We start from the raw sequence: 71158 nt of genomic DNA, 5'->3' as shown, positions 1-71158 counted from the left end.
ACAGCCCCCTGCTGTGATCCAGGCTATGGATACCTGGCTGGGAGCAGCTCTGTGGGGAAGGCTCAGTGGAAGATCCAGATGGACCTGAAGCGAACATGTGCCCTGGCAACAGTGCCATGTGCCCTGGCACAGGTGTGTCCTGGCAACAAGGATGGCCAAGGGATCATCCCACTCTGTCTGCACTCATTAGACTACATATGCAATTCTACCTCCAGTTTTGGCACCCTCAGTCCAGGGAAGACGTGGATAAACAGGAGGGAGTTCATTGAATATTCACCAAAGTGTTCAGGAATTTTGAGCCCGGGGAAGAGAGGTGGAGGAAATGGGACTCATTCAGTGTGGAGAAAGGAAGATTCTGGTGCATCTCAGAGCAGCCTTTCAATACCAATAGGGACATTTTTGAGAAGACAAAGTAAGGCTCTTCACAGTGGTGTATGGTGGGAGGAGGAATGGCAATGGACATAAACTGAAACAAGAAAGCTCTCAAGAGGCAGTCCAGAGAGGCTGTGTGGTTTTCATCCTTCATAGACAGGACTTGATGAAACTCTTGAGCAATTTCTCCCTGTCTTTGAGCAGGAACACTTGGATCTCCTTCCTGCCTTTGACCCATCACTGCAACATTCCAGCATAAGCTTTGTTCAGTCCCACAATACCTATAAAATGTCCTCAACAAATTCTACACAGTCTCACATATCTGTTTCAATATCCCACAAGGAATTTGCTCTTTCCCAGGAAACCTCAGATAATTTTCTCTCCTTGTGACTGGTTGCACAGTAGTACTTGTCCCTCTGCAGAGAGGCAGTAGAAATAGTAATAAACTCAATGCCCATCAATCAGTGATCCAAGAGCTCTGGTCTCTGTTACCCAAATGCTGAAGGACTGGGTTGTTGTTATGCATTTTATTCAGGGTTACTACGCATTTTACTCATGCTAACCACGAGCCTTCTGGAATTCAGCCACGGAAAGGGCTCCAGAGTCCTTCACCTGGGGTGGAGGAAACCCAAAGGCCCCCTGCAAAAGGTAGATTTGGGGCCGATTGGTGAAAGAAGAGTTTTCTAAAAGATGACCTGGGGCTCTTGGGGAAGAAGCAGGAGTCAGCCATGTGCACCAGTGGCAAACGCCATCCACCAAGATGGGACTCGCATACTGCAGGCAGATAAAGGGGTTGAGATGTGTGAGGAAGCTGTTCCCTAAGCTGCCCTGGGAAGGAAGCCTGGGATGGGAAGTCTGATCCCCCTTGTCCTGATGTTGCCATTTAGTAATTTTCATGAATTAATTTTCACTCATGACTTGCAAGAAAACTATGTTGTTCTGGAACAAGAATCAAAAGAAGGATTTGTTTATGCATTTTCAATAAAAAATATGAAGTTGTCATTCTGTCTGAAAGACTTCTTTACTACTTGATCACTCCCTCCCAATAGTGCAGAAAAGAGCAGTCTCCTGGTGCCCTGTGAGACTGGATCGGGACCAGGGCTAAACCACAGAGCACTGTCCCTTCGACATCTCTGCAGTTGTTGGGGCAGGAGGAGACTCTCACTGTACGTGCTGCTCCCATGCTCTTGCCCTCCCAGGGGGAGTGTGGATGGAGAGGAGCAAAGCCCTTCCCTGAGCCATGTCTGCCCCTGCATGCAGCACTTGTGTATGCGTCACAGCTGTCCCTGATGCCAGCAGCAGGAGTGAGTGGGGTGAGGAAGTGCCCCTTCTCTGGGTGATGTCCCCACAGTTCTAATTGCCCCCAGGCTGTGTGGTAGAGGGGCCATGGAGAGCAGGAAGTGCTGATCCTGGTCAGGGAGGTGACCACAGCCCCTCCCTGGGCACCAGGCATTCCCCCCGCACCGTACTGCCCACCAGCAGCCAGCAGTGGACCGAGGGCAGCATCCCCTTCCTTGGGGCTGGGGCATGGCTCGGCTCAGGGATGTTCCCATTCCCGCAGCACAGGCGTCTCTCCTGATGCCATAGCTGTGCAGGAGAGCCCCAGGCAGGACTCTGTGCCACGGTGGGAGACTCAGTTTGCCTGTGAACTGAAAGGTTAGTGATTCAAGCCCAGTCATGGATGGTGAACCCTTGGTAGGATGCCTGGGAAAGGGACCTTCTGCCTGGCACCCTGGCTTTTGCTCATGCTCAGCAGGAAGTAGTGGAGAAAAAAAAACTATGGTAGGCCTATGGCCCTGAAACAGGCTGAAGGAAAGGACCTGTGAATTGCTCAGGGAAGGACCTGTCTCCTGAACCAGGGCTCCTGTGAATGGAACTATCATCCCGGGTGGGGCTGGTACCACTGATAGTCCCCTTCACACCTGGGTGTGCAGAGATAGGTCCTGCCAAGGGGTGTAAATTATGGCATAAACTCCAAGGCCTAATGTCAATGAGAGCAGTCCTGCTTTTGGGTACATCTTGGGGATGTGTGGGAGCACAGGCAAATGGAGGCAGTCCAGGAGGGATCCTGGCAGTGATTTAGCAAACATGCAGGGCTGTCTATGAGAGGAGTGGGACAAGGGAGCCCAAGAGGCTGAACCAGAGAGTGCAGATAGGTTGTCTGCAGGTTGAGGGGTTGAGGGGAAATACAAGGCAGCTTTGCACTAGGATGATGGGCAAAGCCGAGGGTTTGTAAGGATCTATGAGGAACTGAGGCAAACCCACAGATGTTCATTTCCAAGCAATTGACCTCCATATTTGCAATAGGAGCTTCTCAGGTGCACTCCCTCCATGACTGGAGAGGAAAAAGGGCAGCAGCAGAGACTGAAGGACTCCCTGGTTGCACGTTATACTAACTTGCAGAGTTTCTGGCATGAAAGAGCTATTGCAGCTCTTGCCCATCCTGCAGGGACCAGTGGGAGATCGGAGCCCCTCAGGGCTGCATTCAGAGGCTCAGCAGGGGGGAACAAGGGCACCTGCAGTGGCACCAGATGTCCATGACCCTCTGATGGCATTCCACTCCAATTCACTTTCCTTAAAACAGATCACACACAAAGTCTCCTCCAAAGACCAGTAATTCAAAAGATACACCACCACCAAGAAAAGAACTAAACATAATGAAGGAGGGCTATAAAATGGTAGATATTGAAAAGGGTTCACTAAACATCTTTTTCTTTGCAATTTTGATGTACAGCATTTTTTTTCATATTCAGATCCACACCATTAGAAAAGGTATTTTTAGGTCCTGCACAGAGTATAGAGGCCCAAACCAGCTGGGACAGTAATTGCTCCCTCTTTGCTCAGAGCCATTCCTGCTAGGAGATGCTGAGTTCTCTTGCCTGCTCTCTCTTGCCCTGCTCAGTTCCCCTCTACTCCAGACACCAGGATGCTGCAGTGATGAGGTCCAAAAGGCGTCTGCAGGATGGCCATGGAGGAACAGAGGTTCCTGCAGGTTTTGTGGCTGAGGAACTCTCAAGGGAAGGAGCTGTTGGTTGCCACAGCGAGAAGAGCGTTGTGGTGGCTACCAAGAAGCAGCTGGATGATTTGGTGGGCTCAGTGGTTAGCGCTCCCTCCCGCGGTGGCAGAAGCCACCTGCACTGTGTGGCTATGGGGTGAGTGTAGCGTGCTTCTCATTGCCCTCCCTGGCAGCCGTGGCCATGTGAGCGCAGTCGCAGTGCCCAGCGAGAACAAGACCCAAGGGGGTTAATCCCTGTGGCACAATCTGCATGGGGCAGCCCCTGAGTGCCCCATGCAGCCCTTGCCAACTGCAGGGCCAGCCCTGGCATGGCCCGTGGTGAGGAGGGTCAGACCCCTCTGTGACACGGGCTGTGCTCACAGGGGACATCCCGTGTCACAGGCACAGCAGTCAGAGCGCACGCTGCGACCTTTCCTCACACGTCGCGACGAGCCGGGGAGAGCCCACGCGCTGGGACTGCTCTCAGCTCTGCTCTGCTGCGAGGAGCCCACGACCCTGAGCGGGAACCAGCGAGGGGCGGCCAGAGTAGCACAGGGCTGAGGTGACGTGTACAGGAGGAGCAGGAGAGGAGCTGTTTCCTCATCACCTCCTGTTTGCTCTTTATCCAGAGCAAATGAGCAAAGAGACTAGGATGGAGCTCTGGGACCCTGGCCTTGGCAGGTCTCATGGGCAGCGATTGCTAGTGCTGCCAGCACAGGGTAAGGCCTCTGGGAGCTCTATCTCTGGAAATCTCACAGAGATTATGAACTGTGAACATAGCTGTGCATAGCCTGGGACTGGAGGAGCGTGGCTGGGGCTGGGACTGCTGCCAGAGCCCAGGCTCATGGTCCCCTCTGCCTCACTTGGCAGTGTGGCTGCCAGGACTCCTGGCTCCCAACCCTCATGCTATCCCCACTGTCCTGGGACACCCCACTCAGAAGCCCCTGCCACAGGTGCTTCCCAGTGGGGAAGGCCTACCTGAGCTGCCAGGGCTCCCCATTAATGCCATCTCGATCTCAGCTGCTGAGACCCTCTCACGGTTGGGCTCAGTTTGCTCATTGAGTACGACTGCAGGCGTCACCTCCTTTGTTAACCATGTGCTGCACGTTTGTGAGCGGGGCCACACAGAGCCTGATGTGTCTTCCACTTCTTTTCCAGAGACCCTTGCTATCTGGGAAGGAGTCTCCAACTACATTCTAGAGCAGCTGATGCTGAATAAGGTGGGTCTGCCATCCTGCATCTCCCCCAGAAGCCCTTCTTCTGCACTGGAGGTATTTGAGGGATGAGTTCTCCACGTTTCTTTGCATTTTTTGAGAGCATGAAGAAGAGGGGGAATGAAAACACCTCAAGTGCTCTTCTAAAGACATTCTCCAAGGGTTCTCCAAGGCTTTCCCCACTCCTCCATTCATCCCCTGTGCACAGTAGGATTGAGCAGGACACCAGGCTCCATCTTCATGCAGCTGACCAGTTAGAGGCCTCTTCACCTAGCACTCGAATAATGCTTTTCTTCCTTCCTCTTTGCAGGGAGTCAGAGTTGTTCGGCTTGGCACCTTTGGTGTGGTGACTGAGCAAGTTGCTGTTAGGAAATACGGCCTCGTGACTGTTCACAGACCCGTGTTCAATCTTTCAAAGAGTATTGCGGAGGTTCACGGCCTCACCTATGATAAGGCCTATGCTCCTGGTAAGAAGACATGCTAAAACTTTGGCCTCCACTTCTCTGGGACATCTTTGGGTTGGGCATTACCCCTGTCTAGCAGTAACTGTTAAAGCTCCAGACTTCTGTCACCACGTTGTAAAAACAATTTCAATTTGTAGATCTCAGGACCTCATCATGGCAATTACCATTGTACTCCCTCTCTCCCTGAATTGATTTCACAGCAGGCTACAGCTGCAATTCTGTAAAGGCAAATATTGGCATTCATGCTGGCTTTTCCCTACTCCTTGCACCTTGAAGTCGGTCACAGTCAGCTGTAAGAGCCCTGTAATGGAGACTGGGATCCTAGTGCATGTGAAAACCCATCAGAGGCAGGTTTTGCTGTGATTGCTAGTGATCCTTGTGAACACTACAGCTGTCTCGTGCACTTCAGAGGGTGCTGGATGGATTGCAGGATTAAGAGGAGTGTAGTGCATTCTTTTTTTTTTTTTCTTTCTTTCCCTTCTTTCTTTCATTTATGTAACATGGCTCTGTGAAATCTTTCCCAGTGTGGAATGGGCTGAGCTTGGCCCAAGTTCTTTGACCTGGCACCCATGAAAGAAACTCATCATTTCCTCCTCTCCTTGTCCTGCTGTCGAGGCTCACATTCGTAGAAGATGGTTGTGGCCTTTTCTTTCAGACACTGTAGGGAAGAAAGCATTGCTATCCACTTGGCACATCTGCTTGCAGTGCTTTGAACATCTTCCCACATGATTTGTCCCAGAAGGTCAAGAAAGGGAGTTCTGTAAGAGCTGCTTGCTTGAAGACCACAAAGCTGTTGATGCTGTGTTTTTGTGTGTTCTACTAGTGCCTTTTTCCTCTTGGTCTGCTTCCTAGGTCATAAGCTTTGTGAGCCCCTGAAATGTGCTCACATAGCCGAGGACATCTCTCTTCCCCGCAAAACAGTGGAGGCTGGCATAGAGAAGACCCTGCGTCTTTTCCGCCGCTGCCTCGAGAGCGGCAGAAATGTTGTCTTTGTGTTGAAGAACATTGGCATGCTTATAATTGAAGGGGCAGATGTGAAAATGAGATTTTACAAAGAATTCCTGAAAAGACTTAACGGGACTGACCAGATGCTCATGGCTCTTCTTGCGGTAAGTTCTCCAATTCTCTGCTGCTCCCTGTCATCTTTTTGAATTCCCAAGGGAATGCAATTCTACTAGCCTGCCATGACCTGTTGAAGGACATGGACAGTCCTGGCTGAGAGAAATGCCAGCTACCCAGACAGTTTGTCTTGGGCATTCAGAGGACTTGGCAATGAAGTTGAACCTGTGCAGAAGTGTACTGGGTCCACTCAAAGATTCATACAACCCAGGAGACAGTTTCCACATTCTCAGCAAAGAAGGCCAAGACAAGAGGAGGCCTTGTGTGTTTTTTTCCCCACTAGACTTCCCTCCTTGCAAAAAGCCATGCTTTCATGCCCCTTTTTGTGAGGATGGCCTCAGAAGCCATGTTTCCCCTAGAACATGTCTGGCATGGTAAGGCAGCAAGTTCAGCCCTTTCCCTTAAGGTTCTGAAAATTATGAGTCCCTTTGGAAGCTCAGCCTGATCTCCTTATGGATACAATTGCCTAGGCCAGTGGGAATGTCACACAACTCTGTCAACTGTCTATTGACCTCATTTCTCTCTCTTTGAAGCATTAGGTCCAGACAGCAGGGAAAACAGTGCGGTCCAGCTGGTGAAATGCCTTCTCATGTGCTTGCCTCCCTTGATTTCTGCATTAGAAGAGACCTGAGCTAACCGAGTCTCTGAATCCTGAGCCTTGTAAAAGGCATGACCATGTTCCTCCCCTTTCTCCTTTATTTCTCTCCAGTTGTTACAGTGCATAACTGGAGGGACTGCTGATGGGAATAGAATAATTGAATGTTTCAGAGGCAGCTCTTTCTCTAAGCAGTAGAAGAGTTTTTTCCCCTGTGAACACTTAGATAATTCTCTTGGCATCATGTCCCATGTGTTTCTCTCCTTTGCAGATGCCGGAGATGAGGAATTTGGTGCTCTCAGGCACCGAAACTGCTCTTTCCCAGACTCACTCTCGTCATGTCATTGTCTTTCCTGAGTGAGTATGTTTCCTTCTTGGAAAGGAACCTGGCCAAGCAAGTAGCTGCTCATGGCATGTTTTGCAACCTTGTGTTGCCAGTCCTTGTGAACGTTGCTCAGAAAGCCATTTATGAGCAACCCTTTGAAATGCACATCAAAATACAGGTCCCTCTTAGTTGCTGCTTTGGGACATTTTTATTTCTTTTGAGAGATCTGTAGGAATTAAATGCATCCTGATCATATTGTCTTGGGCCTTTTTTTTTTTTTTTAATGTGGAGACCTATGTAGGCCAAAGTGAACACTGTGGCTAGTGGGATTTTGGAGAGCTTTCTCCTGGCTCCCATGGTGCTCAGTGTTTGGTTCTATTATGTGTGTGGGAGATGCAGGTTCGTCAGAAAGGACGATGAAAGGATTCTGGAAACCTTAAGGGGACTAAAGTGTTCTGCCTGAACATGAGCAGGAACAGGAGATGGGTGATGATCCCAAAAGCACACAGGGGATTTGGGTTGAAATTGGTTTGGCATTTTCACAGGAAGCACAGGGAAGAGTCAGAGGAGAAAGGTCATACCCCTCCAGGCACTGGAGGTCTTCATGATGCCTCTCACCTTGCTGAGACACTTCTCCAGCATCTGTCCTCTTCTGCCTATTGAGCTTTGAAAAAAGAGGGACTCCCCAGCACCTCCCAAATGCCCCTGTGTCTCTATTATTGACAGAGGTTGCAAAAGTGCTCCCGCTTTAGACTGCCTCCTTTTCTGCTTTCCAGGTACAAGGTGGAGAGTAGAGATCAAAAACTACCTAGGCCACCTGTAAAGCCCAAGCAGGAGGAGGAGAGGAGAGGAGAGGCCAGCACTGCCCAGGAAGGTAATGGAGCTGCTGCTTCTTGGTGGAGGCTTGTGCCTTCTCCTTCTGTGCTCCTGGGTAGGCCATCAGAACCCAAGTGACAGTGTGATGGCTCAGGTAGCATGAGGCGCTAGATGTGACGCTGCTCCCCCAATAGGGCAAATCTCAAGTGAATCCTGAGGGAACAAGACCTCAGCGCAGTGCAACACTCCCACCTGTACTAATATCTCCAAGTTCAACTTTCCTCCATTTCCATGTCCTGGTCTCCTAAACACGCCTCATAAACACCCTGAAAACAACTCATTGGTTTTGATTGTGTCAAAAGAGGACCTCTAGGCATGTGAGATCAGTAGGCAGATCCAAGGATCTGCTCTCCTGCCTTAAATTACTGCCCTCAGAGAGACTCTGTTAGGCCACCCATACATCCCAGCGAGTCTCCTCTTTCCTTTTTACACTTCTCCTTTCTCTGAATAGGATAGAGAGTGAGAAAAGCACTACCTCAAGAAAGGATGTTGTAAATTACGAACAATAAGTGAGAGAAAAGGCAGTGTCCAGAATGGCCAAAGCCCACCCAGGAAATGAGGCTTCAAAGGAATCAGTCTGACACCCCTCAGTTTGACCTCAGGCTGACAAGAGCTGCATAACCTTCCCTTTCAAGAGCCCTCTGCAATGCTGTCCTGGATGGTTTTCTTGTCTTCTGCCTACAGGAAATCTTCCTGCTAATCGTCTCCTCTCCAGAAAAAGCATCCCAGAGCCCACACTTGCTGCTCAGAATATACAGAAAGAGCAGAGGAAGAAATCTGAAAGAAAAGAAACTCATGGCAGGTGAGACACTTGCCACCCTCTCCTTCTTGGACTCCGGCTCTCCAGGAACAGTCATTTTCCATTTCCTAACAAACAGTAGTTGGGACTATCAGGCATTATTCCATATATTTGCCACGTCTCTTGGAGGCTGCCTTTGTAAAGAACCGTGCTTTGCTCATGTTGCATCAAGAGAGAGCTGGTACTCGGGCGTAAGTATCATTCCTGTGGGCACTTCTTGCAGCTCTGGCCATTAGAGCTAGGAGTGAACTCGCTCTCTCTTCATGTGAAAACAGTCAGTTGAGCCCACATCATTCATGGCAACAGCCAAGAGAACTGCCTTGTGCTGCAGAACTTTCTAAGGGCAGGACAGGCACCAAAATTCCCCTGTGCTCACAGCACCTCTCCATAATATCTCTTTTCAGGAAACTTCCAGCCATCCACAAGAGATCCTCACGGAAGGTGAAGAAATCCAGGAGGAAGGGCAGTGTTCCCATGCCCCCAGTGGAGAAACTGGTGAGAAGAATAGTGAGGTGGCCAGGAGAGGTATGTGCAACTGCCTGAGAACCTCCTTATGCGGTATAGATTCATGGGAAAGCACAGGTCTGTGGGCAGGGAGTGAGAGAGATCTCCTCCTGAGATCATTGGCCATTGACTGTCATCATGGATTTGCTTGAAAAACTCATGCTCTGATTTTGCAATGCATTTGTCACTACTGCATTCTCAGGAAAGACATGAGAAGGCCCTCCTTGGTTCCAGTGGAATGGTACCTGCTAGGCCTCTCAGGAATAGGGGATGCACAATTCTGGTTTAGCTCAGCTCATCAATTAGATCAAAAAGACAATCTGCAGATGTGCTGACCTATTAGGATTAGCTTAGGGGCATAAGAGAGCCGGCAAGACGGCTCAAGTGAAGGGGCAGAGTAGAGGGTGGGAAATGATCTCCAGGCACTGGAGAAGAACAGATGTTAATCATAATCTTTGTTGTTTCTTTTCTATGGTCCCACAGGTGGAATATCACTTCAAAATAATGGGAGAAGGACCTCTTATCTTTCCTCCAATATAAACGCCTGGGATGATTTCCCTTTCCTTTTTATTTTGCTGAAGAGACAAGGAAGTCAACTGGGAGAGACCGAGAGAGAAGAACACTTTTGGGAAACCGATTGGAATAAACACCAGTATTTCCTGAGATGTTTTCCAGAAGCCCCTGTAAGAGCTTAGGAACCAGGAGGAATTGGGCTTGTGGCCCATGTGAAGTCCTGGTATTTTTAAAGGCCCGTGATTTGCCTGTCTGGTCCTGGGGAAGCTCAAATGAGGCCAAGAAGCCTGATGCTGAGAGGAAAACCTCAAGGGGAGTGTTTTGGGTCATTTGGTCTGATGTGCCAAACCCCCAAACCTCCCAGGAGGGTTTCATTGCACACAGGCTTGTCTTGATCCCGCCCTGTTTTCTTACCAAAACCTCTCACCCATCAGGCTGCTGTGGCCAACCCAGCTGCAGCAACTTGCAGGCCCCATTCCTGCACAGAGGGAGAAACCCTGCTCCTGCAGCCCCACAAGCCCCTTTGGTCCTCTGGGCAGCTCCTGCTGAACCCCTCTCTCCATCAGGGGCTCTGCTATGGCTGCAAGCCAGGAATTTCTGCTCTCAGGCTCCCTGCAGCCAACAAGAATAGCCCAAGGATCTTCAGTCCAAGGACAAAGCACAGACACGACAGAGAGGACTGTGCTCTGCTCCAGTGTTGTGGGCACATGAAGGAGTCACCCTGGCACAGGGGTCTCTGGCAGAACTGTCTGCACATGAGGCACATGTCTGAATTGATCCCATATCCCCACAGCCACTGCAGTGGAGACTCAGAGGCCCTCCTGCATTGCCCCATAGGTCTATACGTTCCCTTCTCTCCATTCAGTAATGAGAGGAACAGACACAACGACCGGGCACTGACACACACTATTGCAGCTTCTGTGCTTCCCAGTAGCAAAGGGAATGGAACAACTCAGCTCAGCTCAGTTCAGGTTCAACAGGAAACCTGCATCTTCCGTGCTGCTCTCCAGCTTTTCTGGCCATACCACATGCTCCAGAAAGGGTGTCCCATAGCAGCATATATGTCCCAGCCACCAGCAGATGTGCTGTCTCAGACACACCTCCCCAGGGATGGACCTCCAGAGAAGTCTGACTTTTGTTGTGACTGAGCTGAATGAGAGGAGTGGGCAGAGAAAGGGGCTGCTCACCTAAGGAAGGTGATTTTCTTGCCACCTTTGAGGTGGCAAGCTTGAAAAAGCTTGACTGTAGGAACAGGGACTGCAAGGCTAGAACTGCTCCAAAACAGCCCTTCCAGGTTGGTCTTGAGCTGGTAACAGGAGCATCTTTGATGAGGATGAGGTTTGGGCCCAGAAGCAGAAGTCATTAGCAGTGCATTGTTGTAGCCTCCTGCCCGCCTCGTTGCCAAGCTGCTGTTGTCAGGTGGAATTTTCAGATTTGCACTGAGGCAATCAAGCTATGGGAGGTGCTTCTGGCCTCCTCGTTATGCTTTCGAACATCAGGGCTGACCTGCAGGGAGATGTCTGACACTGGTGTGTCCTGTGTTCTTGTAGGCAGCACAAAATTAAGCTGCCCTGCATGCTTGCCTTCGGTGTGGGGACAAGAATTTTCCCCTTTCCCTCTCATTTCCCGTTTCAATTGCTGGGAGTTAAAAAGAGCCTTCCCTGTGATCAGGAGAGATGCAGGGATGTTCCCAGAACATCAAGGGTGTGCAGAAAATCTCGCTGTCAAGAACTGAATGTCCAAAAAGGAGACAGAGGAGTCCTAAAACTTTATTCGAATAAAGGGAGAGTCCACCCGGCATATCCCTGTGGGGTCTCTCCAATTGCTGGGGGATGCAGCCCCCCTTTCATCCTAATTTCCAGACCGAGGGACGCCCTCTCCTTTTCCCCATTGGCCAAGGTACTCAGAAGTTACAGCCTTCCCGGCCTGTCTACACCGAACTCCTGCCTCCTGCCATCTGTTCTCACCTGAGCTCGCCAACTCCTTTGTCCCCCTTGCTGAAGAATGTGGGGGAATTGCCCTATTTCCCTCCTTTGTAAAGGCCCCCATCTCCTTTCAGATGGCTCTTTTTGTCCCACTCACTCATGGCTCTGCTCAGTCTCCCCTCCCTTTGTCCTGCTCTTCAGCCAAACTGTGGGGAAATCTCCTTGTTGATGAATACATAAACCTGAGCATTCCACTCAATCCTTCCTCTTTTTTTTTTTTTTTTTCTCCCCTCCTTTGGACAATACTTGTTTTTACAAAGTAGGTTATTTGCTAACAACCTGCATTCAGTATATCTAGTATCCATGGGTACTCTTCATATCCTCCTGGACTCCCACAGACCCAGCAACCCAGCATTTATTTTCCAGACCCACTCCCAGCCAGCAATACAGATCTACGGAGAGTTAGCCGGGGCTTTCCATCCTCTTCCTTCAACTGACAAGCCCAGATTTCTGGAGTCTTGGAAATCTTAACTCTGGTATGATGAGTCCATCCATGCTCAGCTGTCTTGATTGATGTTTACCAAGACCCAATCCCCTGGCTGGATATCATGGACTGCAAAATCCAAGGGGAGGGTCTGTGCGAGCTGGGCTTCCTGTCGGAGAGACTCCACTAAAGAATGTATTGCTTTAAATATATATCACCTATCTCCACCTCCTTGCCAGGTTGGGTGTTAGTAGGATAGGGAATCCCAAACATTATTTCAAAGGGGGGACAGCTGAATGTCTCCCCTTTGTTTTGCTCTTATTCTTGCTAAAGCTAATGGTAGAAGTCGTGTCCACGGCATCTTAGTTTCTAAAACCAATTTCAAAAGATGCTTCTTAATGTTCCCATCCATCCTTTCCACTCTACCAGAAATCTGAGGATGCCAAGGGGTATGCAAGCCCCATTGAATCCCTAGGGCAGTCATGACACCTTGAAGGACCTTTCCTGTAAAATGAGTGCCTCTGTCTGAATCTATTGCCTCTAGCAACCCATATCTCGGAATTATTTGTTCTAAGAACACCTTGTTTACAGATCCAGTTGTTGCTGAGGCAGTTGGAAATGCCTCGGGCCATCCCATCAACTGACATACTACTACCATTGAATCATAGAATGCTTAAGTTTGGAAGGGACCTCTAGAGGTCATCTAGTCCAAATCCTCTGCACACACAGGGTCACCTAGAGCATGTGGCACAGGACTGCATCCAAGCAGGTTTTGAAGATCTCCAGAGAAGGAGACTCCACAACCTCTCTGGGCAGTCTGTTCCAGCGCTCTGTCACCCTCACTGTTAAAAAGTTTTTCCTTAAGTTCATGTGGAACTTTTGGTGCTTCAGTTTGTGGCCATTACCTCTAGTTCTGTCAGTGGCCACCAGGGAAAAGAGGCCAGCACCATCCTCCTCACTGCCTCCCTTGAGGTACTTATAGACACTGATTAGATCCCTTCTCAGCCTTGTCTTCTCCAGGCTGAACAGGCCCAGCTCCCTCAGCCTCTCCTCATAGGGCAGATGTTCCAGGCCCCTGATCATCCTTGTGACCCTGTGCTGGACTCTCTCCAGCAGCTCCACATCCCTCTTGTACTGTGGGGCCCAGAACTGGACACAATACTCCAGATGCGGCCTCACCAGGGCTGAGTAGAGGGGCAGGATCACCTCCCTCGACCTGCTGGAGATGTTCTTCTTAATGCACCCAAAGATCCCATTGGCCTTCTTGGCCACGAGGGCACACTGCTGCCTCATGGTCAACTTGCCGTCCACCATGACACCCAGGTCGTTCTCCGCAGAGCTGCTCTGCAGAAGGTCAGTCCCCAACCTTTACTGGTGTCTGGGGTTATTCCTCCCCAGATGGAGGACCTTGCACTTGGCCTTATTGAATTTCATGAGATTTTTCACCGCCCAGTTGTCCAGTCCTTCCAGGTCCCTGTGGATGGCAGCACAGCCCTCTGGGCTATCAGCTACTCCTCCCAGTTTTGTGTCATCAGCAAACTTGCTGAGGGAGCACTCTGTGCCTTCATCCAGGTCATTGATGAATAAATTGAACAGGACTGGACCAAGGACTGACCCCTGGGGGACCCCGCTAGCTACAGGCCTCCAACTAGACTCTGCACTGCTGATCACCACCCTCTGAGCTCTGCCATCCAGCCAGTTCCTAATCCACCTCACTGTGCACTCATCTATCCCACACTTCCGGAGCTTGCCCAGGAGGATGTTGTGAGGGATGGTGTCAAAAGCCTTGGTGAAGTCGAGCCAGTCATTTCATCATAGAAGGCTATCAGGTCAGTCAAGCAAGATTTCCCCTTGGTGAATCCATGCTGACTACCCTTAAGCACCTTCTTGTCCTCCATATGCCTGGAGACAATGGCCAGTATGAGCCATTCCATCACTTTTCTGGGGACAGAGGTGAGGCTGACTGGCCTGTAGTTGCCTGGGTCCTCCTTCTTGCTTTTTTTGAAGACTGGTGTGACATTGGCCTTCCAGTCTTCCGGCACCTCCCCCGTTCTCCAGGATCTTTCAAAGATGATGGAGAGCGGCTTAGCTATGACCTCTGCCAGCACACGCAGCACTCTGGGGTGCATCTTATCAGGGCCCATGGATTTGTGGGTATTGAGTTCCCTTAGGTGCTCTCTGATCCAATCTTCCTCTACCCAGGGCAAGTCTTCCTCTCCACCGGCTTCTTCTCTTGTTCCTAGGGCCTGCGGCTCTAAAGGGCTGCCCTTGGTAAACACCGAAGCAAAGGCAGCATTCAGCAACTCTGCTTTTTCTGTGTTATTTGTAACCAGGGTGCTCCACCCCGTTCACCAGCAGACCCACGTTTTCCCTGATTTTCCTTTTGCTGTTAATATATTTGAAGAAGATTTTCTTGTTATTTTTAACATCCCTTACCAGATTGCATTCCAGATATGCCTTAGCTTTCCTTGTTACATTTCTGCATTCCCCGACTACTTTCCTGTATTTCTCCCAGAGGGCCTGTCCTTTTTTCCACATTCTGTATACTGCCTTCTTCTGCTTGAGCATTGCCACAAGCTCCTTGCTCATCCACGCCGATCTCCTGCCCCCTCTGCCTGACTTCTTACACACAGGGATGCACTGTTGCTGGGCGTGGAGGAAGTGCTGCTTGAAAACTAACCAGCTCTCTTGGGCCCCCCTGCCTTCTAGAGCCCTAGCCCAAGGCATTCTTCTGAGGAGGTCTCTGAAGAGGCTAAAGTTGGCCCTCCTGAAGTCCATTCCTCCCCAGTTTGTACCACAACCCCAATGGCATGTCTCACAGGAGTGCTGAGATGAGTCCTTTCAGAGCACGTCATTCCACGATACATACCCCCTCCTTGCAGGCTTTCACTCCAGTAAGGCTACAGGACGAAGATGCAATTTGGAGATACCTCTGTTGGCCATCGTTGGCTATTCCAAATTCCAAGCCAGTTTTGAGGAACCAGTGGATTTTTGTGGATGAGGCATTGCTGCCCACTTGTCACATCTCCTTGCAGAGTGCTTTGAGCATCTTCCCGCATGATTTTTCCCAGAAAGTGCAAGAAGTTCTCGAGCAGCTGTTTGCTTGAAGACCACAAAGCTGTTGCTGCTCTGTTTCAATGTGCTCTGCTAGTAACTTTGTTCCTCTTGGTCTGCTTCCTAGGTCATAAGCTTTGTGAGCCCCTGAAATGTGCTCACATAGCCGCAGACACCCTTCTTCCCCGTGAAACGGTAGAGGCTGGCATAGAGGAGACCCTGCGCCTCTTCCGCTGCTGCATCAAGAGTGGGAAGAATGTTGTGTTTGTACTCAAGAACATTGGCATGCTTATAATTGAAGGGGCAGATATGAAAATGCGATTTTACAAACAGTTCCTGGAAAGACTTAATGGGACTGAGCAGATGCTAGCGGCCCTTCTTGCGGTAAGTTCTCCAGTGCTCCCTGTCATCTTTTTGAATTCCCAAGGGAATGCAATTCTATTAGCCTGCCATAAACTGTGGAAGGACATGGACAGTCCTGCCTGAGAGGAATGCCAGCTACCCAGACAGTTTGTCTTGGGCATTCAGAGGACTTAGCAATGAAGTTGAACCTGTGCAGAAGTGTCCTGCTCTGAAGAAGACCTGCTCTGGTCATGTCATTGTCTTTCCCGAGTGAGTATGTTTCCTCCTTAGCCTCGGGCTGGCCAAGCAAGCAGCTGCTCATGGCATGTTTTGTAACCTTGTGTTTGCAAGCCTTGTGAAGGCTACTCAGAAAGCCATTCATGAGCAACCCTTTCAAATGTGCATCAAAGTAAAGGTTCCTGGCAGTTGCTACCTTGGAACATTTTCATGTCTTTTGTTCTTCTGTGACATCTGCATGAATGAAATGCTTCACAACGGTGTTTTCAAATATTCCCTTGAGTCACCTCTTTCTTTTCTTTTTTTTTTTTTTTTTTTTTTTGGCGGAGGGGCAGAGACCTATGTAGGCCAAAGTAAAGCCTGTACTAGTCAAGTAAAAAGCTTTCTCCTGGCTCGCATGGTGCTAAGTGTTTTGTTCCATTACGTGTCTGGGAGCTACAGGTTCTTTTTTACACATGCACAGAGATGAGCTTGGGAAGGCTTGCAAGCGATCTGGAGGGTGAGACAGCAATTACAAAGGATGCTGGAAAGGAGTAGGAAAGAGGACTAAAGTGTTCTGCCTGAACAGGAGCAGGAACAGGAGATGGGTGATGATCCCAAAAGCACACAGGGGATTTGGGTTGAAATTGGTTTGGCAGTTTCACAGGAAGCACAGGGAAGAGTCAGAGGAGAAAGGTAATGCCCCTCCAGGCACTGGAGGTCTTCATGATGCCTCTCACCTTGCTGAGAGACTCCTCCAGCATCTGGCCTCTTCTGCCTATTGAGCTTTGAGAAAAGAGGGACTTCCCAGCACCTCCCAAATGCCCCTGTGTCCCCATTATTCACACCAGGTGCAAAGGAAGTGCAGTGCCCCCTCACATTTAGAGTGATGCCTTTTTTGCTTTCCAGGTACAAGCTGGAGAGTAGAGATCGAAATCCACCAGGCGCACGTGTAAAGGCCAGGCAGGAGGAGGAGAGGAGAGGAGAGGCCAGCACTGTCCAGAAAGGTAATGGAGCAGCTGCTTCTTGGTGGAGGCTTGCGCCTTCTCCTTCTGTGCTCCTGGGTAGGCCATTGGAACCCAAGTGACAGTGTGATGGCTCAGGTAGCATGAGGCGCTAGATGTGACGCTGCTCCCCCAATAGGGCAAATCTCAAGTGAGTCCTGAGGGAACAAGACCTCAGTGCAGCACAACGCTCCCAACTGTACTATTATCTCCAAGTTCAACTTTCCTCCATTTCCATGTCCTGCTCTCCTAAACATGCCTCATAAACACCCCCAAAGCAACTCATTGGTTTTGATTGTGTCAAAAGAGGACCTCTAGGCATGTGAGATCAGTAGGCACATCCAAGGATCTGCTCCCTTGCCTTAAATTTCCGCCCTCAGAGACACTCTGTTAGGCCACCTATACATCCCAGCAAGTCTCCTTTTTCACAACGGGACAGAGAGTGAGAAAAGCACTAGTCCAAGAAATGATGTTGTAAAGTACAAATGAAAAGACAGAGAGAAGGCAGTGTCCAGAATGGGCAAAGTCCAGCCAGGAATAAAGGCTTCAGGGGAATCAGCCTGACACCTCAAAATTTGACCTCAGGCTGAGAAGAACTGCATAGCCTTCCTTTTCAAGAGCCCTCTGCAATGCTGTCCTGAAGGGTTTTCTTGTCTTCTGCCTACAGGAAATGTTCCTGCCAATCGTCTCCTCTCCAGAAAAAGTGACGCGCCACCAACACTTGCAAACAGAAATATGCCAGGAGAACAGGGGACGAAACCTGAGAGAAAAGGAACTTATGGCAGGTGAGACACTTGGAGGAACGGATGAGGGTGACCCTGTAGCCGTGTGCTTGTGTGAGTGAGATGCTTCCTTTGTGCAACAGGTTCCAGTCAGCTCTAAGAGTTTTGGATCCCATGAAGCAGCTGGGACTTTCAGACAGTGTTCAATATGTTTGCCAGGCCGGGGGATCTGTGTCCCTTAGAGGCTCCATCTGTAATCAAACCTGCTCTTCACCTTGCTGCATCAAGAGAGAGCATGTATCTGGGCATACGGAGCATTCCTGTGGGCACATCTTGCAGCTCTGGGCATTTCAGCGGGGGTGATCTCTGTCTCTGTTCATGTGAACACAGTCAGTTGAGCCCACATCATTCATGGCAACAGCCAAGAGAACTGCCTTCAGCTGCAGAATCCTGTGAGGACAGGACGGAGAGCAAAGTCCCTCCGTGCTCACAGCACCTCTCTATAATGTGTCTTTTCAGCATATTTCCAGCCATGCCCGGCACATCCTCCCAGAAGTCAAGGAAGGGCAGGAGGAAGGGCCGTCCTGCAGCCATGCCCCCAGTTCAGAAAGTTAACAATTGAGTGGGGAAGTGGGTGGAAGAGATATGTGCTACTGACTGAGAAAATCCATATGCCCTGTGAATTTGCGGGAAAGCAAAATCACTTCTATGGGCAGTGAGTGTGAAAGATGCCTTCCTGAGGCTTCATTTGGCCATTGGCTGACATTGTCCTGGCTTTGCTATAAAGGGTGAAGTCATACTATATGCAATACATATTTATGCAAATTGCAATACATATGTAACCACTGCATTGCCAGGAAAGACATGAGAAGGCGAAACTAGGTTCTCATGGGAAGGTACCTGCTAGGTCTTTCAGTGATAGGGCATGCACAGTTTTGGTTTAGCTCAGCTCAACAGTCACGTTCAAAGGACAATGCGCACACCTGGGCATTAGAGGGCTGTGAGGAAGGCTCAAGTGAAGGGACAGAAGAGGGGGTGAGAAGTGACCTTCATGCACTGAAAAAGAACACAGGCCACTCCTAATATATCTTATTTCTTTTCTGTGTCCCCACAGGCCTGGCAATATCACTTCAGAGTAAGAGGGAAAGGGACTCATGCCTTTCCTCCGATCTGAAGCCCTGGGACGATTTCCCTTTCCTTTGCCTTTTGATGAAGAGACAAGGAAGGAAACTGACAGAAATGAAAGAGAAGCACCCGTTTTGAGAAACTCCTTGGAATAAACACTACTATTTCCTGAGACATGTTTTCCAGAAATATCTGTTAGTGGTTGTGTGTTGAAAATGTTGCAGTTTGAAAGCCGTAGTGGTAGTGATGGTCGGGGGGAAAGGAGATATGAAATCAGTATCGGATTCACAAACAGTCTGTGGACCGTAGGTCCAATTGCCTTCCTAGGAGTGAATCGAGTTCCCAAATAGCGTCATCACCTATAAGCTCGACTCTGGCAGTATCGGATTCACGAACAGTCTGTCAACTGTAGGTCCGATCGCCTCTCCCCAAACAAGTAGCCGAGTTCACAAACAGTATGATTTATTCAAATGCAACATTTACAAAGCAGGTTTCGAATGTCGGTACAGGAAATTCTCTACTAGAGCGTTGGGTCTTGGCTAGCTCTGATGTAGGAATGTGCAGTCATCACTCACCCCAGAAGATGGGAGAGGGCTCTCAGTCTCGAGTCTCCTCAGGCGGCATCCTGACGCAAGGAGAGGAAAGGGGGGATCAGCGCATCAACTGATCCAGAATTTATGATGGAATCTTCCCTCTCACTCCTTAGTCTCTTCAGGCAGCGTCCCAGCGCGACGGGAGGGAAGGGGGCTCAGCCTGTTGACTGACCCAAGAGTTACGATGGTTTCTTCCCTCCAGACTTTTCATCCTTAGTTCACCTTTTATACTTTTCTTTACATTCAGGTGGAGCTTGAGTGACTAGACTCATACTTAATATTGTTATTGATTGGTCAAAAATCATTTAAGCTACAGTCAACCGAAAATCTAGAGCGCATGCTCAGTGAGGGGTGGTCGTACCTCGGAGGCGGGTAACTTTTGGGATAGAGGTATGGTTTTCACATTATAATGAGCAAAGTTCAAGCAAAGTTCATCATTTGCCACTTTTGCTGGCTCAGCACCGGACTTGTTATCGTATATCTCTCATTAGACAGCCACTGTGCGGCTTATCAGCAGCGCAGGTATGCAACAGAGTTTGGCCGCGGTGCCTTCACCTCGCTCCATCCTCCGTTACTCCCTTTTGCAGCTGCGAGGAGGGCAGATTGCGTTGCCCAGGGAACCGTGGAGGAGCAGAGTCCGTGCATACCAACCATCCTGGAAGTGGCAACTGTGTAGCACCCCAAGCAGGCCTCTGTAATGCCAGAGCTGTGTTAGGCCCTAATTTTCCTCTCAGTTCCTGCTTTCAAACACTTCTTCCACAAACACTTCTTCCACAGGTTGACCTGCTAAAAAGTCGTTTTGTGGAGAGGGATTTGGGAGTCCTGGTGGGTAACAAGGTAACCGTGAGGCAGCAATGAGGTGCCCTCTTAGCCAAGAAGGCCAATGGGATCCTGGCCTGCATTCAGGAGTGTTGCCAGCAGGTTGAGGGAGCTCATCCTGCCCCTCTTCTCAGCTCTGGCGAGGCCACACGTACAGTACTGTGTACAGTTCTGGAGACTCTAGTACAAAATAAATGTGGAGCTTCTAGAGGGGTCCAGCGCAGAGCAATGAACATGATTAAGGGACTTAGTTGGCATCTATCATATGAGGAAAGACTATGTAATCTGTGCCTCTTTAGCCTGGAGAAGAGAAGACTGAGAGGGGATCTTATCAATATGTCCTAATACCTGAGGGGAGGATGTAAAGAGGATGGGGCTAAACTCTTCTTGGGGGTGGCTAGTGACAGAACAAAGGGTAAGAGGTACACATTGAAACAGGAAGTTTCATGTCCAGGTGAGGAAGAACTTCTTTCCTGTGAGGGTGACAGAGCCCTGGGACAGACTGCCTAGAGAGACTCTGGAGTCTCCTTCTTTGGAGATACTCAAAACCTGCCCACTTGTGACTCTGTGCCCCGTGTTCTGGGTGTCACTGCTCAGCAGGGAGGTTGTACTAGATGATCCGTAGAGGTCCCATCCAACCTCAAGCATTCTGTGATTCTGTGGTCTGTAAGAGGCAAGGAACCATCAGAAATGCAGCTTGTGGTCTATAAGGAAGACACAGTCTTCTTAAAGTCCCACTTGGAGGCCCACACTATCCATCTCTGCCCATTTTTCCTCCCATTGTAACACCCTTTTAACAGACTTATCTCTGCCCACATAGATTTGAAGGGGAAGGTCAGCGACACCATCCAAACAGGCCATGATGCCTCCATTCATAGCAACTCTCTTGCTTCCGCTCTGCTCTGCAGTGGCTGAGTGGACGCTGAGGAGCCAGGGGCTCTACCCATGGGCTGCAGAGCGCTTAGTCCTGCTGTACAGTGGTGGGAAGGAGGGAATAGACTAGCTCTCACATACAGAATTTCTGTCAGGTGAAATGTACTGCTCATTCAGAAGGCCTTTTCAGCATCTTCATCTCCAGTTTAATGAGATTTTGAGGAACAGAGTAACAGCTTCAGGGATTTATATATATGAGTACATAGATACATATTTATATATATATGTGTGTGTGTATATATATATTCATACATACACACACAAAGACATTTATATTCATCTTTTTTTCTTGTGGATATAAATGTTCTTGCTGAGAGGAAAGGATTCCCTGACCATTGGTGCAGAGTGAGGACAGCTAGTCTGTCTGTTAGCTTTGGACAAAGCAAACTACAAGAAAGACAGAGGCCAAGGGAGCATCCCAAAATGTGCTTAGAGGCTTCTGGGGTGCCCTGAGACGTGCTTGGAGGCACCTTTGGACACAAACTGGTTCAACCTGATTGGCCAGCAGCAAGCAGGTAGGCAGGTGGGCATCGTGATGTCATTGAGGGCAGCAGAAAGGCCCAGTAGAGAGGAGAGCTCCTGGAGAGGGGAGAGGCAGAGGCAGGTCAAGGTGGCCTGTCTGGGAGATGGTTGCTGAGGTCACCTCCTTTGCAGCCGTCTGATTGGGCAGCAGGCAGGCAGGCACTGTGAGGTCATGAAGTGGATCAGAAAACCTTCCTCATGGAGAGGAGAGCTCAAGGGGAGGGGAGAGGTGGGCTACAGCGACATGTTGGGGATGTTGATTGTGAGGTGAGTTCCCTCCATCAGCCAGATGGGCCCTTAGCAGCTGGGAGCATTGTGAATTGATCAAGAGCATCAGGCTCTGAACGGATTACAGAGGACTACAGGCATCTGGATTGTCAGAGTTCACTGAAACATCTTTTGACAGAGACTGCCATCATCAGCTGGACAGCAACCAATTGCCCTAAGTAAAAGATGCCAAATAAAAAGTTCCCAAAAAAGTCCAGATTTTAAAATGACACTCTGTGCCTGAACATCTGTGAAGCAAGTGGATTCTTTGAACCACCCCCTTCGGGTTATAGAGCCAGCAACTCCTGTCATTAACTCCGACTGGAGCTTCAGAGCAGGCACATGGTTTCCCTCTGCCAAGAAGAGACATTTGGCTCCAGAGTTGGAGGTCAGGTCTTGGGCCTGGCAAACACCTGGAGCGTCTGTCTGCATTTTGTCACTCTTTGCCCATGTGTGGCCCGTGTCCATGTGTGTGAGCATGAACAAAACTCAGCAAAGGGAAGAGCCCTGTCATGGGAGCCATATTCCTGCAGGCTCTGGCCGTGGAATGGGAAGGCTGCTCTGGGGTGGATGGTGCCAGCACAAAGGTGCCTCCTGAAAAGCCCTGTGGCCACAGTCTCTGGCCTGCCCACGTGAGTGTGGTCTCCTCCTGAGCAGACCATCCTCTGACAGGGGGCTCATGCTGGCTGCTTCCCTGCTGCTGGGCTCTGACCCATGCTGCGCTGATGGAGAAGAGTAAAGTGCCTGTCATGTGCCCCCTCCCTGCCAGCTCTGCTTCCTGCATGTCTTGTGTTTTTCCCTTCCCGCCTTTTCCTAGCATCACATGACAGCAAGTTTCTCCTTGGGGAGATGTGGCATTCTTCACTCCTAGGATAATGTGTAAGCTTTGGGAAGAGTTGAGGAAAGCTATGGCAAATGGAGGCAGTCCAGGAGGGATACTGGGAGAGATTTAGCAAACATGCAGTTCTGTCTATGAGAGGAGCGGGGCCAGGGAGCCTGAGAGGCAGTGGTTGAACCAGAGAGTGCAGACAGCTTGTCTGCAGGTTGTGGGGAATCTGCAGAAGGCAGCTCTGCACTGGGATGAGGGGCAAAGCCAAGCGTTTGCGAGGAACTGTGAGGAACAGGGACAAACTCACAGATGTTCATTTCCAAGCAAATGAGTTCCATATTTGCAATAGGAGCTTCTCAGGTGCACTCCCTCCATGACTGCACAGGAAAATGGGCAACAGCAGAGGCTGAAGGACTCCCTGGTTATTAATGAGAGGAACTTGCAGGTTTCTGTCATGAAAGAGCTATTGCAATATCTTTCCCATCCTGGGAGGACCTGTCGGAGAACAGAAACCCACAGGGCTGCCAACAGAGGCTCAGCGGGGGGGACAAGGGAACCTGCAATGGATCCAGATGTCCATAACCCTGTGATAGCATTCCACTGCAAATCTCTTTCCTTAAAAAAGACCACACACAAAATCTCCTCCAAAGACCACCAACAATAAAAGAAATAAACATAATTAAGGAGGGCTATAAAAGCAAAGAATGGTCAAGAGTGAAGAGGGTTGACTAACCACCTCCTTCTTGACATCCTTTTCAAAGTTTATTTCTTATTTCATTTTGATTGACATTTTTTCATATTCAGGTCCACAACATTACAAAAGATATACTTGTATGTCTTGTACAGAATTAAGTGGCCCAAAGCCCCTGGGACAGCAATTGCTCGCTCAATTTTCAGAGCCATTCCTGCTAGGAGATGCTGAGCTCTCTTGCCTGCTCTCTCTTGCCCCGCTCAGTTCCCATCCACCCCAGACACCAGGATGCTGCAGTGATGAGGTCCAAAAGGCGTCTGCAGGATGGCCATGGAGGAACAGAGGTTCCTGCAGGTTTTGTGGCTGAGGAACTCTCAAGGGAAGGAGCTGTTGGTTGCCACAGCGAGAAGAGCGTTGTGGTGGCTACCAAGAAGCAGCTGGATGATTTGGTGGGCTCAGTGGTTAGCGCTCCCTCCCGTGGTGGCAGAAGCCACCTGCACTGTGTGGCTATGGGGTGAGTGTAGCGTGATTCTCCTTGCCCTCCCTGGCAGCCGTGGCCATGTGAGCGCAGTCGCAGTGCCCAGCGAGAACAAGACCCAAGGGGGTTAATCCCTGTAGCACAATCTGCATGGGGCAGCCCCTGAGTGCCCCATGCAGCCCTTGCCAACTGCAGGGCCAGCCCTGGCATGGCCCGTGGTGAGGAGGGTCAGACCCCTCTGTGACACGGGCTGTGCTCACAGGGGACATCCCGTGTCACAGGCACAGCAGTCAGAGCGCACGCTCCGACCTTTCCTCACACGTCGCGACAAGCCTGGGAGAGCCCACGCGCTGGGACTGCTCTCGGCTCTGCTCTGCTACGAGGAGCCCACGACCCTGAGCGGGAACCAGTGAGGGGCGGCCAGAGTAGCACAGGGCTGAGGTGACGTGTACAGGAGGAGCAGGAGAGGAGCTGTTTCCTCATCACCTCCTGTTTGCTCTTTATCCAGAGCAAATGAGCAAAGAGACTAGGATGGAGCTCTGGGACCCTGGCCTTGGCAGGTCTCATGGGCAGCGATTGCTAGTGCTGCCAGCACAGGGTAAGGCCTCTGGGAGCTCTATCTCGGGAAATCTCACAGAGATTATGAACTGTGAACATAGCTGTGGATAGCCTGGGACTGGAGGAGCGTGGCTGGGGCTGGGACTGCTGCCAGAGCCCAGGCTCATGGTCCCCTCTGCCTCAGTTGGCAGTGTGGCTGTCAGGACTCCTGGCTCCCAACCCTCATGCTATCCCCACTGTCCCGGGACACCCTACTCAGAAGTCCGTGCCACAGGGGTCTACCTGTGAGAAGGAGAAGGCCTACCTGAGCTGCCAGGGCTCCCCATTAATGTCATCTCAATCTCAGCTGCTGAGACCCTCTCAGGGTTGGGCTCAGTTTGCTCATTGAGTACGACTGCAGGCGTCACCTCCTTTGTTAACCATGTGCTGCACGTTTGTGAGCGGGGCCACACAGAGCCTGATGTGTCTTCCACTTCTTTTCCAGAGACCCTTGCTATCTGGGAAGGAGTCTCCAACTACATTCTAGAGCAGCTGATGCTGAATAAGGTGGGTCTGCCATCCTGCATCTCCCCCAGAAGCCCTTCTTCTGCACTGGAGGTATTTGAGGGATGAGTTCTCTAGGTTTCTTTGCATTTTTTGAGAGCATGAAGAAGAGGGGGAATGAAAACACCTCAAGTGCTCTTCTAAAGGCATTCTCCAAGGGTTCTCCAAGGCTTTCCCCACTCCTCCATTCATCCCCTGTGCACAGTAGGATTGAGCAGGACACCAGGCTACATCTTCATGCAGCTGACCAGTTAGAAGCCTCTTCACCTAGCACTCGAATAATGCTTTTCTTCCTTCCTCTTTGCAGGGAGTCAGAGTTGTTCGGCTTGGCACCTTTGGTGTGGTGACTGAGCAAGTTGCTGTTAGGAAATACGGCCTTGTGACTGTTCACAGACCCGTGTTCAATCTTTCAAAGAGTATTGCGGAGGTTCACGGCCTCACCTATGATAAGGCCTATGCTCCTGGTAAGAAGACATGCTAAAACTTTGGCCTCCACTTCTCTGGGATATCTTTGGGTTGGGCATTAGCCCTGTCTAGCAGTAACTGTTAAAGCTCCAGACTTCTGTCACCACGTTGTAAAAACAATTTCAATTTGTAGATCTCAGGACCTCATCATGGCAATTACCATTGTACTCCCTCTCTCCCTGAATTGATTTCACAGCAGGCTACAGCTGCAATTCTGTAAAGGCAAATATTGGCATTCATGCTGGCTTTTCCCTACTCCTTGCACCTTGAAGTCGGTCACAGTCAGCTGTAAGAGCCCTGAAATGGAGACTGGGATCCTAGTGCATGTGAAAACCCATCAGAGGCAGGTTTTGCTGTGATTGCTAGTGATCCTTGTGAACACTACAGCTGTCTCGTGCACTTCAGAGGGTGCTGGATGGATTGGAGGATTAAGAGGAGTGTAGTGCATTCTTTTTTTTTTTTCTTTCTTTCCCTTCTTTCTTTCATTTATGTAACATGGCTCTGTGAAATCTTTCCCAGTGTGGAATGGGCTGAGCTTGGCCCAAGTTCTTTGACCTGGCACCCATGAAAGAAACTCATCATTTCCTCCTCTCCTTGTCCTGCTGTCGAGCCTCACATTCGTAGAAGATGGTTGTGGCCTTTTCTTTCAGACACTGTAGGGAAGAAAGCATTGCTATCCACTTGGCACATCTGCTTGCAGTGCTTTGAACATCTTCCCACATGATTTGTCCCAGAAGGTCAAGAAAGGGAGTTCTGTAAGAGCTGCTTGCTTGAAGACCACAAAGCTGTTGATGCTGTGTTTTTGAGTGTTCTACTAGTGCCTTTTTCCTCTTGGTCTGCTTCCTAGGTCATAAGCTTTGTGAGCCCCTGAAATGTGCTCACATAGCCGAGGACATCTCTCTTCCCCGCAAAACAGTGGAGGCTGGCATAGAGAAGACCCTGCGTCTTTTCCGACGCTGCCTCGAGAGCGGCAGAAATGTTGTCTTTGTGTTGAAGAACATTGGCATGCTTATAATTGAAGGGGCAGATGTGAAAATGAGATTTTACAAAGAATTCCTGAAAAGACTTAACGGGACTGACCAGATGCTCATGGCTCTTCTTGCGGTAAGTTCTCCAATTCTCTGCTGCTCCCTGTCATCTTTTTGAATTCCCAAGGGAATGCAATTCTACTAGCCTGCCATGACCTGTTGAAGGACATGGACAGTCCTGGCTGAGAGAAATGCCAGCTACCCAGACAGTTTGTCTTGGGCATTCAGAGGACTTGGCAATGAAGTTGAACCTGTGCAGAAGTGTACTGGGTCCACTCAAAGATTCATACAACCCAGGAGACAGTTTCCACATTCTCAGCAAAGAAGGCTAAGACAAGAGGAGGCCTTGTGTGTTTTTTTCCCCACTAGACTTCCCTCCTTGCAAAAAGCCATGCTTTCATGCCCCTTTTTGTGAGGATGGCCTCAGAAGCCATGTTACCCCTAGAACATGTCTGGCATGGTAAGGCAGCAAGTTCAGCCCTTTGCCTTAAGGTTCTGAAAATTCTTTTTATGAGTCCCTTTGGAAGCTCAGCCTGATCTCCTTATGGATACAATTGCCTAGGCCAGTGGGAATGTCACACACCTCTGTCAACTGTCTATTGACCTCATTTCTCTCTCTTTGAAGCATTAGGTCCCAACAGCAGGGAAAACAGTGCGGTCCAGCTGGTGAAATGCCTTCTCATATGCTTGCCTCCCTTGATTTCTGCATTAGAAGAGACCTGAGCTAACCGAGTCTCTGAATCCTGAGCCTTGTAAAAGGCATGACCATGTTCCTCCCCTTTCTCCTTTATTTCTCTCCAGTTGTTACGGTGCATAACTGGAGGGACTGCTGATGGGAATAGAATAATTGAATGTTTCAGAGGCAGCTCTTTCTCTAAGCAGTAGAAGAGTTTTTTCCCCTGTGAACACTTAGATAATTCTCTTGGCATCATGTCCCATGTGTTTCTCTCCTTTGCAGATGCCGGAGATGAGGAATTTGGTGCTCTCAGGCACCGAAACTGCTCTTTCCCAGACTCACTCTCGTCATGTCATTGTCTTTCCTGAGTGAGTATGTTTCCTTCTTGGAAAGGAACCTGGCCAAGCAAGTAGCTGCTCATGGCATGTTTTGCAACCTTGTGTTGCCAGTCCTTGTGAACGTTGCTCAGAAAGCCATTTATGAGCAACCCTTTGAAATGCACATCAAAATACAGGTCCCTCTTAGTTGCTGCTTTGGGACATTTTTATTTCTTTTGAGAGATCTGTAGGAATGAAATGGGTCCTGATCATATTGTCTTGGGCCTTTTTTTTTTTTTTTTAATGTGGAGACCTATGTAGGCCAAAGTGAACACTGTGGCTAGTGGGATTTTGGAGAGCTTTCTCCTGGCTCCCATGGTGCTCAGTGTTTGGTTCTATTATGTGTGTGGGAGATGCAGGTTCGTCAGAAAGGACAATGAAAGGATTCTGGAAAGCTTAAGGGGACTAAAGTGTTCTGCCTGAACATGATCAGGAACAGGAGATGGGTGATGATCCCAAAAGCACACAGGGGATTTGGGTTGAAATTGGTTTGGCAGTTTCACAGGAAGCACAGGGAAGAGTCAGAGGAGAAAGGTCATGCCCCTCCAGGCACTGGAGGTCTTCATGATGCCTCTCACCTTGATGAGACACTCCTCCAGCATCTGGCCTCTTCTGCCTATTGCGCTTTGAAAAAAGAGGGAATCCCCAGCACCTCCCAAATGCCCCTGTGTCTCTATTATTGACAGAGGTTGCAAAAGTGCTCCCGCTTTAGACTGCCTCCTTTTCTGCTTTCCAGGTACAAGGTGGAGAGTAGAGATCAAAAACTACCTAGGCCACCTGTAAAGCCCAAGCAGGAGGAGGAGAGGAGAGGAGAGGCCAGCACTGCCCAGGAAGGTAATGGAGCTGCTGCTTCTTGGTGGATGCTTGTGCCTTCTCCTTCTGTGCTCCTGGGTAGGCCATCGGAAGCCAAGTGACAGTGTGATGGCTCAGGTAGCATGAGGCGCTAGAGTTGACGCTGCTCCCCCAATAGGGCAAATCTCAAGTGAATCCTGAGGGAACAAGACCTCAGCGCAGTGCAACACTCCCACCTGTACTAATATCTCCAAGTTCAACTTTCCTCCATTTCCATGTCCTGGTCTCCTAAACACGCCTCATAAACACCCCCAAAACAACTCATTGGTTTTGATTGTGTCAAAAGAGGACCTCTAGGCATGTGAGATCAGTAGGCAGATCCAAGGATCTGCTCTCTTGCCTTAAATTACTGCCCTCAGAGAGACTCTGTTAGGCCAACCATACATCCCAGCGAGTCTCCTCTTTCCTTTTTACACTTCTCCTTTCTCTGAATAGGATAGAGAGTGAGAAAAGCACTACCTCAAGAAAGGATGTTGTAAATTACGAACAATAAGTGAGAGAAAAGGCAGTGTCCAGAATGGGCAAAGCCCACCCAGGAAATGAGGCTTCAAAGGAATCAGTCTGACACCCCTCAGTTTGACCTCAGGCTGAGAAGAGCTGCATAACCTTCCCTTTCAAGAGCCCTCTGCAATGCTGTCCTGGATGGTTTTCTTGTCTTCTGCCTACAGGAAATCTTCCTGCTAATCGTCTCCTCTCCAGAAAAAGCATCCCAGAGCCCACACTTGCTGCTCAGAATATACAGAAAGAGCAGAGGAAGAAAACTGAAAGAAAAGAAACTCATGGCAGGTGAGACACTTGCCACCCTCTCCTTCTTGGACTCCGGCTCTCCAGGAACAGTCATTTTCCATTTCCTAACAAACAGTAGTTGGGACTATCAGGCATTATTCCATATATTTGCCATGTCTCTTGGAGGCTGCCTTTGTAAAGAACCGTGTTTTGCTCATGTTGCATCAAGAGAGAGCTGGTACTCGGGCATAAGGATCATTCCTGTGGGCACTTCTTGCAGCTCTGGGCATTAGAGCTGGGGGTGATCTCGCTCTCTCTTCATGTGAAAACAGTCAGTTGAGCCCACATCACTCATGGCAACAGCCAAGACAACTGCCTTGTGCTGCAGAACTTTCTAAGGGCAGGACAGGCACCAAAATTCCCCTGTGCTCACAGCACCTCTCCATAATATCTCTTTTCAGGAAACTTCCAGCCATCCACAAGAGATCCTCACGGAAGGTGAAGAAATCCAGGAGGAAGGGCAGTGTACCCATGCCCCCAGTGGAGAAACTGGTGAGAAGAATAGTGAGGTGGCCAGGAGAGGTATGTGCTACTGCCTGAGAATCTCCTTATGCGGTATGGATTCATGGGAAAGCACAGGTCTGTGGGCAGGGAGTGAGAGAGATCTCCTCCTGAGATCATTGGCCATTGACTGTCATCATGGATTTGCTTGAAAAACTCATGCTCTGATTTTGCAATGCATTTGTCACTACTGCATTCTCAGGAAAGACATGAGAAGGCCCTCCTTGGTTCAAGTGGAATGGTACCTGCTAGGCCTCTCAGGAATAGGGGATGCACAATTCTGGTTTAGCTCAGCTCATCAATTAGATCAAAAAGACAATCTGCAGATGTGCTGACCTATTAGGATTAGCTTAGGGGCATAAGAGAGCCGGCAAGACGGCTCAAGTGAAGGGGCAGAGTAGAGGGTGGGAAATGATCTCCAGGCACTGGAGAAGAACAGATGTTAATCATAATCTTTGTTGTTTCTTTTCTATGGTCCCACAGGTGGAATATCACTTCAAAATAATGGGAGAAGGACCTCTTATCTTTCCTCCAATATAAACGCCTGGGATGATTTCCCTTTCCTTTTTATTTTGCTGAAGAGACAAGGAAGTCAACTGGGAGAGACCGAGAGAGAAGAACACTTTTGGGAAACCGATTGGAATAAACACCAGTATTTCCTGAGATGTTTTCCAGAAGCCCCTGTAAGAGCTTAGGAACCAGGAGGAATTGGGCTTGTGGCTCATGTGAAGTCCTGGTATTTTTAAAGGCCCGTGATTTGCCTGTCTGGTCCTGGGGAAGCTCAAATGAGGCCAAGAAGCCTGATGCTGAGAGGAAAATCTCTAGGGGAGTGTTTTGGGTCATTTGATCTGATGTGCAAAACCCCCAAACCTCCCAGGAGGGTTTCATTGCACACAGGCTTGTCTTGATCCCACCCTGTTTTCTTACCAAACCTCTCACCCATCAGGCTGCTGTGGCCAGCCCAGCTGCAGCAACTTGCAGGCCCCGTTCCTGCACAGAAGGACAAACCCTGCTCCTGCAGCCCCACAAGCCCCTTTGGTCCTCTGGGCAGCTCCTGCTGAACCCCTCTCTCCCATCAGGGGCTCTGCTATGGCTGCAAGCCAGGAATTCCTGCTCTCAGGCTCCCTACAGCCAACAAGAATAGCCCAAGGATCTTCAGTCCAAGGACAAAGCACAGACATGACAGAGAGGACTGTGCTCTGCTCCAGTGTTGTGGGCACATGAAGGACTCACCCTGGCACAGGGGTCTCTGGCAGAACTGTCTGCACATGAGGCACATGTTTGAACTGATCCCATATCCCCACAGCCACTGCAGTGGAGACTCAGAGGCCCTTCTGCATTGCCCCATAGGACTATACGCTCCCTTCTCTCCATTCAGTAATGAGAGGAACAGACACAACGACCGGGCAGTGACACACACTATTGCAGCTTCTGTGCTTCCCAGCAGCAAAGGGAATGAAACAACTCATCTCAGCTCAGTTCAGGTTCAGCAGGAGACCTGCATCTTCCGTGCTGCTCTCCAGCTTTTCTGGCCATACCACATGCTCCAGAAAGGGTGTCCCATAGCAGCATATATGTCCCAGCCACCAGCAGATGTGCTGTCTCAGAGACACCTCCCCAGGGATGGACCTCCAGAGAAGTCTGACTTTTGTTGTGACTGAGCTGAGTGAGAGGAGTGGGCAGAGAAAGGGGCTGCTCACCTAAGGAAGGTGATTTTCTTGCCACCTTTGAGGTGGCAAGCTTGAAAAAGCTTGACTGTAGGAACAGGGACTGCAAGGCTAGAACTGCTCCAAAACAGCCCTTTCAGGTTGGTCTTGAGCTGGTAACAGGAGCATCTTTGATGAGGATGAGGTTTGGGCCCCGAAGCAGAAGTCATTAGCAGTGCATCGTTGTAGCCTCCTGCCCGCCTCGTTGCCATGCTGCTGTTGTCAGTTTGTAATTTTCAGATTTGCACTGAGGCAGTCAAGCTATGGGAGGTGCTTCTGGCCCCCTCGTTTTGCTTTTGAACATCAGGGCTGACCTGCAGGGATATGTCTGACACTGGTGTGTCCTGTGTTCTTGTAGGCAGCACAAAATTAAGCTGCCCTGCATGCTTGCCTCCGGTGTGGGGACAAAAATTTTCCCCTTTCCCTCTCATTTTCCTTTTCAATTGCTGGGAGTTAAAAAGAGCCTTCCCTATGATCAGGGGAGATGCAGGGATGTTCCCAGCACATCAAGGGTGTGCGGAAAATGTCGTTGTCAAGAACTGAATGTCCAAAAAGGAGACAGAGGAGTCCTAAAACTTTATTCAAATAAAGGGAGAGTCCAGGCATATCCCTGTGGGGTCTCTCCAATTGCTGGGGGACGCAGCCCCGCTTTTATACTAATTTCCCAGCCGAGGGACGCCCTCTCCTTTTCCCCATTGGCCAAGGTACTCATAAGTTACAGCCTTCCCGGCCTGCCTACACCAAACTCCTGCCTCCTGCCATCTGTTCTCACCTGAGCTCGCCAACTCCTTTTTCCTCCTTGCTGAAGAATGTGGGGGAATTCCCCTATTTCTCTCCTTTGTAAAGGCCCCCATCTCCTTGCAGATGGCTCTTTTTGTCGCAGTCGCTCATGGCTCTGCTCAGTCTCCCCTCCCCTTATCCCGCTCTTCAGCCAAACTGTGGGGAAATCTCCTTGTTGATGAATACATAAACCTGAGCATTCCACTCAATCCCTCTTTTTTTTTTTCTCCCCTCCTTTGGACAATATTTGTTTTTACAAACCAGGTTATTAACTAACAACCTGCATTCAGTATGTCTAGTACCCATGGGTAGTCTTCATATCCTCCTGGACTCCCACAGACCCAGCAACCCAGCATTTATTTTCCAGACCCACTCCCAGTCAGCGGTACAGATCTACGGAGAGTTAGCCGGGGCTTTCCATCCTCTTCCTTCAACTGACAAGCCCAGATTTCTGGAGTCTTGGAAATCTTGACTCTGGTATGATGAGTCCATCCATGCTCAGCTGTCTTGATTGATGTTTACCAAGACCCAATCCCCTGGATGGATATCATGGACTGCAAAATCCAAGGGGAGGGTCTGTGCGAGCTGGGCTTCCTGTCGGAGAGACTTCACTAAAGAATGTATTGCTTTAAATATATATCACCTATCTCCACCTCCTTGCCAGGTTGGGTGTTAGTAGGATAGGGAATCCCAAACATTATTTCAAAGGGGGGACAGCTGAATGTCTCCTCTTTGTTTTGCTCTTATTCTTGCTAAAGGTAATGGTAGAAGTCGTGTCCACAGTGTCTTAGTTTCTAACACTAATTTCAAAAGATGCTTTTTAATGTTCCCATCCATCCTTTCCACTCTACCAGAAATCTGAGGATGCCAAGGGGTATGCAAGTCCCATTGAATCCCTAGGGCAGTCATGACACTTTGAAGGACCTTTCCTGTAAAATGAGTGCCTCTGAATCTATTGCCTCTGCCAACCCATATCTTGGAATTATTTGTACTAAGAACACCTTAATTACAGATCCAGTTTTTGCTGAGGCAGTTGGAAATGCCTCGGGCCATCCCGTCAACTGACATAGTATTACCATAGAATCGTAGAATGCTTAAGGTTTGAAGGGACCTCTAGAGGTCATCTAGTCCAAACCCCCTGCACACGCAGTGTCACCTAGAGCACGTGGCATAGAACTGCGTCCAAGCGGGTTTGGAAGATCTCCAGAGAAGGAGACTTCACAACTTCCCTGGGCAGCCTGTTCCAGCGCTCTGTCACCCTCACTGTTAAAAAATTTTCCTTAGGTTCCTGTGGAACTTTTGGTGCTTCAGTTTGTGGCCATTACCTCTAGTTCTGTCATTGGCCACCACTGAAAGAGACCAGCACCATCCTCTGCACTCTCTCCCTTGGGGTACTTATAGACACTGATTAGATCCCCTCTCAGCCTTCTCTTCTCCAAGCTGAACAAGCCCAGTTCCCTCAGCCTCTCCTCATAGGGCAGATGTTCCAGGCCCCTGATCATCCTTGTAGCCCTGCGCTGGACTCTCTCCAGCAGCTCCACATCCCTCTTGTACTGTGGAGCCCAGAACTGGACACAATACTCCAGATGTGGCCTCATCAGGGCTGAGTAGAGGGGCAGGATCACCCCCCTCGACCTGCTGAAGACGTTCTTCTTAATGCTCCCTAGGATCCCATTGGTCTTCTTGGCCACAAGGGCACACTGCTGCCTCATGGTCAACTTGTCGTCCACCATGAGACCCAGGTCTTTCTCTGAAGAGCTGCTCTCCAGAAGGACAGACCTCAGCCTTTACTGGTGTCTGGGGTTATTCCTCCCCAGCTGCAGAACCTTGCACTTGGCCTTGTTGAATTGCATGAGGTTTTTCACCGCCCAGTTGTCCAATCTGTCCAGGTCCCTGTGGATGGCAGCACGGCCCTCTGGGGTATCGGCTACTCCTCCCAGTTTGGTGTCATCAGCAAACTTGCTGAGGGAGCACTCTGTGCCTTCATCCAGGTCATTGATGAATAAATTGAACAGGACTGGACCAAGGACTGACCGCTTGGGGACCCCGCTAGCTACAGGCCTCCAACTAGACTCGGCACCACTGATCAGCACCCTCTGAGCTCTGCCATCCAGCCAGTTCCTAATCCACCTCACTGTCCACTCATCTATCCCACACCTCTGGAGCTTGCCCAGGAAGATGTTGTGACTGTGTCAAAAGCCTTGGTGAAGCCAGGTAGATGACATCCACCGCTCTCCCCTCATCTATCCAGCTGGTCATTCCATCATAGAAGGCTATCAGGTTAGTCAAGCAAGATTTCCCCTTGGTGAATCCATGCTGACTACTCTTGAGCACCTTCTTGTCCTCCATGTGCCTGGACTCAACGGCCAGTATGAGCTGTTCCATCACTTTTCCGGGGACAGAGGTGAGGCTGACTGGCCTGTAGTTGCCTGGGTCCTCCTTCTTGCTTTTTTTGAAGACTGGTGTGACATTGACCTTCTTCCAGTCTTCCGGCACCTCCCCTGTTCTCCAGGATCTTTCAAAGATGATGGAGAGCGGCTTAGCTATGACCTCTGCCAGCTCCCGCAGCACTCTGGGGTGCATCCCATCAGGGTCCATGGATTTGTGGGTATTGAGTTTCCTTAGGTGCTCTCTGACCCAATTCTCCTCTACCCAGGGCAAGTCTTCCTCTCTCCAGGCTTCTTCTCTTGTCCCTAGGGCCTAGGACTCTAAAGGGAAAGACCTCGTACGCATGTGCCAAAAATGGAAGAGCTGCCATCCATCAGCGGTACTATTCGAGGGCAGAGTCTCTTATCCCTTTCATTTGTCTTCCTGCAAGTGGTGTCTGGTGATCTAATCAGTGCCTGGGATGAGACATGGATTTCCTGCAGCAGCTCCATCTTTAAAAGCCCTCAGCAAGCCCTATTAAACCTCCAAGAAACTTTATTCCTGGATTTCCTTTCACACTGTGTCACTTTCTCCCTGGAGTTTGTAAAATTGTGGCAATCATAATACACTTGTCACTGCCTCCAATCCACAGGGCTGGCTAGTAGGAAAATGAAAAGTTTTATTAAGAACAATGAGCACATGTAATCTGCTTTCATTGGCTTCTCATGTTTAAGCCTAACAAAGTTACACTAACATGTTTCAAATGAACTTCACAAATGTCCATTTTGAGCTGCGACTAAACATCCTGACAAACCCTAGCAAAGGACTCTGTCTTTTATGCTCTTCTAATCAAGATGCTTTGATTGCCACTGATTACCACATCCCCAACCATTTTTTTTTGTCTTCCATATCATGACAGAAAATGTGCCTCTATACATGTATGCATGCATCTGTCTGAATGTGTGTCTTCTGTCCAAGAAAGATGGTCAAGTGATTTGTATGAAGAAGACGTATTAAGATAGACCCCAAAATTGAGCAGATGGTATCCACCTGATCTGAGAAAAAATAAACTGTGTGTCAAAATATTCCTGTTCTAATGTAGTTTGGACTGAATATTCTGTTTAGGATAGCTGGTAAAGAGGTACATGAATGATACCCACAATTACAGCCAAAAAAAAACCTGTCAGATGTCTAATAATGTTTATGGAACTAAAAATATAGCTATCAGGTACGCCTGATGGTGCAGGGAGGGAAAGCCCAAGAGAAGAAACATCGTGACCATTGTATGGTTTGACATATGTGCAAAAGAGCTGCAGAGAGTAAGATAAGGTGGTTAGTGGAGGAAATGATTCTTCAGGGCATTGGAAGAAGCGGAGACAGGTAGAGAAATGTAGAAGTATAATAAAAGAGATACATAGGGAGGTACACAAAAAATCTAGAAGGAAAAGAGAAGACAGGAAAGGCATGGAGAAACAACACAGAGCAAGGAGACACCATGCTGAACAGTAATAACAAACTAAGGTTAGAATAGGAGTTCACTATTAATAACATGGAAGCTTTTGCATCTCTTCAAAATGATGTTAAACTTTTGATTACATAAGGAGTGGAGAGAAGGCAGAAGGAGGATGGTGACCATGGAGGAGGTGTATGGGACATAAAGTGAATGAGAGAGTTAGATAAGAATAAAGTTTTATTCCCTGATAATGGTTTTTTTTCAGGTTAAAACAAAGTACAAAAGAGTTAGGACAAACATCCTAAGATAAAAAAACAGTTATTCTTGCATCCAAGAACAAGCTTTTCCATGTAGGACAAAAATCTTTATAAACAGATTTTTTTTCTTCAGTTACAGCAATCCTTCTTGCTGAGAAATAGTTTTGATAAATCATTCTAGCCATTGGAAGGCAAAATAGAAAAGAATGAAAGAAGTAATACAAAAGATAGAGAAGAAAACAAAGAAAATCGAGGAACATAGAAAGATAAGTAAAGAAATTCCTTCAGGTGGGGATAAAAGAAAGTCTTGTCCTATAAAAAGAGCTAACACATAAATTAACTGAAAATTAAAAGATGTGGTGTTTTTCTTTTTCTTTTTTTTTTTTCTGTGAATACTGGGAAAATAAACCTTGATCACAATCAGTTGGTTCTGAATTCATTGTCTGAGATCTTGAATATGCTGAATTCTCAATGCAGTCCTCTCAGCACAGCCTAACTCTGTGCAGACTCTCTCCTTTCCATTCTGCTGCTTTTGCTCACAAAACTTGGATAAGTCTAAAAGAGAGAATGATGCTGCTCTGTGCAGCTCAGCTGGATCCAGCCAACAAGTTAAAGCAGAGGAAGGGGTAGAGACCCAGGAACATAGACACTGATCAGCAAGATCTCATTTGCAGAGAAATATTACACACAAGGTAGGACAATCACTGCAGACTGGAAGGCAATCTAGCAAAGAAGATATCTAGGAACACAACTATAACAGTGAGTGAAAAATTAGGTGAAATTCAACAAAGTACTTACATACATTAATCTACGTGCAAGAAACACTGTCAAGGGGAAAGAGAAGACCGGCAAAATTTCTGCAAAATATCCTCTCCTTCCTGCTCTTCCACAACATTTGGAGGCAACCTAGTGGGTCTCATTTCAAGGCTATGGTAGAGCCTTTTTGAGCTGACTGCTAACACCATTTGTTCCAACGCGCTGTGACACCTGACAGAAGTAATCTGATTTTATTCCCTTCAAATATAATCATACAAAGTCCTTTGAGGTTCCCTGAAGAATAATGGTCTTTTGTGCTTTCCTGAGATGTTCCTCAGCAGAGGAGGTCTGAGAGGGTGATAGGACATTAATTAGCATGACAGCTAAATACCCAGGTGACCAAACCCTTGCAGAAATGTAGATCCATTTTGTGGAGCACTCTAAGAGAGAGAAACACAAAATTTTAAAAGGTACAATCAAGACCTATAATCTGTGAAAGCAGGTTGCATGGAGCTACTGTCATACTCCCTGTCTTGACTTTCTAATGTTGGACATAAATGATAGATTTTAAATCTTAAGGTAGTTGCCTTAGGTTCCCTTAGGTCAGTGGAGTTTAAGATATCATTCAACTTTTCACAAAATGGATTTATGAAGTATGTGAGAGGAAGTGATTCCTCCTCTCTAATCGTAGAGGGAGGCTTGAGATGTCAGACATCTAGGCATCTTCACTGCAGATCTCTGGGAACTTTTCTTGGGTCGTATATTAGCATCTACGAGGCACCTCACTATATTCTATGCCTCCAAAACAAAGAATACACTTGAGGCTTTCAGTGTTGTAACTGCCAGCATAATGCAGACCTCTCTTACCATTTTAATGAATCTAAATAGGACTAGGCATCTCTGTTTTGACCTCTGAACTGCTCCCCTGAAGTTCAGGGACAGGAATTTCATCTTTGAGGGCACTGAACAAGGCTTTCCCTTCACCTTAGTTCAGGTAGGCTCTTAGTCCACCTCCTAGTTCAATTTCTTTGTACTCAGTGTGGACAGCTCCAGCCCTTGTCTAAACTGGGCTCTAGATTACTTGTCATTTCTTTGTTTTCAGGTACATACAAGGAGTGCAAAGTAGTTAGAATCATAGAATCATAGAATCTTTAAGGTTGGAAGGGACCTCTAGAGGTCATCCAGTCCAACCCCGCTGCACACGCAGGGTCACCTAGAGCATGTGGCACAGGACTGCGTCCAAGCGGGTTTGGAAGATCTCCAGAGAAGGAGACTCCACAGCCTCTCTGCGCAGTCTGTTCCAGTGCTCTGTCACCCTCACTGTTAAAAAATTTTTCCTTATGTTCCTGTGGAACTTTTGGTGCTTCAGTTTCTGGCTGTTTCCTCTAATTTTGTCAGTGGCCACCACTGAAAAGAGACCAGCACCATCCTCCTCACTGCCTCCCTTGAGGTACTTATAGACACTGATTAGATCCCCTCTCAGCCTTCTCTTCTCCAGGCTGAACAGGCCCAGCTCCCTCAGCCTCTCCTCATAGGGCAGATGTTCCAGGCCGCTGATCATCCTTGCAGCCCTGTGCTGGACTCTCTCCAGCAGCTCCACATCCCTCTTGTACTGTGGAGCCCACAACTGGACACAGTACTCCAGATGCGGCCTCACCAGGGCTGAGTAGAGGGGCACGATCACCTCCCTTGACCTTCTGGAGACGCTCTTCTTAACACACCCCAGGATCCCATTGGCCTTCTTGGCCATAGGGCACACCACTGCTGCCTCATGGTCAACTTGTCGTCCACCATGAGACCCAGGTCTTCTCTGCAGAGCATCTCTCCAGAATGTCAGTCCCAAGTCTGTACTGTCGTCTGGGGTTATTCCTCCCCAGGTGCAAGACCTTGCCCTTGTTGAATTTCATAAGGTTTCTTACCACCCAATTGTCCATCTGGAGAAAACCACATGATCATAGACATTCCCAGGCCAGAAATGGTTCAGGTTGGCCTCCGACACTTCATGCAAGGACAAGTAGATTTAGGGAAAGCTCAAGGCTCTTGGGAAGGCAATGCACCCCCACAAGCTTCAGACAGCCTCGGCTATTGCCTGGTACAGACATCATGGGGCACATGCAGGGTCTTTCACTGTGCCAGTCTGGCATCACAAAGGACCAGCAGACTGATACGAGACCCTGGTGCTCTCCCACACCCTGTGCTCTGCAGGGCAGCTGAAGATCTCAGCTCCCCATGGAGCTGCTTCTGGACTACCACAGGGATAAGCAGCAGCGGTGGGGCTGGAAAGGGTCCCCTCTTCTACTTCCAAGCAGGCTCATCTCTCTCCCCAGTGTCTAACGACTCACAGCTTGGGAGGTGGTGGGTCTGTTCTCCCTCAGATGGTTGCAGAATCTTTTCTGTCCCATCTGCATGGCCCTCCTTACCCCACGGCACTGAGCCCACATCATCTGCAGCTCCTTGCTGCCCTGATGTGGCAGGTCCCATCATTGGTTCCTTGAGGGGTCCAGCCCTACCATTCCTTCAAATCCTCTTCAATACTAGAGCTCTCCAGGTGCAACCAGCCCTCGCTGCTCAGAGCCTGGGCCTGAGGCCTGAAGAGTTCCCCAGCTCTCCCAGCATGGGAAACTGGCTCCCATCAGTTCCCAGAAGGGAAGCCAGACTGTTGCACCTTTGCCTGTGCCAAGCCCCACACTGCTGACACTGTGCAGTGGTGCCCGGAGGGAGTGTGCCCTCCAAGATGTCCCTTTTGCACCCCTTAGTTAGACCACCCTAACATGCACCTGAGGCTGTCTGAAGCTTACAGGGGTGCATTGCCTTCCCAAGAGCCTTGCGCTTTCCCTGCATCTGCTTGTCCTTGCATGAAGTGTCGGAGGCTAACCTGGACCATTTCTGGCCTGGGAATGTCAATGACCATGTGATTTTCTCCAGTTGTGCCTTTGTAGCGCTCCTCTTCCTCTGGGCCATGGGATAACTGTGCGCAGAGAGAATTGCCAAAACAATGGCTTTGTCTTTTGAAGATAGTACTTCTGAGTGCTTTGGGGTTTTTTTGTTTGTTTTTTTTCACCCTTAGTTAGGTAAAGGACCCATAAAACAGGAATACATCTGTTTTTTACTTCATACGCTGCCATTCAAAAAGTAGGAGAGACTTGTACTATCAGCATAGCATAGTAATCACCAACTTAATATTTCATTTTTCATTTCTTTTTCACTGAAAAGTGTGTACTCACTATTATACAGCCTTTACAAATACTTTGCAGGGGAAAAACAAACAAACAAAAAGCTTGTTCTTGTTGACTGTTTCCTTTGTGAATTATATTTGAAAAAAAAAGACACAGTGAATTGATATTTTGCTTCTTTGCAGCTTTTGGAATAGATCTGAAGCACAGAGTCATTGTGCTAGATTAATACAAGCATCATGAAGAATGGAAAGTCATTAAACAAAATATCATTTGTTCAGCACACTTCTAGTCAACTGCAACTTACATTTCATTTCTGACTAAGAACAGAGGAGGCTGTTCAAGGGCTTCTTGTCCAGGGTAGGTCTATTGCAAACAGTGTAAGACTACTGACAGACATGTAAAGCCTAATCCTAACCTTAAACCAAGTGAGCACAGAAAGCAAACAAAACCAGGGGTAATGGGGAAAGGGTAAATTGGAGTGGATGTTTGTATAGCAGTGGACCAAGATGATAGAAAGATGTGGAAGTGAAAAAAGAGGGAAAAATGCAATGAACGGTAAAGCAAAATGAAGATCAGGGCTATCTGGGGCTACCTGCCAAACAGCCCTGACTCTGAACCAGTTTGACCAGAGCAGGACAAGAAACATGCAGCTCATCTGAGCATACTTTTGTCTGACTTACTTCCATGGTCATGGGGATGCTGAAGGAGTTCCTGGCAGAACTCAAACAGAAGAAGGAAGTACACAGAATATGGAAAAGATGGCAGGCTCCTTGGGAAGAACATAGGAATGTTGTCAGGGTATGCAGGAATGCGACGAGGAAGGCTAAGAAGCATTTGGAATTAAATGTGGCAAGGAATGTCAAGGACAACAAGAAGGGCTTCTTCAGATACACCAGTAGCAAAGGGAAGGTTAGGGAAAATGTGAGTCTGCTGCTGAATAGGATGGATGCCCTTGTTATAAAAGACACAGAAAAGGCAGAGTTACTGAATGCCTTCTTTGTTTCAGTTTTTACTAAGGCCAACCTTCTGGAATCTTGGACCCTGGAGACAAGAGAGAAAGTCTAGGGAAATGAAGACTTGCCCTTGGCTGAGGAAGATCAGGTTAACATCACTTAGGCAAACTTGACTTCCACACATTTATGTGCCCTGGGATGCATCCAAGAGTGCTACAGGAGCTGGCAGATATTATTTCTAAGACACTCTCCATCACCTTTGAAAGGTCATGGAGATCAGGAGGGGTGCCTGAGGACTGGAAGAAAGCCAATATCACACCAGTCTTCAGAAAGGGCAAGAAGGAGAACCAAGGCAACTACAGGCCAAGGGGTCTTAGCTCCATCCCTGGAACAGCTCATCCTGGATGTCATCTCTAAGCATGCGGAGGACAAGAAGCTGGTCATGAGGAGTCACCCTTGATTCACCAGTGGGAAATCATGCTTCACGAGCCTGATATCCTCTATGATGGAATGACTGACTGGGTAGATGAGGGGAGAGCAGTGGATGTTGTCTACCTTGACTTTGACACTGTCTCCCTCATAGGGAAGCTCAGGAAGTATGGGCTTGACAAGTGGACAGTGAGGTGGATTGAGAACTGGCTAAACTGCAGAGCTCAAAGGGTTGTGATCAGCAGTGCAGAGTGTAGCTGTAGGTCTGTGGCTAGCAGTGTCCCCCAGGATTCAGTACTGGATCTAATCCTGTTCATCAGTGATCTTGATGAAGGGACAGAGTGCACCCTCAGACAGTTTGTTGGTGATACAAAACTAGGAGGAACAACTGATACATCAGAGGGCTGTGCTGCCATTCACAGGGACCTGCACAGGGGCCTGTAATATGTAGCACAGTCTCCAGCAGGTATCACTTGAACGCTCCCTCTCTCCATGAGCACTGGATCCTCAAAAGTAATGACTTAATCTAGCCCCCATTCCCTATCAGAGCACTCTGCAAGTGTATCCCCCTTAGCCCATGGAGCACCCAAGCAACAGGACCTGAGTGTTAATCCATGGAGCAATCTGGCCTTCAGCTTGAAAAGAAAAGACCAACCTTCAGGCACCTGTATTAGAGAGATGGTAGTTGGAAGGTTGCTCTGACATAGTGATAGGCAGATTTAGAGAAGGCCTCTGGGTCAGGTCAATGGGCTTTGTGCCTCTGGAGAAATGACATAAAACCAAACATTTGTGTACAAACAAGATTATTAGAAATGGAACATGAAAAGTACAAGAATGTCCTAAGAAAAACAGGAAAATACTTGTGAGCAGATGTGGGCAGCTTATTGCTGCTGAAATAGTACGGACAGAATCAGTTTCTCCAGTGCATTCTTGAGCTCCTTATTCCTCATGCTGTAGATGAAGGGGTTCACCGCTGGAGGCATCACCACATACAGAACAGCCACCACCAGATTCAGGGATGGAGAGGAGATGGAGAGGGGCTTCAAGTAGGCAAAAGTGCCAGTGCTGATGAACAGGGAGACCACAGCCAGGTGAGGGAGGCATGTGGAAAAGGCTTTGTGTCGACCCTGCTCAGAGGGGATCCTCAGCACAGCTCTGAAGATCTGCACATAGGACACCACAATGCAAATGAAACACACCAAGCCCAAGCAGATATTAACCATAATAACCCCAACTTCCCTCAGGTAGGCGAAGTCTGAACAGCAAAGCTTGAGGATCTGGGGGATTTCACAGAAAAACTGCTCCACGACATTGCCCTGGCAGAGTGGTATCGAAAATGTGTTGGCAGTGTGCAGGAGACCACTGAGAAGACCACTGCCCCAGGCAGCTGCTGCCATTTTGGAACAAGCTCTGCTGCTCATTAGGGTCCCATAGTGCAGGGGTCTGCAGATAGCAACAAAACGGTCATAGGTCATGACGGTGAGAAGATAATACTCTGCTGTTATCAGGAAGACAAACATAAAGACCTGGGCAGCACATCCTGAGTAAGAAATGACCCTGGTGTCCCGGAGGAAATTGGCCATGGATTTGGGAACAGTGGTGGAAATGGTGCCAAGGTCCAGGACAGAGAGGTTAAGGAGGAAGAAGTACATTGGGGTGTGGAGGTGGTGGTCGCAGGCTACAGTTGTGATGATGAGGGTGTTGCCCAAGAGGGCAGCCAGGTAGATGGCCAGCAAGAGCAGGAAGTGCAAAAGCTGCAGCTCCCATGTGTCTGAAAATGGCAGGAGAAGGAAGTCATTGAGAGAGCTGCTGTTGGACATTTGCCTCATCTGGACTTGGAAGACTGTTCAAGGAGGAAAAGACATTGACAAGTTAGAACAGGCTTCTCTGAGCCACATCCATTCCATTTCTCACAGAAACACCCACATTCCCTCTGTCCTTTACCTTATTCAGATCCCTTTCTGGAGCTCTGGTTTGCAGTGAGCAAGTGTGCCATGCTTAGTAAGAACCAGTTCTGCTCTGCTCTGGAAGCATAAATGGAAGTGTCAGACAGTCCCAGGTATTCAGAAGCACACCTAGGGGTGGCACTGTGGGCTAAGGGATGGGGACTTGCTCCAATGACCCAGTGGTAGACAAATAAAGCACTCATGCTAGCTGTGCCCTGAAAGAGAAGATCCTTATGAGGGATTCATCTCCCTCAGCATCACCCTGTGGAGTAGAGGTGTCTGCATCTGAATCAGTCTATTCTGAGCAAGACAGAAAAATACGAAGTGAAGACAATAGGTGACTAACCCTTTTCTAGATGTCTTCATTCCAATGAGATAGATCTTTTCCTCACACCAATTTACTATCTGTGCTCTTTCTCCAAGCACTGTAGTGGAAATGGAAGTGGCCTTGGCCAATATCCACCTCTTGTGGAACAGTGATTCAGAATTTTGACACTTACATTCTACAGAAAATGATCTTTGGGGGAAATCTGCTCATGCATTTATTTAATTTTACATGCTTCCGCCCTCCCATGGGAGCATTCTCTTATAGGGTAGAAATATCTGGCATTTCACTTGCTCTCAGCATGAGCATTTGCATATCACTAGAGATGAAAGTCACAGGCTCACTGTGACTTTGCATAGAGTCACAGAACCTGCTCTGTCAATGAGTTTTCCCCTCACTGCTTGGTGCTTGCAGTTCACTAAGCTAAAGGACAGTTACACTCACAAGTTCCTCCTAAGGTAAGCTGAGAGCAGAAGAGTTCAGCTTCACAAGGAAGCTGACCATGACCTGCCCAAATTCATTTGCCCACAATTCGTTTAGCAGTTTCCTCTCATTCCCTGCCCATGTCTGCTGCTTAGAGCTGTCGCAGTAAGATTTGTTTCTCTGTACCCACATCTTCTCACAGTCATTGCTCACAGACCCCTATCCCATCCTGTATGTGATGGTTTCTGCCCTGCAGATGGCAGGACTCCCTCTCCCTATGATGGTGTGGCAAGGGATTCCTACTCTGAGCGTCTGCCTTTCTTCTGCACTGCAGAAGCTGGGAGAGTCCTCCTTCAAAACCCTGTCACTCATGGGATGGGTTTAGAAGACCCTTCCAGGAATCCCAGTACTATTGCTCTACATCCAGAGACTTACCGTGTCAAGGTCTGGGTAGGTTTCTCGCACACTGAAAATTGTCTCCCACTCCAGACTGCTTTTCACTGCTGTACGTCTTGTCTTATCCTCTTCCAGCAAGAGCAGGCAGTACCTTAAGCCCTTCTGCCCTTTGCAAAGGAGCAGTTATTAGACAAAACAGTCTCTCAGCAATGTCACCAAATTGCCATGAGCTCCCCTGTCGCAGGAGGCTGACCCCACTCAGGAGCTGAGGCCCAGCTGAAGGTGTGGACCATCCCTTGTGATACTTTCTCTTGGGAAATGTTTACTGAAGTAGACTAAAATAATCATCCATAATCCCCCTCTAAATCTCTTCAGAAGGCAGTTATCTAACTGAGGTGGAAATGTCCCACTGTGGAAACCCATAATTCCAGCCCTTAGCTGGACAGAAGAACTAGATGGGCAGAAGAGGAGAGACAGAGGTGGTCCAAGACCAGTGTCTGCTTGCTCTGATGGAGCAATTGTGAGACCTACACCCTTTAGAATATCAGGTGAGGAGGGCAAGGTGGGGAAATTCCTTGGGCATCTGAAATGATGCCTCCTGGATGCTACTATTACTAATTACTACTAGATGCCTACGACCGTTGACTGTGAAGGTGAGACACATGCCAATCTCTACATTGCAAGCTGCTAATGTAATTCTATGTGGACATTTGATTTAATGACATAAAATCATGCTTGCAGGGCCATGTCACATATTTGGGGTGTCCTGCACAGCCAGATGTTTCTAGCAGATGCATCTTGGCACCTGCAGGAAAACCATGCTCTTTGGGAGAGGTTGCTGGACAAAGGCCCCTGGGCATTCAGAGTTTTCTATCTGTGCCCAGTCTGAAGCCCACCTCTGCCTTTGGACAAAGTCTGTAGCATCTACATCCAACCTTGCTGTATGAATGGGAGAGACACATGATACCAAGGTCTTCATTCCACCTGCGCAATTACCTCTCCCTACTCCTAGATCATATGAACAGGGATTGTGGTAATGATGTCAACAGGGTGGCTGAATTGGAGGCTGCCCAGGACCAAGTGACAGTCTCTGTGGCACCTAGTCCTTCCTGGTGATTGTTTCACCTCTATCATAGACCCCAAAGTGCTGCAGAGGCCTCTCCTGCCCTTCCTGCACAGTCCAACTACTTCCCAGGTTCCTTGGTCTTGTGTCCTGCAGGGCAATCTTAGTGGGAACTTTGTTTCATTGCATTGTTACCTGCCATCTGTGCCAGCAGGTCTCTACTCTGTAGTGGGGTCATTGCACAGAAGATGTCATTGGCCCTTGGGAATGGGTCAATAATCATGATGCTTTTTTTGCATCATTTGGAAATTGCAAATAATGAGGAAGAGATCAGGGATGGGATAGTTAGGGTCAGGCTTGCCTATGGTGACCATAAAAAAGTGGATTTCCAGAATGTGGTGGGAATGAGGAAGGACACAGACCCCGGCTCTCAGTAGAACAGACTTCACCTTGATCAGTAGACTGGTGGAGGATGCCATGGGAGTCAGTTCTGAAGGGCGCAGGATCTCAGGAAAGACAGCAGATCTTTCAGGACAGCATCTGACAAGCACAAGGATAGCCCATGCTGATAATCAGAAAAACTAGTAGACATTTCAGAAGATCAGCTTGGCTAAACAGCCTCCAGACTAAACTCCAGTGCAATAAGGCATCATATGAGAAGGTCAAGGATGGAGGGGCTGGAAAGGAGGAATGTAGAAATATTGCCCAGTGAGGAAGGGATAGTATTAGGGAAGCCAAAGCTCCTCTGTGATAGACAATTCCATGTTTCTACACACATGTCCCAGCACATCATGGGAATAATGAAGAGTTGCTACTGCTTCAGTTACCATAAAAATAAGGAATAAGGAAACTGTGATGTCACTGCTGAGTGGGGCTGGGAATCTAGTACTAGCAGGTGCAGGGAGGTGTGAAGAAATAAATGGCTATTTTCTTTAGTCCTCAACAGCCCTCCTGGGCTGCTGTGCCTAAAATCGGGGTGGACAACCAGATGGCTGAAGAGCTGGTTGGAGAATCATGTTCAGAGAGCAGGGGTCAATGGGTAGCACTCTTCCAGGAGGCCAAGGTGAAGTAGAGCACACAGGGTCTCTCCAGGAACCTGTCCTATCTAATATCTTTACTGGCAACATGGAAGTAGATACTGCAGCTGGGATGAACCAACACTCTGTAACAGGCCGGAGGACTGGCAAGTGGCTCTGAGGGAAAAGACCTCAGGGTCCTGGCAGGCGGGAGGCAAAATATGAGCCAGCAGTGTGCCGTGGCTGCAAAGCAGGCCAAAATCAGCCAGGGCTTTATGAACAGGAGTACAGCGAGGAGATCAAGGAAAGTGATTATCCTCCTCTTCTTGGTATTCATTAGACCGTGTTTACATTTCCCGGATGTATGGTGTCAAGATTGTGTTGTGGTGACACATGACCCAAAGGAAGTCTGTGGTGAGCCCATGACTTTGTGTATAAAGGACCTGCAAGAATAGAGAGACACTGGTAAAGGCGGGGAGACGCCAAGGTGAGAGTGAAGTAGGGAAGCAGATTGGGTGTCTACAGGCTATGGGGAAACAGGCCCAGGTGGGGCCTTGCTGCTTCCTCATCTCTAGAGAGACCAGGAGATGCTGTACTGTTGTCCAGCACTCAGGGTTGCATACCTCGACCTCTACGTTGCCCTCAAGGAAGAGCCCTGAACTAAATGTGAGGGAAAGGATCACCCTAACCAGGGCCTGCTTGGCACATCTGCTTGACTAACCCATCAACTTTTCCTTGCCATCAGAGACACCTGCACATTGCCTTTAGCTACCAGCAATCAGTGCCTCCAGCTTCTCACTCTAATCAGTCCCTGGAGAAGCTCTGTTGGTAATGGCCCTCAGTGCGACCCATTAATGCTCCAAGAAACTTTGACATTCGATTCTGATTTTAACTTCTTGAGAAGTTTGTTCAGCCTCGTCTCCGTAGCTGAGGTTCATGGACTCAGCAACAAATACATCAGAGGCATCATTAGAATGACAAAAGCCTTAACAACCCATGTTACTCCCACAATTTTCTTCAGTTCTTCTGTGGCTAATTTGACAAGTCTCCAGAGTGTATTTAAAAGAAAGATTTCATTGAGCATGTAAAAAAAATAGTATTTCTGCTTCTTAAGTTTGATTTATTTTTCAGCTTACAGAAGAAGTTATATCAATATTCTCCAGTTCATATTGTTTTAGAGTGTCTCCAAAGAAATCCTGATGTGCCGGAAAAGCACAATATCAAAGTATTTTTGATATGAGTTATGTATGGACAACCTTGCTCCTCACCTCCCCAACCCCACAATTTCTCTCATCAGCCACTGGGGACTTACATCATTCTTGTTAAAACTTAAACTTTTCTTTCCACTTGAGTCTGTAGCTGAATGTTACAGCTCATACGAGCCAACTCCCACCTGCTTTCCTTAAGGAAGTAGCTGCCAATTAATACAGAAGGATTTTGATCAATTCAGGATTTTTGATCAAACCCAAATAAAGCAAGACGGAGTAATTAAAATAAATTACAGTTGTATTATATGTACAGTTATTTTTCACATATTTCCTACTGTCATTCAGAATGGAGAAATTTTATTCTGAGGAGCTACTATATTTAAATTCAGACATTTCTTCTCTGTTCATGCTCTATATGAATGGAGACCTGTGGACATCATCTCGTCCAACCCCATTCTCAAAGCAGAAGAAGCTGGATGAAACTGCTTGGGGAATCACCCAATTATAAGTTGTCCAGAAACATGTTCAGAGTGTGCTCCATCCTGCCATCCAGGCCAGCAAAACAGTGTTGCCCCACTCTTTAAGAACCATTATCTGGGACCATGAGACTTCCTCCAGCTGCCTAGAGAAGTTTTCAGGTACCGCCTCTTTGGCCTCAGGCAGCCTGTAAAAAATGCACACCACAGCATGATGGTACTGGTATTCCTTCTTACCCCTACTAAAAGCTGTTGACTGGCATGTGACCTGCTCCAAGGCAAAGATCTGTGCACTCCAGCCACATAATTCCACAAAGCCCTCTCTACTTCCTTGCTGTCCTAGCCTGCCTTCCTCAGGAGTCTAGTTCCATCCTGCTGCCTGACTTGACCCTCTCCATTTGTGCAATCCCACTGGTGGAAAAGAGAGAGATGATCTCGAAGGGCAGGGCTCTGGAGCGGACGCTCGTCCCGGAGCTCCTTGTCTAGAGGCGAACAACAGAGTGAGAAGCAGCCCCAGCGCCGACCCCCGTGTGGGCAGTGCTGAGCTCCCAGCCTGAGGCGGCTCTGACTCAGTGGGGGCGGAGCCGGCAGGGCAGGCGGGAATTCAAAAGCTGCCCCCAGGGAGCGCAAGCGACCAGGAGCGCCTGGAGCGCCAGTTAGCGCGGCAGTTTGTGCAGGCAGGGGTCAGGGAGTCTCCCCCCAGGTGTGGATAAGAATCTTTTCCCTGGACTCTTCCAGCAGTGGGAGATTAGATAAAGACATGGTCTCCACTCGGCAGAGAGCTTCCACTAGGAAGGCTGTGGCGACACAGACTGAACCACCACAGAAACATGCCGCGGTCCAGGTTTCTGGCTGTGGGGAATGCCTGAGCCTCTCCATGTTACCGCGGAGTGGCAAAAACACAGCCTGCCTTAGGTGTGAGCAGGTGGACGACCTGCTCAGCCGGGTGGCGGAGCTAAAGGAGGAGGTAGAATGGCTGAGGGCCATCAGGGAATGTGAAAAAAGAAATAGACTTGTGGAGCTGCGTTCTGCAGTCTTCCCAGGAAAGCCATTCAGAGAACCCCCCGATTCAGTCAGAAAATCCAGTACCCTCTTGCCATAGGACAGAGGGGGCAGAATTAGCAGTATCCAGGGACGATCAACAATGGAAACAGGTCCCCACTCGAGCTGGCAGAAGATCCCTTCCACGGCCCACCTCACCTACACCTGTGACCACATCCAACAGGTACGAGGCCCTGGAACTTGGGATCAGATAGAGGAGGCCTTGAACCAAGGCCCATCTAGGGGGTTGTCTACAGAGAGGCAGTCTGGTCCATGCTGCAAGGCTGCTCCCCCTAAGGAGAAAAGGAGCACCCGGAAGAAGCGTCGGGTGATCGTCGTGGATGACTCCACGCTATAGGGCACGGAGGCACCGATATGTAGACCGGACCCCTCATCCAGAGAGGTCTGCTGCTTGCCAGGGGCCCGAATAAAGGATGTCACAGAAAGGCTCCCAAGGCTTGTTCAGGAGTCTGACTATTACCCTCTGGTACTGTTCCATGTGGGCGCTAATGATGCCATGGGGAAACTGAGGGATATCAAGCAAGACTTCAGAGCCCTAGGGATGACCATCAAAGGTACGGGAGCCCAGGTAGTGTTCTCCTCTATCCTGTCAATGAGGGGAATGGATTCAAGGAGGAAAAGGTGGTTATGGCAGATTAACAACTGGCTGCGCCGCTGGACTTGGCAACAGAGTTTTGGCTTCTATGACCATGAGACTCTGTTTTATAACCACCAGCTAGTGGGAAATGATGGGATCCATCTCAGCAAGAGGGGCACATGTCTCTGCCAAAAGGCTGGCCAACCTGGTTAGGAGGGCTTTAAACTAGACAAGAAGGGGGAAGGGGAGTGTCACACAGACACGGTGAACAGTAGCATGCAGCCTAGGTCAGATGGCGTCCAGCGGGACTATGGTAGTGGAAAATTGTGGATAGGAAATAATCACAGAGGATCCTCTTTCACCCCTCCTGGGAAACCTGCGGGCTTGGTTACTTCCCTGAAATGCCTGTACACCAATGTGCGAAGCATGGGGAATAAGCAGGACGAACTGGAGATCTGTGTGCGGTCCCAGCGTCATGATCTCATTGGAATCACAGAGATATGGTGGGATAGCTCACACGACTGGAGCGCTGCCATGGAAGGCTATGTGCTCTTTAGGAAGGACAGGCTGGGAAGGCGAGGTGGTGGAGTTGCTCTTTATGTGAGAGAGCAACTGGAATGCATGGAGCTCAACCTGGGAGTGGAGGATGAGCGAGTTGAGAGCTTGTGGGTAAGAATTAGAGGGCAGGCTAATGTGGGAGACACTGTGGTGGGTGTCTGCTACAGGCCACCTGACCAAGATGAGGAGGTTGATGAGGCCTTCTGTAGTCAGCTGGTTATTGCCTCACAGTCACAGGCCCTAGTTCTCATGGGGAACTTCAGCTACCCCGACATCAACTGGAAGGACAACACAGCTAGGCACAAACAGTCCTGGAGGTTCCTGCAGAGCGTCAACGATAACTTTTTGACGCAGGTTGTGGAGGAGCCAACGAGGAGAGGTAGGCTACTGGACCTCATGCTATCAAATAGGGAGGGACTTGTAGGAGATGTTAAGGTGGGGGGTAGCCTCGGCTGCAGTGACCATGAGTTGGTGGAGTTCAGGATCCAACGAGGAGGTAGCAGGGCTGTAAGTAGACTTTCAACAATGGACTTCAGGAGGGCCAACTTTAGCCTCTTCAGGGACCTCCTCGGAAGAATCCCATGGGCTATAGCTCTAGAAGGTAGGGGGGCCCAAGAGAGCTGGTTAGTTTTCAAGTGGCACTTCCTCCACGCCCAGCAACAGTGCATCCCTGTGTATAAGAAGTCAGGCAGAGGGGGCAGGAGACCTGCATGGATGAGCAAGGAGCTTGTGGCAATGCTCAAGCAGAAGGCGATGATATACAGAATGTGGAAAAAAGGACGGGCCCCCTGGGAGAAGTACAGGAATGTAGTCAGGGAATGCAGAGATGTGACAAAGAAAGCTAAGGCGCGGCTGGAACGCAATCTGGCAAGGGACGTTAAAAATAACAAGAAAAACTTCTTCAAATACATGAACAGCAAAAGGAAGATCAGGGAAAACGTGGGTGCGCTGGCAAATGAGATGGGCACCCTGGTTACAAATAACACAGAAAAAGCAGAGCTGCTGAATGCCTTCTTTGCTTTGGTGTTTACCAAGGGCAGCCCTTTAGAGCCGCAGGCCCTAGGGACAAGAGAAGAAGCCTGGAGAGAGGAAGACTTGCCCTGGGTAGTTGAAGATTGGGTCAGAGAGCACCTAAGGAAACTCAATACCCACAAATCCATGGGCCCTGATGGGATGCACCCCAGAGTGCTGCGGGAGCTGGTGGATGTCATAGCTAAGCCGCTCTCCATCATCTTTGAAAGATCCTGGAGAATGAGGGACGTGCTGAAAGACTGGAAGAAGGCCAATGTCATGCCAGTCTTCAAAAAAGGCAAGAAGGAGGACCCAGGCAACTACAGGCCAGTCAGCCTCACCTCCGTCCCCGGAAAAGTGATGGAACGGCTCATACTGGCTGTTGTCTCCAGGCACATGGAGGACAAGAAGGTGCTCAAGAGTAGTCAGCATGGATTCACCAAGGGAAAATCTTGCCTGACTAACCTGATAGCCTTCTATGATGAAATGACCGGCTGGATGGACGGGGGGAGAGCGGTGGATGTCGTCTATCTCGACTTCACCAAGGCTTTTGACACCGTCCCTCACAACATCCTCCTGGGCAAGCTCCGGAAGTGTGGGATAGATGATTGGACAGTGAGATGGATTAGGAACTGGCTGGATGGCAGGGCCCAGAGAGTGGTGATCAGTGGTGCAGAGTCTAGTTGGAGGCCTGTGGCTAGTGGGGTCCCCCAGGGGTCAGTCCTTGGTCCAGTCCTGTTCAATTTATTCATCAATGACCTGGATGATGGCACAGAGTGCTCCCTCAGCAAGTTTGCTGATGATACCAAACTGGGAGGAGTAGCCGATACCCCAGAGGGCTGTGCTGCCATCCAGAGGGACCTGGACAGACTGGACAACTGGGCGGTGAAAAACCTCATGCAATTCAACAAGGCCAAGTGCAAGGTTCGGTACCTGGGAAGGAATAACCCCAGACACCAGTACAGGCTGGGGACCGACCTTGTGGAGAGCAGCTCTGCGGAGAAAGACCTGGGTGTCATGGTGGACGACAAGTTGACCATGAGGCAGCAGTGTGCCCTCGTGGCCAAGAAGGCCAATGGGATCCTGGGCTGCATTAAGAAGAGCGTCTCCAGCAGGTCGAGGGAGGTGATCCTGCCCCTCTACTCAGCCCTGGTGAGGCCGCATCTGGAGTACTGTGTCCAGTTCTGGGCTCCACAGTACAAGAGGGATGTGGAGCTGCTGGAGAGAGTCCAGCGCAGGGCTACAAGGATGATCAGGGGCCTAGAACATCTGCCCTATGAGGAGAGGCTGAGGGAGCTGGGCCTGTTCAGCCTGGAGAAGAGAAGGCTGAGAGGGGATCTAATCAGTGTATATAAATACCTCAAGGGAGGGAGTGCAGAGGACGGTGCTGGTCTCTTTTCAGTGGTGGCCACTGATAGGACTAGAGGAAATGGCCGGAAACTGAAACATCAAAAATTCCATAGGAACTTAAGGAAAAAATTCTTAACAGTGAGGGTGACAGAGCACTGGAACAGGCTGCCCAGAGAGGTTGTGGAGTCTCCTTCTCTGGAGATCTTCAAAACCCGCTTGGATGCAGTCCTGTGCCACGTGCTTTAGGTGTCCCTGCGTATGCAGGGGGGTTGGACTAGATGATCTCTAGAGGTCCCTTCCAACCCTAAGCATTCTATGATTCTATGATTCTATGATTCTTCTTTCACCAATCGGCCCCAAATCTACCTTTTGCAGGGGGCCTTTGGGTTTCTTCCACCCCAGGTGAAGGACTCTGAAGCCCTTTCCTTGGGTGAATTCCAAAAGGCTCCTGGTTGGCATGAGTAAAACACGTAGTAACCCTGAATAAAATGAATAACAGCAACCCAATCCTTCAACATTTGGGTAACAGAGACCAGAGCTCTTGGATCACTGATTGATGGGCATTGAGTTTATTAAACTTTCTACTGCCTCTCTGCACAGGGACAAGTACTACTGTGCAACCAGTCACAAGGAGATCAAATTATCTGAGGTTTCCTGGAAAAGAGCAAATTCGTTGTGGGATATTGAAGCAGCTATGTGGGACTGTGTAGAATTTGTTGAGGACATTTTATAGGTATTGTGGGACTGAACAAAGCTTATGCTGGGATGTTCCAGTGATGGGTCAAAGGCAGGAAGGAGATCCAAGTGTTCCTGCTCAAAGACAGGGAGAAATTGCTCAAGAGTTTCATCAAGTCCTGTCTATGAAGGAATGAAACCACACAGCCTCTCTGGACTGCCTCTTGAGAGCTTTCTTGTTTCAGTTTATGTCCATTGCCATTCCTCCTCCCACCATACACCACTGTGAAGAGCTTTACTTTGTCTTCTCAAAAATGTCCCTATTGGTATTGAAAGGCTGCTCTGAGATGCACCAGAATCTTCCTTTCTCCACACTGAATGAGTCCCATTTCCTCCACCTCTCTTCCCAGGCTCAAAATTCCTGAACACTTTGGTGAATATTCAATGAACTCCATCCTGTTAATCCACATCTTCCCTGGACTGAGGGTGCCAAAACTGGAGGTAGAATTGCATATGTAGTCTAATGAGTGCAGACAGAGTGGGGTGATCACTTGGCCATCCTTGTTGCCAGGGCACATGGCACTGTTGCCAGGGCACATGTTCACTTCAGGTCCATCTGGATCTTCCACTGAGCCTTCCCCACAGAGCTGCTCCCAGCCAGGTATCCATAGCCTGGATCACAGCAGGGGGCTGTTCCTTCCAAGGGCAGGAGTTTGCATTTGTCCCTGTTTGAACTCATATGGATTCTGTTGGCCCATTCCTCCAGCCTGTCAAGGTCCCTTTGGATAGCATCTATGCCCTCGAACTTACCTACAATCCCCTCTCCTCCAGGACATTTGCCAACATGATGGCAGCACTCTGTCACCTCTGATATGATAAAATTAAGAGGACCATCCAGACCAAAACTAAGAGAACCATTCAGACCATGACATCCTAACATGAATACAAAATGATTGTTGGACGTCATGTCAAATCCCTTCTTCAAGTAAACAGAAAATGACTTACAGTGCTTGATCTCCTCCACAAATCTAGTCTTTGCATCATGTAAGACACATAGGTCCAGCAGGCAGGGAGGCCAGATGGGTAGGATGTAACCTTGGTCACTCCACGCTGCCTGTTCTTCCTTTATTTGCCCAGAAATATCTTCCAGGAGGACTCCAAGAATTTCCTAAGCACCACACTGAGCTTAATTGAGCTTTAGTTCGCACATCATCCTTATGGTCATTCTTGATGGTGGGTGCAAAGTTTGCTTTCCTCCCATCATCTCAGTTCTCCCCTCACCTCCAAGCATTATAAAGACAATAGACATAGATGAGAGATGCCTTGAAAGGATGTTGGACACGTCTCCTAGCACCTTCTGATGCAGTGTTTTTAGCCTCCTCTTTGCCGCACTAGAAAAGATCTGATGCCCCAATATTGCCTCAATGGAGTTTTGCAGTTGGCACCTTACCATTTCCTGCTGGATTCTCCAAAGTTTCCCTCATGCCTCCTGGTCTGGAGGCCCATAACTGGGATCAGTATTCAAAATGTGGCCTTGCCATCTGTGAGTCTGAGGCAGTAGCAACTCCCCTTGACATGCTGGCCACCATCTTTCTCCAGGCCTCTGTCTGGAATAGGACCCCCTCAGAGGGAGAAGATGAGCACATTGCCAAGTAAGTGTCCCAGGATGCACTCCAGTTGTATTGGCTGTTGTCACATAGGAGAGTTCTGTGAGACCTCCCCAACAAATTCACACTCTCAAATGTCCCTAGAGGCTGTCATACAGCAAGCTGGGACATACAGCCTCAGCCTTAACAGCATCAAACCAGAGACTTTTTTCTATTGATGAGGGTAGCACAACAAAGATACATACAAAAAAAATATTTTCTTTGTGTCCAAGAGCACAAGAGGACTGCCCAGGAGACCACCATATGCCATTAAGGATATCTGCTTCTAGTGTTCATCAGAGTGAATGTGAAAAGCATTAACATACGAGTCCTCAGCTAGCTGCATTCTAGCCTCAAATAGATAGACCATATCTTGGAAAAACCCATGGTGGGATCCTTCCATATTAGCTCCATTAGGTGAGCTGATTCTCCTCATTACTATGGTCTCTCTGAAAGACAAGACCCTTGAAGTGATCGTTTTTTCATCAGAAATACTGGACAATGCTGTTGTTCTCTACAAAGAAGAAAAGTTTTCTACTTTTGCAAACTTCAGGTGAGACTTGTCTGCCTGAATCCCCTGAGTCAGAAATTGCCAGCTTTCAAGGTTCAAATGTTTCTAAGGGAGCCAATTATCATCTCTATGTCATTTCTAAGACTGTCTATCAGGTATAATTGGCTCACTCTGAAATGTGCTGTCTTCATTAAAAATAAATAATTAATTAAAAAAGAAAATAAAAACACACGTAAGAAGAAGACTTCCGCCTTCCTCCTGAACTTTATCTTCTGGACAACATGCTTTGGATGGTTTCAAAGTTATAAACTGCTTCAGTTTTCTCAAGATGACTAGGTTCGCTCCCGAAGGATTTAGCAGCTAGAGCTTGCACAAACTACAGAATGTGTGTTTCAGTTCTCATGCTGTGGTGTTCAGATTATCAGAGCCCACATATAACAGCTCTGCTTATACCATCAGCAGGGGTGAAACATGTTTTTTACTCTAATACTCTGAGTCTTGTGGCTTAATATATCATGGGATTGCTCCTTTGTATTTGTCCTTCTCTGGGCCATGCTGTAACTCTGTTAGAAAGTGAGTTCCTCTGCTGTTACAACATAAACTGGGAATGTAGGATGCATCCACTTCTGTTCTGTATCTCTCCACAATTTGCTGGAACAAATTGGCAGCAAACTTTGGCAGCAAAGACCTGCATCCTACATCTATCTCTCTCTCCCTGCCTTGCTTTTTTTTTTTTTTTTTTTTTTTTTTTTTTGAAGGAAAGAATAACAAATATTTGAGGAATGGGGAGGAATGGAGAAATGGAGATATAAGTAGTGAGGAAAGATTTTTTTTTGGATGAATGAATTGAATATTCAAAGAAACTCTGTTGCTCTCTTCCTCTCACCATGACAGAAAGCTCATTTGGATGGGGAATATCACACCCGTGACTGAGTTTGTTCTCGTGGGATTTCCAAACCGCTATGAGGTGAAGATCATCTTCTTTGTGGTGTTCCTGCTCGCTTATTTAGTGACTGTCTTGGGAAATGCTCTTGACATTGTACTGGTCTATACAGACTGCCATCTCCATTCTCCCATGTATTACTTCCTCAGCAATTTGTCCTTCATTGAGATGTCCATGACTTCCTCTGTTGTTCCAAAAATGCTGGCAAACTTCCTGTCAGAGAAGAAGACCATCTCCTTTGCTGGCTGCTTTAGCCAATTCTACTTTTATTTCTCCCTGGCTGCAACAGAGTTCATCCTCTTAGCCATCATGTCCTATGACCGCTACGTGGCAATATGCCACCCCCTGAGGTATCCCACCATCATGATGGAAAGGGTGTGTGGCCAGCTTCTCCTGGGTGCGTGGGTGGGTGGCGTGGTCTTGATCTTGCCATTAGCAATCCTGAAAGCCAAGCTGCCATACTGTGGTCCCAACGTCATTGACCACTACTTCTGTGACAGTGCACCTCTCCTACACCTCGCTTGCGTGGACATCTGGGTTGCTGAGCTAAGGGATTTTGTGGTGTCCATTCTCCTGCTCCTCGGCTCCTTGGCACTGACTGTGTTCTCCTACACCTGGATCATTTTGACCATAGTCCGTATCCCATCTGCCCAGGGCAGGCAGAAAACCTTTGCCACTTGTGCTTCTCATTTCACTGTTGTCTCCCTGGGTTTTGGCATCTCCATCTTCATCTGTGTCAGGCCTTCCCACGCGAACCCTGGACACCTCAACAAAATCCTCTCTGTTCTCTCCAGCATTGTGACTCCTCTTTTAAATCCCTTCATATTCAGCCTAAGGAATCAGCAAATGAAAGAAGCCTGGAAAAATGCTTGGCATCATTGCCTGGGGATTGGTGAGGAGGCCAGAAAGCCATGAGAATCATCGTGGCTTGTAGGAAGTCAATCCTTGACAAATCTCAACAGGATCTCAGCATTCATGGTGTCTTCCGTCAGAATGTGGTCCGTTACAGCCCATGTTGAGGAATAGCACGTCTCAAAGGTCAGCTTCACGGCAGCATTGTTGTGTCAGGCCCCACCAATATTCTCCTGCACTTTAGGCAGTGATGGAGGTCTGTGTGGTGCTATGTGGTTGTTGGGCACAAAACAGTCTCCCAATCAGAACAAAAGGCTTTAAGACTGAAAGGAACAGAAAGACTACTCAAAATGGAGCGGTAAAGTGAAAAGAAATGGCTGCCAATATTTTATTACTAGTTTTACTAAATTTTCCTCATATAATCATGTTTTCAAATGAAGTTTTCAAGTTTCAAATAAAGTGTTCTGCTGGAGAGTAACATCATTTAATGCTTCTTCTTTGAAGTACAAGCTATAGCTGATAGGAATAAGATGGGAGGCTCTCAAAAATTAGATGCAGAAAGAGAATAAATGCTGAGGAGTGCCAGAAAGAGAGGGAGAAACTGAACAGTGAGATGGAAGAATTCAAAGTCAGATCTGTGCCTGTAATAGAAAGATTCTCTTTTAAGGAAAGGATGGGAACAATGAGTAAAAATTCCAGTCTTCCTACACATTCATATGCATAGGTAGGTAGATTAAGAATCAGATGCTGACCACTTTCCCCTCCTAAAACCCTATTTTTATTTCGGAGATTTGGCATTGCTAGAACTCCAAAAATACACACACAAAAAAAAAAAAGAAAAAAGGAAAAAGAAAAAAAAAAGTAAGTATTCCAGGAAAACAAACAAAGAAATATTAAAACTTTGTGTGTTTGTGAATTAAAGTCTTCTCTTAGGAAAACTACCCTGTGGGTTTCACTTGGATAATGTGCATGCTTTTGTAATTGTATATCATAAGCAGCTGTTCTCGTCCTCGATTCATCAGTCACTTGGCTAGAAATGATGTTGGATTTTCTGGCAGAAGTTGGCAAGTTCTCCTTCCTTGACTGTGCTTCCCAGACGCATTTTGTGGTTTTACTGAGCAACATCAAAAGCCTTCTCCTGGCTGCCATGTCCTGGGATCTTCCTGTGTGGCCAAAAATGACTCCCTGCATCATTCTCTCATTATGAGTGGAGGTCTCTGTGTCAGTCTGGTGCTCAAGACATGGGGGAGCGTCCTACCAGAGCAGGCAGGACAGACCTATCAGGTGTTCCCTTTGACTTCCTTGCACCCCATGCCATTCACTCACACGACCCCAGATTGGAACTAGCCTGGGCTGACGCTTCTGGAGCTGAGTGATGTTGTACATCATCATCTTGGTGTTCGGCACCCTTCCCTTTTTCCTAGCAGTTATTCCTTATGCCAAAATCATTCAGACTGGTTCTGAAAAGGCCTTCAGCTGTGGGTAAACATGGAGCCTTTTCCACCTGGTGCTTATACCTTGCAGTGGTGACTCTGGCTCAGGCATGGCTGATACTTACAATGCTGAAAGGGGGCTTTTCAGACGTTGCCGAATACTTTGCCCTGGTTTATACAGTTGGGACCCCCATCCTGTCATCTGTAACCTCAGAAAAAAGGAAGTGAGAATTGTCCTCAAGAGATTCCTATAGAGAAAGTGATACTGCAAGCTATGTAAAATAGTCAGAAATAGGACCAAAAGTCCCAAGGAGGCATTTGGTTGCCCGAACATAGGCATCCCATTTTAACCTTAGTAAAATCAGGTGCCCCCTTGGCTTTGATTGCCCTCAAGATTGGCCAGGTAGCTTGAGTCATTCCTGACATGTCTGAGAGGCCCCATATCACTGCTAGGTGATGGTATATCCCAGGTGCAGGACCCAGAATTTGTTGTTCTTATTGTTATTGTTTTCCATGAGGTTCCTGACAATCCATTTCTCCCACTTGCTGAGGTCCACCTGGAGGGCAGTCCTCACGTATATGACTTTTCCGCCTAATCAAGTAACATTTACAAGTGTGATGACATTTGCATCCTCCAGATCATGAATGAACCAGTTGGACAGGACAGGTGGCAGTACAGAGCCCTGCATACTCTGCTTGCCACCAGCTTCCAGTTCAACACAGCCCATTCACCAAAACCCTCTGACCCTGATCATCCAATCATCTTTTTATCCATCTGGTTCTCTCTCCATCCTATCATAACATCCTTACTTGTCTCCAAGAGTATTGTGGTGGACAGTGTCAACCCCCTTGCTAAATTCATGTTAAATAGCATCCATAACTCTCTGCTCCTACACAAGGTTAGGATTTCTATCACAGAAAACAATCGGTTCATTGGGGAGTGATCTGCCTTCAGTTAATCCATGTTGACTGTTCCCAGACATCTTCTCATTCATGTGGCCAGAAATGTGATCCAAAAACATTGCTCCATGACACACTCCTCACCAAAATCACACTGAACAGATCACGGTTCCTCAGGTTGTTTTTTTGGCCCTTTTTGAAGATAGGCAGACCATACTCCTTTTTTTATATATAGTCTTTGAGATCTTCCTTGATCTCCACAACCTTTATCTCAAAGATGAAAGAGAGTGGCCTTGCTATGACAGTGGCCAACTTAGTGTCCACAGATACCATCCAATCATTTCCAGAAATGTGTATAGGTTTAGTTCTTGCACATAATCCCTCTCTCAGCATTGCTTTTGCTCATCATTGCACATTGCTTTTCTCATCCGGATTCCTGAATCAAGCAGAAAACCTGGAGCACCTTATTGGTGAAGACTGAATCTAAGAAGGTCCTCAGACCTAGCTACATCTACTGTTACTCAAGCCCTTGCCCCATTCAGCAGTGAGCCCATGAGTTCCTTGTTATTCTTTCCCTGTTAGAGCAGTAGTAACTGCACTTCCTCATACCCTGGAAATCCCCTGCCAGTGGCAATCTTAGAAGAGCTTTGACTTCCCTTCCACCAACAGTACATCATCACACCATACAGTATTTCTGACTTCCTCCTCTGCAGCCTGCTCCTGCTTTTACCTCTTGCATGAAGACTTCTAATGCACGTCAGTCATGACTTCAGTGTTTAGCCAGGCTAGTGTCCTGAAATATCTACTGGTTTTACTGATTATGGGAATGGAACATTCTTATGTCTGGTGGGTGCTGTCCTTAAAGACCTAATGCCTTTCCTGAGCCCCTTTGCTCTTCAGAACTGTCTCCCTTGGGATTCCACCACCACGCCCCTGAAGAGGCTCGAGTCTGCTCCTCTGAAGGTCCAAGTCTGCAGGATGCTACTGCCCTTCCTCAGTCCATTCAGGATCTGGCACTCCACACTCCACTATTTCATGGTCATTGCAGCCAAAGTTTCCACTGCTAATCACATCCCTGATCAGTTCTTCCTTGCTTGCGAGTACTAGATGCAATTGAGCACCACCCCTGTTTTCCTGTCTTACAGCTATGCTAATTTGTCCTCAGGCCCTCCACAAACCTTCTCTACTTCATTTCACTGAAAGTTGGAAAAAATAAATTTCCCCCATAAGAATCAAGGCCTGTGATGCAAAGACTTTCTCAGGTTGCTTGAAGATGTTTGCATCAACCTCCTCACCCTGATCCAGTGGTCTGTAAATCTCATCACAAAGCCACCCTGATGCTCACCCACAAGCACTCAGCCCCTTCTATATCCCATGGAATACGGGATATATCTCCTTATGTTCCAACTGCCCCTTCACACAAATGGCATCTCCCCATCGGTAACGTCCTTGTTGGTCTTTTCTGATGAGCTTCTACCCTCCCATTGTAGCCCTGCACTCATGCAAGTGAGACCATCACTTCTCAGGTATTCCAACAAGGTGGCACAGCTCCTGCCTCTCCATCGCCTCCTATCTGTGCCCCAGGCTGCATGCTTTTGCGTAAATTTAGGCTGCAGAGCATCAGTTGTGGCACAGAGCGCAGACTGGTCAAGGTGAAACCTGTTACAAAGAACCAAGAACATCATGTGTGCAATGGCCCTGCTTCAGAGCAGAGAAATGCTGGCATAGAGAGCAAGAGGCAGTAAATAATAAGTGACATTGCCATATAATTTTGTTAAGCCAGAGTCCATTTCCATAAAACCTATTACTATTTCTTTCACAGGAGTGAAGTGCATTCTGTCACTCACCCTCACCACCACTCGTTCCGTGACAGTCCCTCCCTAGGGGTCAGTACTTGGTCTAACTTTTATTCAACTTCATCAGTGATCAGATGAAGGAACAGAAGGCACTCTCAGCAAGTTTACTGATGATTCAAAACTGAGAGGAGTGGCTGAAACAAGAGAGCTGTGCTGCCATTGAGGGAGACCTGCATAGGCTGGAGAGATGGGCAGAGAAGAACCTCATGAAGTTCAACAAAGGGAGGGGCAGGGTCCTGCACCTAGGGAGAAATACCCCCATGGGTGCCAACTGTCTGGAAAAGTGCTCTGCATAGAGGGACCTGGGGTTCCTGGTGGACAACAAGCTGGGCATGAGCCAGCAAGGTGCTCTTGTGGCAAAGAAGGTCAATGCTTTCTTGGGGTACATTAGGAAGCATTTTGCCAGCAGGTTGAGGGATCCTCCCCCACTACTCAATCCTAGTGAGGTCACCTCTGGAATACTGTGTCCGTGTCCAGTTCTGGGCTCCCCAGGATGAGGGACATGGGAACTACTGGAGCAGGGCTATGAAGATTATGAAAGGTTTGGAGCATCTCTCCTGTGGGGAAAGGTTGGGAGAATTGGGCCTGTTCAGCATAGAGAAAAAAAGACTGAGAGGGGATCTTATCAGCATGCACAAATATCTTAAGGGCCATTGTCAAGAAGATGGAGGCAAGCTATTTTCAGTGGTGCCCAGTGATAGGATGAGAAGCAATGGACGCAAAATGAAACACAGAAAATTCTATCAGAAGTTGAGGAAAAACTTCTTTCTTGTGACAGTAATGAAGCACTGGAACAGGTATGGAGTTGTGGAGTCTCCTTTCCTTGAGGATATTCAAAAGCCACCTGGACTCAACTGTGGGCAGCATGTTCTAGGTGACCCTGTTTGAGCATAGGGGTTGGACTAGGTCATCTCCAGAGGTCCCTTTCAACCTCAACCATTCTGTGATTCCTTGTGCTATTCTGTGTTTGCACGTGAGTAACTGACCTTCAATCTCGAGGGATTATAATAAGAATTTAGACAACAATATGTGTTATGCACACATTAGTTTTGGCAAGAGGAGAGCCACTTCTTTCAGAGCCGCTTCTGAGTTTGCAGAGTGCACAAAAGGGATCTGAATCCTGCTCCACCCCAGGGCTTCAAAACCTGGCATGAGATGCCCAGGCTGACTCATCTGAAGGATGGGTAAATGAACTCACTCCTTGCCCCCATCTAAGTTGGCTACATAGGTAAGAGGTGGGCATAGAGCCTCCCAGAGTGGGATAGTTCCATCTGTCCTAGATAACCATCCTCTGATGATACAATTTCTAATGCTGGCTTCAGTCTGATCTTGTGTTTCAGGAGACCATAGATAATTAGTTGAGTCTGCTTCAATGACCATTTCCCAGGAGGACGAAGAGGTAGCAAGAGGAGAAATCAAGTCACGCCTCCAGCTGTGCCACTCTCGGGAGCATGGCCAGGCTCCTGGGGTGGAGCTCATGGTAACCTGGCAGCAGTGTGTTCAGAAGAAGCTTCTCCGCAGAGAGCAGCAGAGCTGCGGGCATTTCCTACAGGTGCCAACTTGAGACAAGCAAAATGAGCGAGACAAATGAGACAGAAAGAAGTTAAAGATGTTCAGAGGTGGGAGGATGTCTGAGAGCTCCATGGTGAAGAAATCCTCATAGCCCCTAACACAGTAAGTCTCTCCCTTGCCAGGCAATGACCATGAGGTACCCTGAGGAGTCCTCTAAAGCTACCACATCCCATGGCCGATAGCATCTGCCAGGATGGCTCTCCTTATTTCCCTGGTGCAGAGCAGGAGGTGTTTGGAGCAGGGATTTCTTGCCATACTGTCAGAGCGTGCCTGCCACACCAGGGTGCTGTGTGCCTGGGGCAGTGACTCTGCTGCCTGCAAGGGGCGACACTCAGCTTGCCTGGGGACTGCAGGGAGAAGCTCTGGGTGGAAGGAGAGACCCCCTGCAGGCCAGGTCCAGTCTCCATTTGAGAAGGATCTCATACTCATGAGATCCTCAGCATCCTCTCCCTCTCCTTCTCCCTTCCGTTTTAAGCAGAAATATCAATGTATTGCTCTGTGTTAACCATTTGTCCATGCTGTTCCTGTTCTTGCCCTGGGACTGTCTGGCCAGTGTGAGCTTCAGATGAAGTTCAGACACCGACCCTGCAGAACATGAGATCCTCTGAGAAAGGTGGCAGAGTTTGCTGATGTGCACTTTGGTACTAGATTCCTCTGTGCTCAGAGGTGCCATTTTTTTCCTGGGGTAACATGAGTGGAATGGTCCTGAACCTCAGAGGTGCAAGTACAGGGCAGCAGTGAACAAGGTGGATGGCCAAGGAGCTGTCCTTGCCCTGCATTAGCATCACAGTGACTCCTTTTGCTCCTAGGAATCACAGTGTTTCACTCAGAGTGCTGAAGCAATCCAGATGATTTCTATGTCCTCACAGCAAACGCAGCACAAAATGGAGCTCAAGCCATGGAGCTCTGTGGCAGTTTTGCTGAGATGGGGAGAGATAAACAGTTTACTGCAGGGAAAGGAGTTAGGAGAAAGTTCTGCTCATGGCAGTCTTCACTAACGTGTCTACATCTCTACTTGCTTGCACAGCCCCTCTCAGTGCTGCAAGACAGCAGGTGTCCAACATCAGCTACTTGAATGAGCTCCTCTTGCTGACATTCGTGGATACACGGGAGCTGCAGCTCTTGCACTTTGCAGCATTTCTGTGCATCTACCTGCTTGCCCTCATGGGCAATGGCCTCATCATCACAGCCATAGTCTCCGACCACCACCTCCACACTCCCATGTACTTCTTCCTTCTCAACCTCTCTGTCCTGGATATTGGCTCCATCTCTGTCACTGTTCCCAAATCCATGGCCAATTCTCTGTGGGACACTAGGGACATTTCCTACTTGGGCTGTGCTGTCCAGGTCTTTTTCCTCTTTTTCCTGCTTTCAGCAGAATGTTCTCTTCTCACCATCATGGCCTATGACCGCTTTGCTGCCATCTGCAGACCCCTACACTATGGGACCCTCATGAGAAGCAGAGTTTGTCTCAAAATGGCAGCAGCTGCCTCGGGCAGTGGTTTTCTCATTTCTCTCCTCCACACTGCCGACACATTTTCGCTACCACTCTGCCAAGGCAATGTCATAGAGCAGTTCTTCTGCCAAGTTTCCCAGCTCCTCAAGCTCTCCTGCTCAGATTCCTACCTCAGGGAAGCTGCTATCATGGTATTTACTCTTTGTTTAGGATTTGGATGCTTTGTTTTTGCTGTGCTGTCCTACGTGCAGATCTTCACTGCTGTGCTGAGGATCCCCGCGGAGCAGGGTCGACACAAAGCCTTTTCCATGTGCCTCCCTCACCTGGCCGTAATCTCCCTTTCCCTCAGCACCATCACGATTGCCTACCTCAAGCACCCCTCCATCTCCTCCCCATCCCTGGATCGGGGGGTGGCTGTTCTCTACACTGTGGTGCCTCCAGCAGTCAACCCCCTCATCTACAGCTTGAGGAACAAGGAACTCAAGGATGCGCTGAGAAAATTGCTTCAGCAGGTACAATGTGAGCACCAGTAAGTGTCCCATGTGCATCTCCTCCTCATTCCCAGGGTAGCTGGCATCAAGGCTGTTGTTCATTTCTTACTGACTTTTCCCTGTTACATTCTTATTAAAGGAAAACTTATTTTGGTTCATGCCACTTGTCTTCAGGAATCCTTTGACTCTGACCCAGAGACCTTGTTGAAGCAGAAAGACAGACTTCTCGATTAGCAGAGATGTGGGGACCTCATAACCTGCTAGTCTCAGCTCACTCAGATGCACTCAGTGCAATGCAGAGGGTTTCTCTTTGCGGTGTCTCTTTCAGCAATGACACCAAGGGCTCTGGCAAGTCAAGATGGGCTGAGAGCACAGGTCCCACGTCCCTTAGGAGAGCACAGCTCTCCTGGCCAGAGTCAGGGTGTGATCTCACGCTCCTTCCTGCAAGGGTGTCAGCCTTGTGTCTCCGTGGGCTGGTCTTTGTCCTCTCCAGTGCTCCACTGCTCACAGTGGAGTGGGAGTGGAGAGGAGGAGAGCCTGGATGCAACCTGTGGGGACAGACCCTCTGCTCTTCAGGACTAGGCCCTCATTGCTGCAGCAGTAATTTCCTGGCTGCAGTCTTTGCATTGGGCTGCAATTTTCCTGGAGACACTTCCACTTCCAGTAGCAGGACTTTCTCTTTTCAGGGCTGTTCTACTCATTCCCACACTCTCCACTTGTGCTCTGGTGTGTGTATACAGCCCAAGAGCAAATCACAACTTGGTGGTGTTATGGTTATCTTTCCGTTGGATTCCTGTGAGTAGTGACAAGGGCAGGACACCTTTAAAACACAAGGGGATCTCCTCAGACACATATCAGACATCTTCTTGAGAAGATGGAGTTGAAAATACACCCAAATCAATAAAAGAGTCTGTAGCTCTGCCTGTGAACTTAGTGGACTCCAGAAGACAAGTTCATAGATCCAGTATGATCTGCTAGTGACCACAGGCTGGATCCAGGCCATGAGCTTGGGGAGGTTGCTCTATCCTTGGTGCAGCAGGAGCTGTTGGACTGACTGCAGTGCCAGGGCTCTCACGCTGTCTTTGAGAGCGTGGTGGGCATGGAGAGACGTGCAGGAGAATGGAGATGGCCATTTTCCACAGCACTGCTGGGGTGAGGAGCCAGTGCTGGGAAGAGCTGATGTGAGGGGCTGCTCTGGGAGGATGGACCTGCTGCAGCTTCCCCAGTGTGTCCCTGCAACACAGGAAACAACCTGGGCCCTGCTCTTCTGCACCCTCCATGTCCTGGTTCCTTTTCCAGAACACCTGCATTTTTCTGGTGAGCAGTCTGGTATGTGCTCCCACACTCCTTTTCACACACAGGAGCTTTCATGACTGTGTGCACCTGTGCCAGGTTGAGATATTTGATGTGAACTGCTCAGGGGGAGGTAACAGGTAGAAAAGCCTGACAGAGATGGTGAGGCACCAAAACAGGCAGGTTTTGGTGTCGGGGTATTGGCTGCACCTGATGAACATCTCAGTAAGACCATGATTTATAAACAGCTTCCAAGGTCGTCCACTCCTCCAGCTTAAACACAATGCTGGGTGAGGGGTGAAGCCAATCTCGATTTCTATGTGAGATTTATCTTTCACAAGTCACCGTAATGTTACCGAAGGGAAGAGACTGACCTGAACCACCTCTACTGTCCGCCTCCTGGAGGGCTTGTGCCCTGCTGTGTTGCACCTCCTGCAGATATAGAGGAGGGGCCAAGTCCCTGTGAGGACAAGGTCTTGCAAACGTGTGTCTTCTTCATGTTGCCTGAAGAAGGCAGGCCTTTGCAAGAAGACATCACATGTGTGAGGATGACACCCAGCACATATTTCTTTGCTTGCTCATCCTGACCCAGAAGATCTGGCCCTCAGGATGCAAGCCATTCTGTGCAGTTATCAGTGGATGGACAGCCCTGGGGAGGGAGTGTTTGCAGGGACACTGAACTTTGCAGGAGACACACAATAACTTTGTAAAGATGCAGTCTTGATTATAACAGGAATATTTAGAAAATGTCAATAAAAATAGAAAAAGAAAGAAATTGAGAACATGATCTAATTAAACAACATATTTTGATACACTTTTCAGCTTTTACAAAACTTTGCGTTCCTTTCCCACTCTCAGTTTTGTTTTATTTTACTGTACTGGCTTTGAGGACGAGAAAACTATTGTGATTTGTATGATTTTTTTTTCTTGTTTTGAAAAAGAAAGTTATTATCAGAACTGGTATAAGATGCAGTCACAAGATCATGGATGTCTGGTGTCATTGTAGGGGCCCAGGACTCCTTTGCCCAACCTCCACCTGCACCTAGAGGGCTCTACTCTCCCACATGCCCTCTGCAAGACTTGGCAGTCCCGAGTAGGTGCCTTAGATGCAACAGAGGCTCTACAAGTGTCACAGGATGCTTGTGGTTAGACACTTGAGCTCTGCCTGAAAAGCTGAGGAGTGGTTTTCAACTTTGAAAAAATGTTGAGCGAACACCCTTTTGTCAGCTAAAAGGGTTTAGTAGTCCTAATGTAATTGGTGTCCCATGCTGAAATAGTGGAAGTTTTCAGCTAGCCAATGAATTTCAGGAGAGAAGCATATTGATCCACCCTTCAACTTGTGTTACCACTGCTATATCTTTTAAACTGTGGATGTAATCTCTATAATCACATATTTTCAATGCCCTGAGTACACTGATCATTTCTAAAATTCCCACTGCATCACACTCTCTAAGTATATGCACTTTCCAATGCATTCCCTTTCCCTTCTTTTCTCTTCTTTCATTGAGATTTCTCTCAGCCTTTAGCTGCTGCTCGGAGCTTCAAGGATTTTGAAATGTGCTCCAGAGTCTCCTTGCTTCTTTAGTCAACTCCATAGTTGGCTCTCCTTTCCTGTCTCTCACAAATATTTCTAGGAAGGGAATTCCTTGTGGAGGAAGGTTATTCCTCACTGGAGGCAGTCTGGACGTAACATACAGTTGAGGAATGTATTTTATTTCTTTATCAAATGTACAATTTCTTTTTATATTTGTAGTTAAGAAGCAAACTTCCTGTGTCTGCAACTAGTTGTCTAAGGAAAGCAGGTGGGAATTGGTGTAGAGGAGCTGTAACATTCAGGTACAGACTTGAACAGAAAAAGTTATATTTTAACAGGAGAGATGCAAGCCCCAGTGGCTGATTAGAGAAATGGAATGTTGGGATGTGAGGAGAAAGTTTGTCCACTAATCCTCATACTGAACATACTGCTTTTCCTACATGTCCAGATTTCATTACAAGACCCTGTGGGTCAACATGAATTGGAGATATCCTTTATTCCGTAAGAAAAATAAAGAGAGCTTAAAAAGCAGGTATCCTTCTTTTCAGGTGCTCACTGGTATGTTCCTCTGGTCTATACACTGCTGAAAACTCTCCAAGTAGCCATCAAGAATTGGAGAACTGAAGAAAAATAGGAGAGTCATGGGTCCTTAGAGCTTTGTTGCACTTTAATGAGCCCTTGGGTGTATTTAGTGCTGAGTCCATGAACCTCGCATCCTGAGAGGAGATTGAACAAAGCCCTCAAGAAGCTGAAGTCAGAAGAAAACCCAAAAGCTTCTTGGAGCATTAATGAGTTTAAGGAAGCAGCATCTTCTTTAAGACCTCAGTGACAGAGACAGCAGCCATAGCCAAGAGGACAAAGAAAGTTCTGTTGGGTCCTTGCAGCTTTGGCAGTGCCCATAGCAATCTCCACCACAAGCTGTCCTGTGGTGTCCCATGCCTATGCCTGTTTCCCCGATAACAGCAGACAACCAAACTGCTTTGTCACCTTACTCTCACCCATGGACCTCCCTACATCTACTCATGTCTCTCTGTCCTCACTTGTTTCTCCTTGAAACACAAAGCCAGGGCATCATCACAGAGATCCCTCAGAGAGACCTGGACCACCACAGGCACAACATGGCAAGTGCTGTCTCCTCTGTGTCACTAATACAGATTATAAAAGGGTCAGGTTCCTGAAGTCATCGCTCTTGCTCCATTTCTCTCTGGGCTCCCCAAGAGGGTTATCCGTTCATCACTGCCCTCTGAGCCTTACCATCCAAGCAGCTTTCTATGCATGAGGTTGCATAACCCTCTAGATGGTAAATCCCTAAGTTGCATGCAAAACTATGGTAGGAGACGATGTCAAACCCTTTGCTAAATTATGGATAAAAAATGTTTGCTCCTCTCCATCTACAAATGCAGCTATTTAATCAGAGAAGGCAATAAAGTTGGTGAGGCACAACGTGCCCTGGGAAAACCATGTGGACTCTGCCTCTACATGTGCCCAGAAATGTGATGTGAAAGGATTCACTTCATGGTACATTCCTGTGGAAGAATTGTTCAAAAGCAGGAACTGAAAGGAAAACTAGGGCCTAATCGAAGTTTTGGCATTACAGAGGCCTGCTTGGGGTGATACACAGTTGCCACTTCCAGGATGGCTGGTGCACACGGGCTCTGCTCCTCCACGGTTCCCTAGACAACACGATCTGCCCTCCTCGCCACTGCAAAGGGGAGTAACAGAGGATGGAGCGGAGTGAAGACACCGCGGCCAAACTCTGTTGCACACCCTGTGCTGGGCTGCTGATAAGACACACAGTGGCTGTCTAATGGGAGATATACGATAACATGTCCGGTGCTGAGCCAGCAAAGGTGGCAAATCACTCCTTTCATATGAACTTTGCTGGAACTTTGGTCATTCTAATGTGAAAACCACACCTCCATCTCAAAAATTACCCGCCTCCGAGGTACGACCACCCCTCACTGATCATGCGCTCTAGATTTTCGGTTGACTGTACCTTTAAATGAAAGCGAGAAACTTTTTCATCAATCAATAACAATATTAAGTATGAGTCTAGTCACTCAAGCTCCACCTGCCTGAGGAGACTAAGAAGTGAGAGGGAAGAATCCATCATAAATTCTGGATCAGTCGATGCGCTGATCCTCCTTTCCTCCCCTTGCGTCAGGACACCGCCTGAGGAGACTCGAGACTGAGAGCCCTCTCCCATCTTCTGGGGTGAGTGATGATTGCACATTCGTACATCAGAGCTAGCTAAAACCCCACGCTCTAGTAGAGAATTTCGTGTACTGACATCCAAAACCTGTTTTGTAAATGTTGCATTTGAATAAATCATACTGTTTGTGAACTCGGCTACTTGTTTAGGGGGAGGCAATCGGACCTACAGTTGGCAGACTGTTCGTGAATCCGATACTGCCAGAGTCGAGCTTATAGGTGATGATGCTATTTGGGAACTCGATTCACTCCTAGGAAGGCGATCGGACCTACGGTCCACAGACTGTTTGTGAATCCGATACTGATTTGATATCTCCTTTTCCCCCCACCACCACTACCACTACGGCTTTCAAACTGCAACATTTTCACAATCCCCTCTCAGTCTTCTCTTCTCCAGGCTAAAGAGGCGCAGATTACTTAGTCTTTCCTCATATGATAGAGGCCAAAGTCCCTTAATCATGTTCACTGTTCTACGCTGGACCCCCTCTAGAAGCTCCACATTCCTTTTGTACCAGGGTCTCCAGAACTGTACACAGTACTCCAAGTTTGGCCTCGCCAGAGCTGAGAAGAGGGGAAGGATGAGTTCCCTCAACCTGCTGGCAACACTCCTGAATGCAGGCCAGGATCCCATTGGCCTTCTTGGCTAAGAGGGCGCATCATTGCTGCCTCACAGTTACCTTGTTGTCCACCAGGACTCCCAAATCCCTCTCCACAAAACGGTTTTTTAGCAGCTCAACCACTAACGGATATTTCTGGAAAACATGTCTCAGGAAATAGTGGTGTTTATTCCAAGGAGTTTCTCAAAAGGGTGCTTCTCTCTCATTTCTGTCAATTTCCTTCCTTGTCTCTTCAGCAAAAGGCAAAGGAAAGGGAAATTGTCCCAGGGCTTCAGATTGGAGGAAAGGCATGAGTCCCTTTCCCTCTTACTCTG

The 71158-nt window shown here is 48.3% G+C and overlaps 1 protein-coding gene and 1 pseudogene across 1 annotated transcript; one reads left to right on the top strand and one right to left on the bottom strand.

Annotated features, from left to right (window-relative positions):
- Positions 1-41387: 41387 nt before the first annotated feature.
- On the bottom strand, positions 41388-43263 carry LOC148592335 (olfactory receptor 14A16-like; annotated as a pseudogene).
- A 13330-nt stretch (positions 43264-56593) lies between these two features.
- On the top strand, positions 56594-65523 carry LOC148592334 (olfactory receptor 6M1-like). The gene is made up of 4 exons (XM_088535171.1): positions 56594-57521; positions 58906-58963; positions 65048-65210; positions 65518-65523. The coding sequence occupies exons 1-4, from the start codon at positions 56594-56596 to the stop codon at positions 65521-65523; spliced, it is 1155 nt and encodes a 384-aa protein (XP_088391297.1).
- Positions 65524-71158: the final 5635 nt, after the last annotated feature.

The sequence above is a fragment of the Tinamus guttatus genome, unplaced genomic scaffold (genome assembly GCF_059628265.1).
Source record: "Tinamus guttatus ecotype Peru unplaced genomic scaffold, ASM5962826v1 Tinamus_guttatus_pri_ptg000618c, whole genome shotgun sequence".
Lineage (NCBI taxonomy): Eukaryota > Metazoa > Chordata > Aves > Tinamiformes > Tinamidae > Tinamus > Tinamus guttatus.
This window is presented reverse-complemented; position numbering and strand designations above follow the sequence as displayed.

Coding starts and splice junctions, on each gene's coding strand:
- LOC148592334 (XM_088535171.1), top strand. CDS start 56,594: ATGGGGAATATCACACCCGTGACTGAGTTTGTTCTCGTGGGATTTCCA. Junction 57,522..58,905: donor GCATCATTGCCTGGGGATTG/GTGAGGAGGCCA, acceptor CCTTTTTCCTAG/CAGTTATTCCTTATGCCAAA. Junction 58,964..65,047: donor GAAAAGGCCTTCAGCTGTGG/GTAAACATGGAG, acceptor CCTTTCCCTCAG/CACCATCACGATTGCCTACC.